At 44.1% G+C, this 65,112-nt stretch overlaps 3 protein-coding genes and 1 non-coding gene across 6 annotated transcripts; 2 read left to right on the top strand and 2 right to left on the bottom strand.

Moving 5' to 3' along the window:
- Nucleotides 1–9,846: 9,846 nt before the first annotated feature.
- SACK1A (scaffolding CK1 anchoring protein A) lies at nucleotides 9,847–20,147 on the bottom strand. The gene is made up of 4 exons (XM_009947414.2): nucleotides 19,572–20,147; nucleotides 16,528–16,695; nucleotides 15,412–15,536; nucleotides 9,847–10,393 (listed from the first exon to the last, which is right to left on the bottom strand). Exons 1-4 carry the CDS (start codon nucleotides 20,145–20,147, stop codon nucleotides 9,847–9,849), a joined length of 1,416 nt encoding a protein of 471 aa, XP_009945716.2.
- Nucleotides 20,148–22,442: 2,295 nt separating this feature from the next.
- On the top strand, nucleotides 22,443–22,515 carry TRNAM-CAU (transfer RNA methionine (anticodon CAU)). The gene has a single exon. It is a non-coding gene; the product is annotated as a tRNA-Met (tRNA).
- A 1,493-nt stretch (nucleotides 22,516–24,008) lies between these two features.
- TBC1D31 (TBC1 domain family member 31) lies at nucleotides 24,009–47,798 on the bottom strand. 2 transcript variants are annotated; one of them, XM_086466295.1, is made up of 23 exons: nucleotides 47,722–47,798; nucleotides 45,732–45,878; nucleotides 45,021–45,136; nucleotides 42,967–43,145; nucleotides 39,830–39,981; nucleotides 39,240–39,399; nucleotides 38,797–38,997; nucleotides 37,423–37,599; nucleotides 36,560–36,639; nucleotides 36,311–36,457; nucleotides 35,903–36,036; nucleotides 34,756–34,889; nucleotides 33,978–34,157; nucleotides 32,734–32,966; nucleotides 31,947–32,099; nucleotides 30,757–30,892; nucleotides 29,751–29,843; nucleotides 27,868–28,008; nucleotides 26,625–26,819; nucleotides 26,082–26,235; nucleotides 25,049–25,154; nucleotides 24,379–24,386; nucleotides 24,009–24,322 (listed from the first exon to the last, which is right to left on the bottom strand). In XM_086466295.1, the coding sequence occupies exons 1-23, from the start codon at nucleotides 47,796–47,798 to the stop codon at nucleotides 24,177–24,179; spliced, it is 3,249 nt and encodes a 1,082-aa protein (XP_086322421.1). In that variant the 3' UTR covers nucleotides 24,009–24,176. The 2 variants fall into 2 exon arrangements, with proteins under 2 accessions (XP_086322421.1, XP_086322420.1); XM_086466294.1 differs by lacking the exon at nucleotides 24,379–24,386 and having other exon boundaries at nucleotides 24,009–24,313; nucleotides 25,035–25,154.
- A 724-nt stretch (nucleotides 47,799–48,522) lies between these two features.
- Nucleotides 48,523–62,219, top strand: DERL1 (derlin 1). Of its 2 annotated transcripts, none has more exons than XM_086465223.1 (8): nucleotides 48,523–48,698; nucleotides 50,305–50,416; nucleotides 53,691–53,755; nucleotides 56,072–56,098; nucleotides 58,096–58,191; nucleotides 58,871–58,923; nucleotides 60,145–60,195; nucleotides 62,021–62,219. In XM_086465223.1, the coding sequence occupies exons 1-8, from the start codon at nucleotides 48,546–48,548 to the stop codon at nucleotides 62,157–62,159; spliced, it is 696 nt and encodes a 231-aa protein (XP_086321349.1). In that variant the 5' UTR covers nucleotides 48,523–48,545; the 3' UTR covers nucleotides 62,160–62,219. The 2 variants fall into 2 exon arrangements, with proteins under 2 accessions (XP_086321349.1, XP_086321348.1); XM_086465222.1 differs by having other exon boundaries at nucleotides 60,085–60,195.
- The last annotated feature ends 2,893 nt before the right edge of the window (nucleotides 62,220–65,112 follow it).

Here is a 65,112-nt window from a genome sequence, read left to right as displayed (position 1 = left end):
ATGTCCAGTTTGAAAGTTTCTTGGTATCAAATTCCATGTTGTTGCATTGAAAGCCATGGAATTAGCTGTTTTCTTAATTATTTTTTTCATATTTCTTGATTAATTGATATTATAGTGATTTCCTGTTCAGAGATGGATAGTTAGAAATCTTAAATATATTTATGTCAAGAAATTGTCAATAAGAATAGTTCCATATGTTTTAGGGAAAAAAATATCTAAGTGGTAAATATTTAACTTAGAACTGGAATGAGATTTTTTTTCTTCAAAACAAAGTGTTTTTTGCAGGCGTAGAACTAGCTGTAGTCTCGTCTCTGGTGTGCTTAGATGAGGGAGGAGGAAAACTGCCGAGGTCGTTTATGTGTACTGAAGAGTGTTTAGTCACATCATATCCTTTGTAAAACCCTGCAAGGAAGAAGACCTTTGCTGAGAACGCTGACAGCGTTGTTTCTGCATCATACAGTTCCTTACGTTATGCTTTCAGTTGATCATGACACCGCTTTGCTTTACTTCCTGAGGCGTCGGTGCTGCGTGCTTTGGGCTTCTACAGGAAAAGGCAGAGATTACCCTGGAGTTTCTTTTGCTTGAAATAACTTACATTTGAGGCAAACAAGGTGTGCTCTTCCCCATCTTCTCTTAAACTATGAGACTTAAATCCTTTGTAGCTCTTTGTAGAAGTGATCTTTAATGGATATAGTATAAAACCAGGAATCTCTTAGACATAATAATTTTAGACATAAATTGTGTTTTCCTGTGTTTTCTTTCTGAAGTACTAAAGCGTGCTGAAACTTTAAATAACTTGCCATTGAATGGTAATTCGCCGTGTGTGCACACGCTTTGATTCTGCTGCTTTTAGATGAATTTTAAAGCTTTAGACACTGGTTAGGGGACCTGTCACTGACGCTTGGTATGGTATAGCCCTCTGCTACGCTGACTGTGAAACCTCGCTGGAAAAAGGGAATATCGCCTTCAGCCACGTCAAATTATCTTTGATATTTTGATGACTTAATGCAATTAAACCACATCCTGGTCAGCTTGTTACGAAAGATGATGACTTGGCAAGTATACTTGGGTAAGCATTAATGCACTCATAATGTATTACAGTCATGCGTGTTCTTTGCTAGGTGGAAATTTTTGTGTGCGTGTGTAGAGCACTGTATTCGGGTGGCAGTGAAGCCCACCTGAAGGGCGGGGAATGCTTTTAAGACTGACAGGTGTCAGCAGAGACTGTCCAAAACGTGCTGTAAATTAATTACGATGGTGGCATCAACAGTAGAATGTCTTACAGCAAAGACATAGCAAACACTGAAAGCTTAATGCCAAATATGTCAGAAAAAAACTGGAACAGGGGCTTCTCCCTGTTTCTTCTTAAACTTAAGGTCATGAGTAGCCACATAAAAAAGCTAGAATTTGTTTTGCCGCAGCTCTTGAGTAGGTTCAGTAGTTAGGACACTGGAACATGGCTGTTGTGGAACCAGATCTGTATAGACGTGTAATGGGAACTCGCCAGATGATTTGGCTCCACAGTTTCAAAGGGGGAAATAGCGTTGGAGCTTTTTTAGCAGCCAATTAAATATTTGCAAATGTTGTTGTTTTGCGGCTGAGGTGTCCAAAATACCCAGCGGCCGGCCAAGCTGATTTGGAAACTTGTTGGTGTGCGTGCAGACTGTTTGACTTGAGGTTGTTCCTTAGTCTGGGAACACAACAGTTAACTCCCTGCTGGCTCCGGGACTGGAAGACGAGTGGCAGTTTTTAAGAACAGGCAGTATTTTCTCAAACATAACAATAAAGCAAAAATGTTGTTTTTAACTACTGCAAAGAAAACAACATGAATGTTGTTCTGAGCGTGTGGCGTAGTGACTGATCCAAATAACCAGTGTTTATTGCACTGGGGCTGTGAAATATTCCTTTGTCCCTCTTGTGCCTGGCCATCTCTCATCTCAGCTACTTCAATTCCTCCTTTTTTGGCCTGCTCCTTGCTTTTTTGGCATGCCACTTGTAGCTCCAGTGTTCTGTTTCTGATCGTATCTCACGAGGGGCTTTGTGTTTCCATCTTGCATTTGAATAACTCATCGTTGCTTCTACGTTCTGCATAATCCTACGTCTGCCTGTAATAGATTTCTTCATGTTTGGCTCTGAGGATATTATTATTGGTATTACTGCATGTACAGTACTCCACGCTGAGGTGGACAGCAAATTTTGATATTGCAAACTGCCAGTGAGAATCCGTTAAGTTACTGAGGTTTGATTTTGTTATTTTAACGCTTGCTCATGTCACAGATGCTTCGGGAAGGACTCTCTGACCCTGGTTCTATGCATTGGAAATGGTTGCTGTGTACGAGCACAGTCTAGTTGAGTGTCTTGCTAGTGAGTGTTTGAAAACCACTGGCTTTGAGGTGAGGGAACATGTTCATGCTGTAACTCGCGTCATTAACACAGTTTTCTCCATCATGGAATCACAGAACGGTTTGGGTTGGAAGGGACCTTCAAAGATCACTCAGTTCCACCCCCCTGCCGTGGCCAGGGGCACCTTCCACTAGACCAGGTTGCTCCCAGCCCCATCCAGCCTGGCCTTGAACACTGCCAGGGAGGGGGTAGCCACACCTTCTCCAGGCAGCCTCTTCCAGTGTCTCACAACCGTAATCAGGAAGAGTATCTTCTTTATGTCCAGTCTAAATCTACCCTCTCCCAGTTTAAAACTGTTGGTGCTTGTCCTGTCACTGTGTGATGGGTTGGCCTTGGCTTGCTGCCAGGTGCCCACCCAGATGCACTATCACTCCCCCTCCTCAGCACAACAGGGAAGGAGAAATTAAGATGAAAAAAGGACTCGTGGGTCAAGATAAAGGTCGTTAATAAAGAAAAAGCAAAGGCTGCATGTGGAGACAAAGGAAAACAAAAAAAACATTTATTCTCTTCCAGAAGGTGATGTCATTGTAAAAATGAGTGTGTGAATAGTCTTAAGATTGCTTGTAAGGAATGAAGAGTTGTAACATGGGGTCCTGCTCATGCTCCCAACCAAGAGCCACCTTCATTGCTGGAAATATTAAAGGGGTTTTAGCCAGTGCCTCCTTTTCCTGCCTTCTTTCCGGTACTCGCACACAAACTAGAAGAAAAATGCAAGCAAATCCACTTTGGTAACAATTTGGTGACCCTGCTGGGGCTCTGTGGGTTTCTGCCCTGTTGGGCATGGTGATGGCACACAACAAAGCCAGCACTGGGTGCGTTCAGCTGATAGTCCTTGCAGGATCCGCGTTCCCTGGGAAGGTACTAGAGCCGAGGGCAGCGTCAGCCGTGGAGAGGTCAATAGGTGAGGTAAAATGGGGTTTGCTGCTGGTGGAAAGTCTGAGAAACCAGCAGAAAATCGACAGTACTTCAGGACTCAGTAAAGCTTGACCTGTAGTTCTCTCGGGATGAGTGGCGGGCTGGAACTTGGTAGGGGACACCCTCCGAGTGCTGGCCCCTGGGAGGTTCATTTGACACACATCTGACCTCCCTGCCTCGTATGTGATGCCGTGTAAGGCAGAATTCCTTACTTGGTAAACCCCTGCTGACGACCCCCCATCATCTTCTTGTCTTTCCCAGGACAAGCTAGAAGTTGTTTCCAGGAGCTGTTGCTCCATCACCTTCCAGGGATGGAGGTGCAGCTGGCAGGCTAGCGAGGGTCAGGGAAGGGGGCCACGCCGGGGTATGGTGCGCAGTGGTTCAGGAAGGAGAAACGCCTGGGTGCTCTCTTCTAGGAGGAGCAGCAGAGGCAGACCAGGGTGCTCGCTTTTTTCACAAAAAAAAAGCAGCCCGGGGAAGAAGCCGTCAGTGAAGTGCTCCCAAGGAGCACGGGCAGCAAGCACAGGGGATGTCCTCAAGCACATGCTCCTCCAGGTGCTTCCCGTGTGAGCAGACACGGGCATGCGAGGTGCGCTCCACTAGCAGTCATACGGCCGGGCACTCGGGAGTGCTCTGATGGGCAGCGCTGGCAGGACACCAGCAGAAGCAGCTCTGAGCCAGAAGACCTGCAGGGCCGGTTTGGGCTGGGGAAGGGATGCGGGGACACTGGAAAGCCCTGGCCAAGCCTAGCCTATTCCCGCAGCTTACTTCCAGGGGAGAACTCAGGGGCGGCAGCGGGTTCGAAACATCCTTTCCTGGCATGTGAGCGGTGCCTGTGCAGACGGGTGGTCCCTTGGGCCGTGCCGCTCACTGGCCCGCTTCTCTCCACGCTCTGCTCCCCACGGCGAGGACATGCACAGCAGCCAGCCCTGACAGGAGGGTCCCCATCACTGCCAGCAGCAGTGGTGCTCTGACATGGCAGAGTTGTGCTCTGGAAAGCCCCAGGGGCCCACACAGCCCTAATTACGCCCCAGAGTGCCTCAGGACCATAGCTGGGCTCTGCAGGGGCCCCCATGGGGCCCTAATTACCCTCCAGAATGCCCCAGGGCCTCATCTGAGCTTTGCTGGGGCCTGTCAGAGGCCCCTGCTGCCTTCCAGAGGTCCCCTCATTCTACAAAAATCTAAAAGTCTCAAGAAACAAATCACTTTTAAGTACAAATTCACTTCTGTAGGTATTCTGGACATTGGTATAGGCTGCGTTTATTTATGCCTTTTAGCCCCCACCCCCCACATCTAAATCCTCTCCGTCTTCCTCCAAAAGAGGTGAGAGACTGAAAATATAATAATGAGAACCGCTGCAGCTCTTGTTTTCCAGATTGTCATCTGAAGCGTCTTCGGCAAAATTAGAGGGGATGACTCCTCTTGTGCCGTCCGCCAGCTCTCCCACAGACCAACCGCCTTCATCCACCTGTCCGAACACATAAACACATTGCCCAGCAGTTAGAAGAAGCTCTAGCTCAGGCTGCTCACTGGGACCGTCAAAAGGATCGTAGCTGTATCGAGGTATGCATGCTCAAAGCTTTCCCCGTCCCCTGTCCCAGAGCCTGCAGGGTGACGTACTGTTTATCGGCTACCGATTCTGCTGTCTCACTTGCAGGTCCTCCTCTGAAAGAAGGCAGGACCCAGGACTGTCCTCTGCCCAAGCTGACTCAGGGGCCCTGACACCAATTCTCTGCTTCACTCACCTGGGCTTGAAACAGTTGCCTGGCTTCCTCATGGTCCCTGTTTACTTCTCTCTGAGCACTTTCTACCGTGTCTCTCACGGCTTTCAGTCTGCGCTCTGCAGCTTCCAGTCGGGTTCGAAGACGGCTGATGGCTCGGATGGTAGAATTTCGCTGCTCTGCCGCTCGCGTCAGTCGATCCTTCAGGTCAGCATTTTCAGCTTGAACCATTTCTGCCCAGCGCATCTGCCTGCGGAGGCGAGAATTTTCTTCAGCCAGTCTGGTGTTTTCAGTCGTCACCTCCAGAAGCTGCACCTCTAACTCCTCACACCTTTGGCTGAGGCTGCTCACATAACATGAGCCCTCGTCATCTGCAGCCAGATGGGCCTGGAGCTCCTCAGCCACCTTCGCTGAGACTCCATTCTGCTGGTCCCGCGCCAGCAAAGCTCTGGCATGGTCTCTCGTTTCTCCAGCCCTCTGAGGAAGAAATGATTTCATGCCCAGTTCCTCAGCAGAGCTTTGGATGGGCAGCAGCACTGGAGTATTTATGAAGTGCCCAATGGTCTCCTGCAGATGCCTGCATCTTTCTTTCAGCTGCTTGGTGAGGGCAGCTAGCCGAGCACTTTTCTGCTGGAGCCTCTCTGCCTCCTTGCACGCTTCTGGAGAGCTTCTCAGACTCAGGAGGCGGTTCTCCATCTCCAGGGCACTGCGTTGCCTCTCCAGGTCTTGCAGTACCTGCTGCAGGCGGGTGTCCTGCGCCAGCAGCTGGCTGCAGGCGCTGCTGGGAAGCACCAAGCCTTCCCACGCAGGCTCTGGCATCTGGGGCACAGCATCCGCCTCGGCCTGGTGTGTCCTCTGCTGCCCAGCACCGTGGCTGTCGGGCGGTCTCTCCTGCAGCACCAACTGGGCAGACGGAGGCTCGATCGGGCGGATGGCCAGCTCCTGCCAGCGCTGCTCCTCCCGCGCAGGGCGGCCGGGGGCCTGCGCTGGGCCCCGGTGGGGCGAGGGGCAGCAGCGCACTGCAGGCCCCCGGCCCACACCGGCCCGCCTCATGGCGGACAGCCGGGGAGCGGGGAGCAGGCCGTCAGCCACCGGACGCTGCTGCCAACAGTCACCACCGGTCACCTTCCCTGGTCTGCCAGGGGCGGCAAAGCCCTGGTCCCCGTGTCGGGCCCTTCACCATGCAGGACCAGAGATGGCGTCTGCCATGGCGCAGCGTGGCCTGGCGTGGTGTGGCCTGGCCCTGAGCACTCCGGGGGGAGTGGGGCAGCGTGGCCGTTGGCGTGCGTTGACCTTGGCTGCTGCACGGGGCCCACCCAGCCGCTCTGTCACTCCCCTCCTCAGCCGGGCTGGGGGTAGGGGACAACAGGAACAGAAAAAGAACTCGTGGCTTGAGACGAAGGCAGTTTAATAAAGAAAAGCAAAGGCTGCGCGTGGCAGCACTGGAAAACAAACAGAAAGGTTTCTTCTCTGCTTCCCATCTGCAGATGATGTCCAGCCACTGCCTGGGCAGTGAGGCCTCAGGACACAGAGCAGTTGCTCCGGAAGGCAAATGCCATAATGACAAATGCCCCCTTCCCTCCTCCTTTCTCTTGGCTCTTATTGCTGAGCACAGAGTCACATGGAATATCTCTTTGGCCAGTTTGGGTTAGCTGTCCTGGTTGTGTCCCCCCCAGCCTCTTGCCCGCCCCCAGCCTACTGGCTTTTGGGGGCAGAGGGGATGTTGGAGTGACAGCCTTGATGCTGTGGGAGCCCTGCTCAGCAGTAGCCAAAACACTGCTGTGTTATCAACACCTTCCTACCTACAAATAGAAATAAAAAGCATAATTAAACGTAGCCTATACCAACCTCCAGAATATCTACAGAAGTGAATTTGTACTTCAAAGAGATTTTTTTCTTTAGACTTTTAGATTTTTGTAGAATGAGGGGACCTCTGGAAGGCAGCAGGGGCCTCTGATGGGCCCCAGCAAAGCTCAGACGAGGCCCCAGGGCACTCTGGAGGGTAATTAGGGGCCTTTGTAGGGTGTTTCCCCAGAGCTGGACACAGTACTCCAGGTGAGGTCTCACCAGAGTGGAGTACAGGGGGAGCATCACCTCCCTTGACCTGCTGGCCACACTTCTTTTGATGCAGCCGAGGATACGGCTGGCTTCTGGGCTGCAAGTGCACGTTGCCAGCTCATGTCCAATATCTCATCCACCAGTGTCCCCAAGTTCTTCCCTGTAGGGCTACTCTCAATCCATTTATCCCCCAGTCTGATACTGGGGATTGCCCTGGGTGCAGGACCTTGCACTTGGCCTTGTTGAACCTCACGGGGTGCACATGGGCCTCCAGCCCGTCCAGGTCCCCCTGGACAGCATCCCTGCCCGCAAGTGAATCAACTGCATCCCTCGGCGTCATCCACAAACTGCCGGGGGTGCACTGTACGGTAGCAGTGTTTATTCAAGCCCTTCCCTTGCAGCAGACGGACGAGGTATGTCAGCATCCTGTCGTGACCATCCTGACAGGTAGTTCCTGCAGCTGCCTGTAACCACATGTTCCCCTCATTGCTGAGTGATCAAGCTTGTGAGGGCCTGTTAGGATTTTTGGCGTAACTCATTGCTGAAATTATAAACTGTGATTGTTTTCCATCAAAACTGAAATTCCATTCATCTGACGTTCCAGTTCAGCTGTGACCTGAACTAGCACAAGCTGTATCCCTGATCGAGAGCTGAAATCAGCTCTTCCTAACTCAGACAGCTCCCTCTGGGTTAGCAGCTTCTCTCCTATCTACTTTCCACTCTCTGTGTTGTCCAGAACTTCTGAAGGCAGACTGTCTTGCCCCAGAGAGATGAGAAGAGCTCCTTCATGTATTTCATGGGTCATGGCCTGAGGAAACGAAGGCTTCAGAGGTGGTGGTCTGCAAACTTCTCCCCATATCTCACTCTGTGCCACCCCCAGTTGGGCCACAGCAGGATAAGGGAACTGAGCCAAATTTAGCAAAGAAATCTTAATTAGGCTGGAAGGACACAGATGTTTAATTCTGTTCCTGTTGGTTTCAGAAGAAACAAGATGTGTTTCTTCTTCACCTGGGCTCTGGCTGTATAGAACTCTCTTAGCTTTTGGAAGAGAAGGGAGTAAGGTGCACAAGTGAAGAGAATATGAAGAAAAAAATTATTCTCAAAGAGATTTTAATGAAAGTATTTTATTTGAATGGTTGCCATATTTAGACAATTAAGTAGAATTGTCATAGGAATGAAAATCAAATTTCCCTTCTTCCCAAGGAATCAAAAAAATGTTGTTATGTACAGAATTTACAATTATATGCAATAGTTTATTTTTATTCTGGACTCCAAAATTTGATATCAGAGGTAAAAATGGCCACACCAAAGCTGAAGCAGGATGTGTCCATCCTGTACCTTTCATAATGTTCTATAAACTTTACCGGTGCACTTTCAGAGTGATTGCTCTTCCAAGGACAGGAAACATTCCTCACCTGAGAGCTTGCTGCTGCGTACGACTTTCATCATGCACAGCCTAAATAATCAAATGGTATTCCTTTCTGAGCAGGTGAGAAGTCAGACAAAATGGGCCAGATGTGCAAATGTGGTCAGGTTTCTGTTTTCTGTTGGAGTCAGATGAAAGATGATATAGAGCAAGTGTAAAAAAAGAGATCTACTGATAAATCAATATATGTTTGGCATCTGGTAACTTTGGGTTTTGAATGGAGATCCTTTGTTCCATGAGTTTTCTTACTATTTTTTGCCTTTCACTTACAGAGGCTTCCTTCATTTTCATGGATTATTTGGCAGAAAGTTTTTCTGGTTCGGTTCAAGTGCCGAACTCCCCTTGAGTTCAATGGGCACTACAGACACCCAGTTTCTCTTTAAGAATTAGAAACCTTGAAGAACTCTGAAACAAAGAATCTCTCTACCTCTCTCTCTCTCTCTTATCTCTAACTTAGCGTTCAATCAAATGACCACTGAGAGGCTTTCTCAGATCCACATGCTATTAAATGAATTGGAACTCAGTCCTGGTGCGTTACTAGCAGGATTTTGCTTTTTTACTCAGCTTCGCTTTCCAGCCTGAAGCCACACAGCTGCTCTGCAAGAAGGAAAATGGCGCTGAGCTGCTGGGTTTGGAGGTTTGTAACAAAGGGTGCTGCAGCGCACCCGTGTTGCTAATGAGCGGCTGCAAGAGGTCCTCCGTAACCCCAGCTGTGGGTCTTGCTCCATGCCATGGTTAGCAGCCCTCCTCCCAGAAACCTTGCGACCCGGCATCCTTGCTGTGCGCCTCGAGCAGACAGCTCCGAGGCAGCGCGGTGGTAGAGCCAGCCCCAAAGGAGTCCTCCTAAATCAAGATTAAGGTGCGATGACAGCGTGAAGATAGACTGCTGCTGCCAGCACCACCTCCGTTGGCACGGAACTAGCAGCCTTCAGACTCCTTATGCAAGTGCTTAAAATGCATAGTAATAAATTGTGACTTCCCTGCTTTCAGGTGCCTGCCTGTATGAAAAACAGTCAACGGCCTGAATCTGCAGCCGCACAAACGTGCTACCAGGGGCAGGCGACAGGCAGCAGCAGTGTTGCGCTGTGAGCAGCGTTACTGAGATGTGTTCTTCCTGGGATCATGATGCACCCAAGGTTTACATGTTAGCAGGCTTGGCTTTTTAATTAGGGAAACGAAGCATCCATAAGCAGCAAAACAAAACAAGAGGCTTGAAATCATCCTCATTTTGTATTATACAGAATTTCTATATTCAACAGTACACAAGCGATTGCTAAACAGGTTCTCACTACTGTTTACTCGCAATTCAAAACAAGGTGGTTATTATGCAAACAGGTTGGCTTTGTGGAGGCATCTCCAGGGTGAGCTTAACCCTGTCCTGTTTGGTTCCTCTTGTCTAAGTCTTATAGGTCTGTAAATGTTCATGTTGTTATACAGAACCGCGGAGTTATCGGACACGTAGTGTGGCGGATAGTAGTTAGCCTGGATGGCCTTCTGTGGGGGGGAGGGTGTGAACGAGACATAGCCGTGGAAGGAATTCACTCTGTGGAGAGGTGACTGCGGGGTGAAGCTGCTGCTGAATACAAGAGTTCTTGGGGTTTGCTTGGTCTGGTGGGTGCTGCCAGCCGAGAGGCTGCTGAAGGGATCGGAAAGAGTGTTAGCGCTTCCCTCGTTGCTGTCGGGGAGGCTGCGCTGGGGGGCCCAGCTCTTGCTGAACAGGAAGGGCATGGTGCGCGGCGGAGACTTCGGTCCCCTCACTGGCTTGGACAGGGCGTAAAGGTGTCGGAACTCTTCATCAAACAGCTCCACAACTTGACCCGTGAACTTGGAGAGGAGGTTGCGGTGAACCTGGCCGCATAACCACGTGAAGCTGGCAGGAGAGACAAGGTAAGGGTCAGCGTTAATGTCAGCCATTAGGAACTGGAGATCCCCACAGGGATGGTGCAAGAGGCAAATGTGTTTTACTGCTGAAGCTTCGTGTCTAAACACAGGATGAAGATGGTGTCGCAGTTGAATTACAGGTCAGTTCACATCACTGCTCTTTGACTTGGATCAAGCTTTGTTGTTGCAGCTGCCTCTGAAACCTCCAAGAAACCTTACGAAGTTATACAACCTCCTGAAGGGAGCAGTGATCCAGATCTGCTGCAGGACTAAATGTCAGATACAATACCCAAGGTTTGGGGGTCTGTTCCACAGAAAGCAGTTTAGACCCCTCTTTTGGGTACCCCCTTCCATGCTCAATGCTTAAATTCAGGTCTTACCACGTCTTGTCTGCGCACACATAAACTGTACCTTCCCTGCAGAATGCCATGCCAGTGGGTAACTCTCACCCACTCAAAACTGACATGAGAAAGAGTAGCGAAAAATAACCACCCTTTGTATTCATTTTGTTGTACTTTTTCTATATTGGTCAAGAGAAAGACATAAAAAAACAACCTCCCTGTCACATCCCACTCCCACAAAACAAACCACCACACCTGACAACTGCTTATTTTCTTCGCTACAGCGAAAATGAAATTATAAATATTTCCTACAGCCTTTCCAAAAATAAAAATACTGCTTTGCTATAAAGTAAGGGAGAAATGCTGCAATAGTTTTCATTCTGGTCGACCAGAGACACACCTTAGGATACCCCATAGCTTTTAAGTGATTTTTTTCTTTTATGTGCTTCCCTAATCCACTAGGCAAACATAAATTCGCGCTTCTTTGCAAAACCACAAGCCAGCTGGATTGTGCTGCGCAGGCTGCCTTGTCTGAGCAGCAGCTGTATCAATAAAATTAGCATAGTTGAGAGAATGAAAGGTAATGACTCCCTGAGCTGACTGGGACTTGAGATGTGCAGCAGAGGATACAGAGCAGCGCTGGATTTGAACCCGAGGTTACTCTCTGCTGGCAAAACTCTACGCTGGTTATTCCTGCACGACTTTCTCAGCTGCGCTGGATTTGCACAAGGATTGCCGAGAGCCAGATTTAGTTGTAGGTGTGTGCGCTTTAAATCTTGTTCTTGTCATGTTTTGACAAAACTCCTGGGAAACTCGGTGGGACTGACGGCCTGAGCTGATGCTAGGGGAATAGAGAAAGACGAGGTACATCTGCCCGTTTGGAGCAGATTTGGGGTTTTATACTGTTGCTTCAGGAGCAAGGGGAGGAGTGAAAAAATCACTAGTTCAACGCCACCAGGCAACCCTACAATATATACCGCACAGTTTATGATGGGACATGAAAATATACAGTAAGACACTAGAACACAGGCACTTCCCATCCACTTTGTTCAATTCATTCTAAATACGGACAAAACTTTGGGAGCCAAGCAAGATAACTCCCTGCTGTGTGGGTAACACCTGCTGTGCTAGCACAACACTGCCTTTATTCACTGGGAAGGACTCTCTAAAACTTTGCGTGTCCTTCATCTAACTGTTATGGACATAATGAGCCAGGAATAAATACAGAAGCACATGCAATTAGTCTGGGTATCTACGCTGAAGGTTACAAACTCATGGAAGGGCTGAGGTGTGGAGAGGCAGGTTTATACTTCATGTGCTAGAGGTATATCTAGTTTATAAAAGAAAATACAGAGAGAAATAAAAATCAATCACACTTATAAATGACTTTTAAAACCCCAACAAAATTAGAGGAGAAAACTTGTTGAGCCCGATTTCAATAATTTACCCCCGCATGTAACTTCCTGGAATACCTGACAGACAGATGCTCGTTTGTGGCTCATCGATCTTACTGTAACCCTTGTAAGCAAAGGTGGATCCAATTAATAGCCCAAAGATTCTCCATGAACAGATGGCAAATGGGTCAGCTGTAAAGTAACAAGGTGAGACCTGCGTGATTTTAGACAAACGTTTGTGCACTTCACGTAGCGAGTCACAGCGATGTACGTTCTGTGCACTTTGCTGAGGAACAAAGCATAGTTTGACATAAAGACTTAACAGGTTTTCACTGGCTTCGTTCTAAGAGGAAATTCATTATTTAGGTTTTAGGCCCTGTTTCGCTCCTCAGTTTACAATTCCGAGTGCTCTTTTGGGAAAGGCTCGGGGAAGTCTGTTGTTGTCACTGTCTGCCCAGAAGGTTATTTTTCTACCAGGCCTTTTTGAGTAAAGCACATCAGAAAGAAGAGGAAGCCCAAAGAAGCACTGCCTAGCTTGGGGCCAAAGCCGTATCACAAATTCAGTCATTACTAGATACTTCTCAGGCGTCTTTCCAGGGCTTTGTTCCAAAACCTACGTCCTGTTCCAGATCTTCTCATTTATGATTGTCTGAACACCCCCCCCCCATCCAATCTTCACATGCACTGGACTTGTTTTTTTCTGAGTGTACCCTCTGCATTACTGCAACTGCCGTTCGTTAGGGCTGCTCTCACCCCGTGTTTGCAGCGCTGCAGTAGCAGCAGCAGTACACACATTTAACCTGAAACGGAAGGACTGGGTTTTTCAGCCGAGCTCGGGGCTAAATTAACGGAAACATTAGCGGTACCTGCTGGTGGGATAACCTCTGTGTGAGAAACCTGCCCCACCTGAACCGGTGCTCTTGGCAAAGCGCCCCAGTGTTAGGTGTTAGATACTGGCTCTAAAGAGGCCAGTGGCTTTCAGAGTGGCAGCCAGGAGGATACTCTGCTGCCCCTGAGGATCAAGGTCTGTGCTTTCTGCTGTTTTCATTTTGCCTTCTTTATGAGCACTGGGTTCATGCACTATCTAGCTTCGAATTAGCTTTTAAAACAAAAAACGAATAACATAGTTATCATAGGATGGAGCTGAGTAACACAGAGACAGCAAAAATAAATACTGCACCCTAACCCTACACCGCAGGCATCGGCAATAAAAACTGAGAGGAAAAATGTAACTTAAAAGACTTACTCATGCCTGCACTTGTGCAGACACGTGGGTGGAACAGCCTTCAGAAGCTTCTCAGCTCCGGTCTGCCCTGTGCGGCAGGACCACACTCACCCACACAGACTCAAGCAATGCCCTTTTAACATGGTTTCAAAATCCACTCCGGAGCAGGAGATGCCATGGACTCAGTGGTGGTTCCTTCCCCTCTAACTAGTTGCTAGATTCAGTCCTCTTCGGTGTCCATTAGGCAAATATAGTTTGTCCACAAAGACTTTGGGTAGAAACAGTGAGCCAGGGGCCCTTTTAGAGCAGTATGTCCCCAAGGGCTATTTTATTTCCTCAGCTTGTCGCCCCTCCCTTAACAAAGTCATGCAGAGCACAGCACTTAGGTGAAATTTGCTGTTGTATTAGTTTTAAGATCTTCCGTATAAGTTTTAAGATTTATTCCAATTTCATTTCCAACAAATGCATTGCAGAAGAGTTTGAGTCTGTTTTACTCAACATCACTCTTGTTTATACCTGCAGAGGTTGGTAGATAAGGATTGGGGGTAACAGAAAACTTTCCGATTAACAGAGTGAGAGCCAGCAAGCCCACAGAAATGCCATGTACTAATAGCCAGCTGTAACTCATGTGAATCTGCAAACTGGTGCTGAGCCTGCTGAAGTTAAACAGCGTACAGATTTGTTCCTCACTACCCTCTCTGCTTTCCTGCTGGATAAGGGATTATGTAGTTTGGCAAGGCTCTTGAGGGTAGAAGATACTGCAACAGCAGCAGAGAATGACACAAGTGACTCTGCACAGGGCTTTGAAGGTTTTACTTTTTTTATAAACTGAAAATTATTTTAATTGGAAAGAGAAGCCAAAAGGAAGCTTCTCAGCTAAATAAAATAGATCTTGTTTGGTCCCTCTTCTCCCACACATCCTTCACTTCTACTTTCTATATAAATCTGCTGTTGCATTTCTACATGTCTTTGGTGAGGGACTAAAAAAAATCTGAAAGAACCAGAAAATCACAGAGTAGCCAACAAAAAACCCCACTGAGTGTTCATTCATTTTTGTCTGATAGTTCATTTGGAAACTGAACAAGAACTAGATGCCTGCCTCTGTGGACAGCTGAGCTCCTGCAGCCTGTGCTAACCCCACGTATCCACCTTTACCTTCCTTACTGCAGTTATGCAATCTTCCTGGTGGCACGGTTTTATCCGACTAGAGGCATTTAAGCTTCCAAATCATAAACTTGGATTAAGAAAAACAATCTCAGCCTTTTAATTAAATAATTACCTCTTGTCTTTTTGTATCTGGATTTCTAGGCTACACTTGGTCATTTGTGAAGCTTATCTATGTAGCCATGAGGCTTAGGAACTTCCTTTGTTTGATGCAAGCTCAGAGTCTTCTGAAATTCCCAGGGTGGAGGATCTTGGATTTTAATTAAAAACCCAGTTGTTGAAATGCAACAGCCTCTGCTTGAAATAATTATAGCAGCACAAAAGTGGAGAGTTACCGACCTGGCTCACAAAAAAAAGGGGAAAAAAAGGGCACAACAGTCACATAGACACATGCTGCCTACCTGTTAATGAAACACAAGAAAAAAACACTAACTCTCTGAAGTATTTGTTTTACCTTTATCACTACACTTGTCATATGGAGAACAAATCCTCAGACACGCTGAGTGACATATGCTACACTAAGGGATCCCGAGGGAAATGGAAATGTATCATGTCTCATGATCACAGCATCTGAGGACCCAAACAATGAGGAAAGCATATTAAGCTATACACATTTCTAGTTCTGCTCTGGGGCTGCACTGGCAAAGTTGTTTATGTTAGTTTCCGAACATTTAAATTAAATGCCGCGCTCCATAAACAACCAACATCAGATTTAAAGCGAGTTAAATGTATTCTTGAAAAATGGCACATATTTGGAAACATGAGGGGGGTTGTTCAAAAAAAACCTTCTCACCTGTACAAAAATTTCCATGGCACTTTTTGTGAAGTAATATTAAACATCATAAAAAAGCACCTAGGCATGAACTGCAAGGGCTTATCTCACCTGTAAGATCCAGAGAGCACGTATCTCCAGTCAGAGATAAGAAATTTTTCTTGTATTTGTCCTGAAAATTTCCTGCCTGATTTGGCACAGTAAACCTCTCCAGTAACACTGCGGACTGAAATATTCTTTAAAGAAAAAGAAAAAAAGAACAGAGTGAATTACATTTTTTAAAATTAAAATCAGAAGGAAAGGGCCCTTTCCCCCCACTGCCTTTAGCTCTTCACTTCCCCCATGTCTGTTACGGTTTCTTCATGGACTCTCCAATGATGTATTTGAAGGTTGGCGACAGGAGAAACCTCGCCAAGCTCTCTCACCTGCCACAGCGTTACTTGTTTCAATGGGGACATAAACCTGCATGGAAATTCATGCAGATGGATCTGTGCTGGGCAACAACAACGGGCGCTACTCCAACCAAAATGAGTACGAGATGTGTCCACAGCTGAGACACTGGATTCAGCTGCTGAAGCACAGGTGTCTGGTGCACGTGAGAGGCCCTCGGGTCTCCTGCCCACCCTCCAGCTGCCGGCCCGGAAGGCTGTTGCCGCCGCGGTATCAGCCATCCCACAAAGATGCCACAGGTGCCCTACAGCATCTCAGGCAACAGCTGAAATGGTCCCTAGGAGGTGGTTTTTAAGGTCAGTTCCCTCTGGCAGAGACAAAGGCGGACTAAGCTAAGAGCCAGCTCAATTTGAGGCATTATCTTTAACATAGACCTTTAACAACACGTTTTATCAGAAACCACCTACTGCAATCAAGGTATTGCCACACAAAAGAGTTCTGTGCGCCCGCTACCCACGGCTGCCAGACCACAGCTGCTGCAGAGTTATCCAACAGAAGCAGTCGTAAAGCTTATTTTAGACAACTCTACTTGGGGACTTAAGGCTTCAGTTTCATCTAAGGACCTAATGGAAATGCCTTAACTTCCTGTAGCATCCATGGAAAAATGCAGGTATCTTCAGAGGGGAATTAGGTGTGCTAATGCTACCTCTGGAAACCTCTTGCTCCCTTTTAATTACAAGGCAGAGTGACCTTAGCATAACCACGCTTCTAGCTCAGAGTGTCTGAAGTTAGGCAGGCGGATCTGAGCCTAAGAGCTTCTTCACAGAGCCGCAGTACCTTGAAGAGCTCCTCAGCAATTTGCAACTTGTCGCACATCTCCGAGAAGAGATCTATATTGCCGTGATCGAGCAACAGGTAGACAAACACCATGCGCTTGTTAGCTGCCTCCAGGAGGTCACAAAGAATCTCAGTGTCTGTGAACACATCCATCACGATAGCTAGCACCTAGGGGAAAAAAGCCGAGGCATTAGCAGAGTCAATTTACATAACTTAAGGTTGTCTGTGAGGCCACCGAAATGTAGTTTGTTTGTTTTACAAAAAAAAAATTCTAACGAACACAACTCTTTGTGAATATTTCTTCTGGTTTTCTCCCTAAGTGCCTGAATCAGTAAATCAATGAGACACGCTGCTTCATCGTTTTATTGTGCACATAAAGCCAATATAACACACAACATACGCACTTCAGTTAAGCTCTTTTAATCATAAAACACAAGATGACCCACGAATTTGTAGGTGAGATTTCAGCACTAGGAAATACGTTGAAGTGCTAATCAGAGAATAATAAGGATGTCGCTAAAATAAGAGACTGTAGCCCTTGCCAAATGGCTGACTAGCTTTCACGTGCATTAAGCAAGAATCACTGGATGACGCTTTGTCTGTTATGACTTACACCTGGAACGGTCCTGGCTTTAAATCCTCACTCTGGTGGTGGTGGTGGGGCAATAGACTGCAGCAACTCCATCTGTTTGTTCGGTTTTTTAATACTGGTTTATAAACTGTTTCAATTCAACCATACATCCATGCTTCCCAATTCACAACTGGCAGGACAGTGTGTAAAAGCCTCAGGACTGGGCATAAAAGCCCCGGCAGCTACTTAAATGCACAGCTTCCAGCCAGTGTGGGTCGAGAGAACTGCAAATATGATCTAAAACCACTTCCATACTCTAGCCTTTACGCTCAGCGCTCGCACGGCCTCATGAAGGTGCTGGTCTTTGCTAACACCAGCTGTTGCCCACAGAAAGGGTCATCTCCCCTGTGCAGTTCAGCCCAGCTAATACCTGACTTACCTTCAGAACGTGCCTATTTCTCTGCTGATGGGAAAGGGAACCCTTGATAATTGCACTCACAGGATATCATCTTCAATCAAAACAAACTTCACAGTATCTCTGCAATCTGTCTCATGAATTGTGTCCAACTTGCACTGAATATTACTCCAAACACTGTGCCCACACCTGCCAGCAAGCTTATTACCTTCGCCCCCACGAGGAAATCCTACAAGACCAAGCACATCCTGCGCGGGCAGCAGGCAAGCCGAATTACCTGCAGAGCAGTGAGGATCCCACACTTTCTCCTGCTGCCAGAGCATGGTGCTTCCGAAAGGGCCTTGCCAGTGGTAGGTAAGTGGCACGATTATGTCCCATATCTCACATCTGCACTTACTGTCACCTCACCTTGTCTTTATGAGCAGCGGAATATGCATCCAGCCTCACTGTAGCTCCAGACCACTCTAGTACTGCTTTTTCAACAGTTGTTCCCAATTTGGTTTTCTGCTCCCTGCTCTCCTTTCTTGCTTCTTTTGCCCAAATTTCGTTCTATGATTCATGCCTATTCCACACAACGTGTTAAATTATAGTACCACTTGCCAATTGTTTGCAGTTTGATGTCATCCACAAACACAGTCTTTATTCTGTTGTTTAAGTTGTTAATAGATATATCAAATACCAGGCTATCCAGGATGGACCCTTATCAGATACTAGTTAATAAATGCTGCCATGGGAAAACTGTACTCAACCAGCAGTTGCCAAATTTATACTGTGAGTCAGTGTTGCTCCAGCACCCTCTTGCAATGTAAATTAGATGGTTAAGAAGGTCACGTGAACCATGGATTTATATCACATTTCCCGATTTTCCCCTACAACTTTTCTCCTCTTGGGACAGAAAATTGGCCTGGGTTGACAGTTTACCTGATGTTTATTTTACTATTCCAGAGACGTGTCTTCTGTTACTGTGTCTTTCTGATGCCGCCAACCTAAAATGACTGATCTATAATTCCCCTGACGTGCTGAGCACTTGTAGCCTTTGACAGGGCAGTTGCTGACGGGGATTCTTCTCCCCTGACATTACCCTCAGCGTTGTCCGTCCCAGCACTTGCCCTCGCAGGAGAATAATAAAGTGAAAGTAACTCAGTGGGCTCCACAGCCTGTGCTGGGCAGCAGGCACTACAGCCTGGGCTTGTTCTGGCTCTTCCCCTGTGAAACTGCTAGTGACATCTCGAGTTTATACAAGGGGAAAACTCCTGGACGATGGTAAAGGCAGCCCTGAAATGTCAAATATTTTTTTCCAGGAAAACAGGAGAGCTGCCAGAACACATGTGACAGAGGACTTGTGTCCTGCTCCAGCTGCTCAACTTCTGGTGTCCCAGCACAGGAGCAGCCTGGCTTGAAGCTGGCACCTCTTTGCGGCGCCCCGTCACCTTGTCTGCTGTCAGGGCCACCACCTGCGCCTTTCCCACATGCCAAGTTACGCTGCAGAGTCTCTGTACGGAGCCCATGTGGCATTTTTAGTGACGCTGACAACGCGTTAGGGATGAAAGGTCTTTTTGTCTGAGTAATTTCCTTCCTCTGGGGACAGCTGCTGGCACACCAGACACACCTGCCCTTCTCTGGACTCCCCTTCACCCACATCTCCCACGAATCCCCTCAAACAGTCGCTAATGGCTCAGAGCTCACTTTAGCCTAATTCTCATTACCGGTGCAATGGTCTGAAGGGAGCACACCATCCTGCTGGCGATGTATGAGAAGGGACAGAGCCCAGCTGCCCTTTCTACCGCACATTTGATCCACTGGGTTACGGGGGTTTAAAAGAAGAGGGAATGCTTTTTTTTTTTAAGTCACCAACGTAAAAAGGTGTTGGTGTGAGTACACACACACAGAGAAAAAGGCACTGCCTGTGTTCAACACGAGCTCTTTACAGCCACTTTCCAGAGCAAAGCTACACTGCAGTGCACAAGGCTGGCTCGGCTCAAACACCGCGTTTACCCGTTCTTTTTAAGAGCAGGAAGACAACCGAGTGCAGAGGGAACAGCAATTCTCTCCCCGTACCTGAGTGGTCTTGCTGATGTACCGGCGTATGATGTCTCTAATGTTGCTGTTCTTCTCTGTTTGGAAATACACGGTGGCAGTGGATTTTTCCTTTAAATAGGGCTTCTCTGCTGTAATCCATGTGTGCAGCAGAGCTGGCTCGCTGCTGTCGGAAATGGTGGGGAAGTAGGTCCCTGAAGGGAGCGACCTGGCATCGTTCTGCTTTGGCGCAGCGGCCCCGTCGGTGGCCAGGGACTCCTGCGCATAATAGGACTCCCTGGCGTTATCCTTGATGTACTGAGCCTCCACTGAGGAGAGGAAATCCACCTCGCCCTCTTTGCTCAAAGTTTCGAGGTAAGAATCTGTCCCACCGTCCAGGAAGGCGTCGGTGGCCAACCTTATGCTCTCATTGTGGCTGAAATCCGCTTTTGTCAACTTCGAGGACTGGTTCTTGATGTCCTCCAGCCTTTTCCTTATCTTTCCCATGTGTCTGGAGTGGCTCATGGCTCTCTGTCGCAGCAGTCGCTCTGCCGGGCAGGCACCATGCATATGCGCAGTGCAGGCAGTGCAATCGTCCTTCTTGTTTGGAGACTGCATTCTGCCGTGAAATCGCTGAGCGAATTAACTATGAATAAAAATAAAAGAGATCTTATTACCTCAGGCAAATTCACACTCCCCGATTTTGTTGGTACAATTGTCTTCAAAAAAAACCCCCGAAGCTTGCTTTCTCAGGTGGTGGTGTACTTCAGCAACGATCTGTTTCCAGATGGGCTGCAAGTGCAAAGCTGATTAGATTGCTTATCTGACAGGTACCCACCTCACCCCCAGGGCATACGGAGGACTGAGTCCAATTACCAGGGCCGTCCGATTCGGTTGTATTTCCCTTCCCGTGGCATCCTGTGAAATGTGAGCCAGGAGAGCACTGAAGCAAAAGCAGGTAGGCTCCCAAGCATCGTTGCTCAATCTTCAAAACAGCTTGAGGCTTCTCTGTCTTCCCATAGTGTTCTTTAGGGAGCAAAAACAACTCTGATGTTGAACTGGGACAGAGACATCAGCCATGTCCATAGCTTCAGAACAGCAGAAAGGGCCATCGACTCTTGTCTGCACCTACATGCTGCCAGGCAGGCTTAAAAATAGATTTGAACCTCGTCACTGTGCCCCGTTCGTAGTATGTTGCTATTACTATGGACGATTCACTCATTTATTTCTTTAAAGCTTTGTGACTATGCCACCCTATTAAAAGAAAAATACCCCTTCCCAAACATCCTGAATATTATGTGGAGGGAGGGTTGTGAGCTGGCCTCAAAGCATCAGAAATACAAACACTCATCACTTGATTGTGCACATTTAGGGCTGGTTGGTTGGTTTCTTTTTTTTTTTTTTTTTTTTTTTTTCCGGGCTGCAGCTTCTGGAGTCACGTTGTCCCCATGGCAGCTCGGCTGCTGTGTCATTAGCAGGACCGAGGCACAGGTTTGCAGCAGGGTGACAGGCACAGTGCCTCCGGGAGCCAGGCCGACTGGTATGACTGCACGGGGGCGAGGAGAGGCAGGGTGGGAAGGCACCCTGCCTGAGGTACGCCATAAATACCTGTGTGCATGCTTTCACGCAGAGGCACGTGTGACACAGTTTTCTCATGCAGGTTGGGTTTGACCTCGCCTTGCGTAGCTCTGTGTCCATGCACCGGCGTGACATGGCTCCGGAGGGGAGTGCAGGATCAAGAAGATGTGCCAGTCTGGGCTCTTGCATGGGGGTGCGGGCTGCTGAGGGCATGTCTGAGGAGTGGGGAAAGGGTCCTGCTGCTCTGACCAATGTCCTTGGGAGCACGGACATCTTCAGGGCTGCTCAGAGTGACACAGGCCCAGTTTTTCCGGGGTAGCTTCCCAGATTCTGGGTCTGTGTCTACGTCAGGTGCTTTATGAGGGGAAAAAAAAAAAAAAGGATTAAATGCAAGAAGGACACAAGCATCTATATATGAAAAGAGAAAAGGGTATGGAAAGGTTCAGATTTTAATACCAGAGCCACCGAGGGCAGGAAACACCCACTCGGGGGCTGAGGAGAGGCGGTGGCAGGGCCTGTCCCCAAGTTCCTGGTATGATTTTAAAAACTATCCCATCCCATCCCTCCCCCTCACCCCCCCCACATCCGCCCACACCTGTTAAGACGCGGCCAAAAGTCACTAATTATCTACTGACCTGTTCTGAGCAATTATGCTGAAAATGATGCTGCCTAATTAACCTGCCATGCAAGATCGCGCCCTGGCAGCGTCGATCCGGGCCTCCCCATACCCCGTAGGGCTGTCACCCCCTGGCCCGGCCCTGGCCAGCACTGGCACCCCTGGTCTCACACGGTTACCCAGTGTCCCACACGCCCACGTCAACGTCCCACACAGCCACCCTGGTCCCCACATGGCCACAGCAGGGCCCCACACAGGCCACCCCTGGTGGCCTTACAGTGTCACCCCAGGGAACCCCCACTGTCCCTCTGGGGTCCCACGTGGCCACTCCCATGTCCCACACATCCACCACGGGATCCCACAGCGTCACCATCAGGACCCAGACGGTCACCCTGGAGCTCCACAGCCACCACAAAGACCCCCACCGCCTCCACAGGCCCCACTCCGTCACGGTGGGGTCCCACACGCTCCCTCCGAGGCCCCACGCGGTCACTGAGGGGCCCTTCGGCACGGAGCCCGCTCGAGCAGCCGGAGGGAGGGAGGGCCGTGCCGTGCCGTGCCGCCCCCCGCCCCTCGCCCCTCGCCCCTCGCCCCTCGCCCTCCCGCGGCGCGGGCCCGAGCGGCCGCCGTGCCCTCAGCGGCCCCGGCGGGACGGGAGCCGCCGGGGCGGGGCCGAGGGGCAGCGCCGAGGGCCGGCGCGGAAAGCCTTTTATTCAGCCGCCTCGTTAGCGCAGTAGGTAGCGCGTCAGTCTCATAATCTGAAGGTCGTGAGTTCGATCCTCACACGGGGCAAAGGCGGGGAAACATTTTTTTCCCGGCGGCACGAGCCTCCCCCGGCTGCGGCCCCCGCGCTTTTAGCTGCGACAAAACCGCGCGAACCTGCTTCCTGCCCCCTCAGCTTTGTCGTTGCTGTCGGGACTTACGAAGCTGTGGTGGTTCCAGGGCAAGGGCACGTGTCTCTTGTTTGTGGGCTCACGGAAATAATTTCCACGACGTGTGTTATTCAAAAACGTACTTTGGCAGAGGGTTTTCTGTACCCAAGCTGCCTGCCAGCCCGTTTTGGCATCTGGGCACAGGGAAATGTGTTCCTCTCCCACGATGGGCGGTGGAGTACACCCAGGGCACAGGCAGAGTGAGGGGTCCTGCAGCCCCCCCCGGGCTGGGAGTGGCTGTGGGGCATGACGGGGCACCGGCTCCTGCCTGCTGGGAACACTCCGGCTTCTGCTCATCTACAGGTGCAACTTTTCTACTAACCCTAAATGTGTACACATATGGCCCAAGATGCCAGCCAAAAGCTTTGTGGGTTTATTTTTTCCCTTAAATAGAAATAATCACATGTAAACTCCAAGCCACTCATCAGAAAAAGGCAATTTTCTCATCTACTCCTTCACCCCCCAGAGATGCTCTCCGCCTCTTGTGTTTTTCTCCCTTTGAAAAGGAACAATGCTTCTTCCCCACTCTCTGCTGAGGTCTGCGATGAGATTTCCGTGGAGCCCGGTCACTGCTGACGTCGCAGTTTCTGGTTCCAGACGCAGAGGATGCCAACGTGCGGATAACGAAGTTCCTCTGCGCATTTAGGTCTTCATGTAATTTAATGAGAAAGAGGAAGCCTGCCCTCAGCCCCAGGTGACAAGGAGCTGCTGTTCAGAGGTATCGTCCGGGCCTGTCCTTCAGCGCCCACAGGCCACCATGAGCAGTCCCCCTCTAATACTGCTGCCCCAAAGAGTGTCAGCAAAACCCCATTGGAAGCAGAACAAATTAAGTTCCAGGTCCTCATATTTTGACACAGCCAAGTCTACTCTTGTATCAGCACTGCGTGCAGCAATTATAAGTGATTCACGTTCTTTCACTTTGCTTCATATTTTTTTGCTGCAACACCACAAAACATTCTACTCTTGGGTCAAAAACATTAGCCAGTGACCATCAGCCTAGCAGCATAAAACCCATTTAGCTGCTCTCTCCCCTTCCTTCTCATGGGACTAACCTGTAACACCTGTCTGTATCGCCAGCAGCAGAGGCTCCACAGCCTCTCTGGGCCCTGCTTTCAGTGTTCGGCTCTCAATGGGAAGGACTTTTTTTTCTCTAATTGCAGATTCTCCTGCTGCAACTTGTACAATCCACTTACACGTGGATTCTAACATTTTAAAACATTTTAACAGTGGTTCATTTCTTTCAGTCACGGCATCCACCAGAATACATAAAGTATACAAATACTGCAAGTGTGACAACTTAATGGTAAAAGTGAGTTTATTAGCAAAAATAGCTTCATAGTTACTAAGAAAATAATAAGGTTAGAAACACACATTTTTCTGGCTAGCATTTTAATTTTTATATAAAAATATTTCCAAAGGCCTTCATAATAAACAATCTATGATCCTTAATCATACTATACATATTTAGTGTCTCACTGACTAAGAATTTGGAAGTAGAGCTGAGGTCCAGAGCAAACCACCTCAAGGTGTCCACTTTGTAGCGGGGAAACGAGTTGGAGGATGTCTGGTTCGAGCCTGTGAGGTAAGCTTTTCTCTGAGCCGTCGGACTTCTGCCATCAGTTCCCGCTCTTGGCGCGCCAGTTCTTCTCGTCTTCTGCCTAAACACACTTAAGTGCCAGAAAACTCAGCCTTAATATTGCAACTAGTAGTTTTCCACAAATACTGTGGATGCTTGTTGGAAACCAGGTACGTCTGGCACAGAAATGCCGTGTCTCATTAGCACCACTGCACGTGAGACAGCCCCAAGACCTGTAAAAGCAAGTTCTCTGAAAGCAGTGCCCATGTTCCGTCCCAAAAAGGTCAGGCGCTGCTGGGTGGCTAAGGCAGGTCCACAGGCACGTGCTGCCCACGGCGTGCAGGGTTTTGTACGTCAGATGCACGTGAGTTTGAAATGTGCTTTCACTCGCCCTAACGGCTAGGACAGCCCAGAGGAAGTGCCTGCAGACTAACTCCTGACTGTCACTCTCAGTAAGATTTTGATGAAAGACAGTTCTATGTCTTCTCAGCACCCCCAGATCATACGTAACTACAGAGACAGAAAAAGCAGAGGTAAAAAGCTCAGGTCAGAATGGGATTAAGCTAGGCTGGGGTTTAGTATGACTACTCCCATCATGTGACACACTTCAGGCACTTCCTACCTGCGCGGCCCCTGCTAGTGAAGACATTTTCCAGGTGTGAAATAGAATACAACAATAAACTGTTTTACTATCCACTAAACACCCACACAACTAATAATGACTTCATCGCACAATGCAGTGTTCCAGTACTGCTTCTGACATCAAACGTGAAAGAAAGGAGGGTCCTAACTTAGAAACTTACTGGGTGATGGTGACTCTGGTGCAGACAAATCATTCAGACAGATGTTTCCGGACCTTGGCACCTGCTGGAGGAGTTCTACCCCTTTCTCTGCACGTCCAGCCTTTAAATCACACAGTCTCTCTGTGGGGAATGGAGAGAAGGAGTCTTCGTAAATTAAATGTGTTTAAATTTCTAGTGAATTTTTCTAGCTTGAGGTGAAACAGTTTTTCTCCAGGAAGCAAAACTGGAACAATCCCTCACTCCAGCTAATGGCAAGTACAATTTGCTCAGAATTAGAAGTCAATGTTTCTACTCCACGGGTCAACACTATGCATCACTGCATTTAATTTTAAGAAATTACAGCTCCACATGTGCTGTTTCTTCCTATGTAATTAATCTTCTGACAAATGGGCCACTAAGATCATGTGGAATATGGCAACTCCTACTTGCAGTTTTAGAAGCTGACACCCATTTTAATATGGAGTAATTTGCAACAGCAAATTATTAACGACATTAGGTAAATAAGGGCAAAGTCTGAAAAAATGTCACTCAAAGCAATACTAATCACCTAATCTTAATACTAGTCACTAATGTTGTGTGAGCCTTGCAGAGATGGGGGAACAGGAGAAATATCTGCAAAAACACACAAATGAAGCATTTGAGAAGGATGTACCCACCAATGCTGGAAGCACATAAATGTTTTTTTCCTGTGAACAAACACTTGGCAAAGTCACTGTTGGTAGCGAGTTTGCTGGTTTTTTATGTTATTTGACAGAGGATTTTTAAGGGATGGGATTTTACAACCGGCTTAAGCTGATCTAAGCCTGTGCTCCTACCAAAAACGCCACTTATATTGCTGCATCTGATAGATGTCAAACTGGGATTCCTTTCCAAGTCTGGCCTCATATATTGGTTTCATGAAAGAATACTGACAAAAAGTACTGATGCAAAGGCCTTAAGATTAAGTTTATCTCTAATATTGGACACTCTATATTCAGTTGTTGAATCCTTCAGGCCAATATCCATGTCAACATCCACACAGAAGACCTGCATTATCTATACGCTCACCGAAATAGCCATCTTCTTTTTGCAGCTTTTCAGCCAATTCTAACGTGTCACTCATTTTGCCTTCTAAAAACTGCTTCCTGTGTTCATCTGCAGCAGCAGCAGCAGCCTTCTGCTCTTCCTCCAGTTCAGCCTTTTTCTGTATAACTTCTTCCCACTGTGCAACAGATGTGTTGCAAGGAAAAAGCAACGGGTAAAACCATCTGGGTTATTACAGATTACACTTCATGCTTAAATCAAAATATATGTTATTAAGCTGAGTGAGAATGTGTAAATGTTTCTTTTTGAAAAATTTCGCATTCAAACACCTGGAGGATGGTAAAAGTCTTGGGTCAAAGAAAAAAAATGAGAGGAACTTACAGAATTAGTCTAAAATACCCTCACTAATTTGCTCTAGTGCTTCCAGAAACTTCCAGTCAAAAGAGGAAAGGAGATTCCTAACCAAATATTTCTTCAATACCTTTCAGTTGTATGCTCTTCCCCAGTATGGGCAACAGACAGTTACATTTGTGCAGTCCCACTTAGAAAAAGAAATAACACAAATACCTTTTTTTCTTCTGCTTCCCTCATGGCCTTCAGCAGTTCAGCTTCCTTCACCCTGTTGTCATGCAGGATCTTGGCTACCTCTTCGTAACGCTTCTCACGCTCCTGATCCTCTCGCCTCAGTTTACGCAACGCTTGCAACCTCCAGTCGGCGTCGATGCGTTTCTGCTCCGCTTGGGCTACGTTTCCTTCAGCCACCTAATATAACATCTTTCTTACCAGGAACCCATTTACTGTGTTACACACAGCGAAGGGAAGATGAAGTGTCCCCCGGTATCCCTGTTAGATGTCCCTGCTGGGTGACGGCACCTGCAGTGCCACTCCTCCATTCATTACAGCAGGCTGCCTCAGCCATCAGGGCCTTCTGCTGCTTCTTCAGCCTCCTTGTTCTTTCCCTTACTGTCTTTTTTTTTTTCCTTTTCTTCTTTTTAGTTTTTTAATCTTTTGGAAGGAGGCATCAACCCTCTCCGTGATTTTGGGGATTTTGCTTTCCTAGCATGGATTGAATATGATTTACCGGGGCAATTAACATAAGATTGATACCTGGATGCCAATACTTCCGCCCACACCCATCTGCTTCCAAAAATTGAAGGCTGTTTACAAAAATTCAGAGCCATATGTTTACTTCTAGACAAAATATAAATGCAGATGCCAAGCATATGGGCAGTGGGTTAGCTGCAACTATTTTTCCAACTGTGCAGTTACAAGTTCTGAGCTTGAAAATCTGAACCATTCCTAATGTCAAGCTACACATGTTCATCACTGTGATCTAGAAGACAGCTTCTACAGCTGAGTTTCCTGCCAAGTACTACCAACTACAAGTTCCTTTGAGGCTTACTTTTGGTTTATTATAGTTACAAATAAGACATGCTCCTTGAATGACTTACTCTGAAAAGCACTTTTGAGTCTTATATGCCTTCTATGTTCTGAGAAGTAGAGAAAAGTTCATATTCATGGCAGGCCCAGAGAATTTCAGCATTATACAGCTGTTTGGACACTTCAGTCAGATTTTTGAAAACCTCAAACCTTTAAATATACCGTCATAGTCTATTAATATAGCTATCTAGAAATTAGATTTCTTTAGAAAATATTTTCATATTACCTTGAACTAGTTAATTGCAATAAAAATACTATTAACTAGTTAATTATATAATTATATAAACTAGCTGATATTATTAACTAGTACTACTTGTACTAGTTAGCATACTAACTCCCCAAAAGACGTGTTAAGATCCAGTCATCTTACTATCTGAGCTTTCTGTTTTTCTTCTCTATCTATTTCCATCAATCTCTGAACAAGATGATCTTCCAGATCCACCTTTCTTCGACGGGCATCCACCTCTTCTTTCATTTCCTTTGTAGCTGCCTCTTGATCTTTGATTAGATGCTGCCAAACACACAAACATAAATTCTTGTTGCTAAGCTACTAACCCACATTTGTAATTCTGTCTCTTTAACATTTATTAAAATTTCATTAAGCTAGTATTTGAATATATCCACACGTCTCAACCCACTACATATCATAACTGTCCAAGAAACCGATGGTCCCTGCTGTTCTATCCACTTGAAATTACACTAAGCCTGAGTCACCACAGTGGTCTCGCGGGCTGATACTGATGTAATTCCATTCCCTGGATTACAGTCGAGTGTAAAAGCAGAATTCCAACTTAAATGAATTAGATTAATCATGAAAATATTCTGCACTTCTACAGCACATTTTAGCCAAAACCTAAAAATGTTTCACAAATATAAATCATGTTTCGTGGTACAGGGACTTACAAACACATCTGCAGCTTGAATGCAGAGATGATTTGCCAAAGTAGTATGATCAGCAGTAGATCTAGAAACAGAATTTTAACTCTCACCACCTTTTCTTTCCATTCATCAGGGCACATCTACACAGTTTTCTGGAGAACACATAACCCTTCCTAGGCCTGCAGGAATCTGTGGGGCTGTGTCAGCAGGGTACTGAAGTGAAGTTAACGTACGTGGCCTTCAAAGCTTGAATATAGCCCCTCACTGAGAGCAGTGAAACAGTCATTCGAAGGCATGGCAGGGAAAGCCTGTCTACACAGACTCTTGTGGGTAGACATATATCCTCAGTTAGTTAAATAATTGCTACCTTTCTAGCCTAAAGAGGATGATCACTGTAGAATTAGTTCCCTTAAACAGCTGACTTTGCACGTACGGCAGACGAATGAGCTTAGCCTGGTTTGCGTTATGCAGCCACAATACAGCTAGCTGTGGATTTAATAAAGAAATGCCAAAAGAAATTTAGCTCAGTTAAGCTCAGCATAGGTTATAAAAAAATCTATGGCCAAGAGCTTTAAAAAGCCAAATATAAGCAGACACATGCTTCAAAATAAGGGTTAGCTGCCTGGATGTCCGCTTGCGCTTGCATTCCACTGGATCGGCACGTACGCAAGACAGGCACATGTAGCTGTGAACTTACTCTTTCTAACCAAAATGGACATAACTAAAGCCTTCCATTGGTAGCCTTGCTTTTCAGTCATTTAGAACAATTATTTATAATAATTAACTCATATCTAACTTTAAACAGTATTATTGATTAAAACCCTTTATTACTGAATAGTGATTGTCCTGAATTATAAGTCAGCCATTTGAGAAAGGAACGGCACATTCCCCACAAACCATCCATTCCTTTTTACTTAATGTTGCTGTTGGCAATTAGACATTTTTTCATCAACTTCATCAATCTGCTAGACTCTTCTTTCCAGAAAATGTAGATATATCTGGGTATCGCAGATGAAAATGTGGGAGTTTCTGGGATGAGGAACATATTGTTATAGACTTAATGACACATTCCTTGCTGCTCTCAACCAGCTGAGCATACAGCTAAACCCCGCAGCAACCAACTGATACCTCTGCACAGAATACAATGGGGAGGATACAGGTATTTTCTCCCAGAAAAACAGATAACATGTGAGTTCTACTAATGCTTTTATGGAGGGTTTGTTCTAAAAAAAGGTATCAGAGAGAAAAAGGAAAAAACCCCAAAATGGCCCCCTTTTTCCTCACAAAGTCTGGTTGAACGAACACAAATGAATCTGAGAACTGCAAAGGAAGAACCATTAAATACAAACATCTGTATAGTTCCCTAATAATTACCTGTTCAAAAAGCTGTCTTTGTGATTCAAGTTCCATCCGTTGTACTTCTACATCTTGAACAAGAGCAGCTGTTTCCTGCTCTCTCATGGATGCCTTGAGGAGAGGAGAAACACATGAAAATACAGTAAAGGAGGAATTCTTCTCCTTTTAAAAAAAACAGTATCAAGAAGAACGTCCAAAACCCCAAGTCACACCGCACTTCTAAGTTCTAGTTGACTTTCTGTCATACTACAAATAACAGAAAGTATTGCATAGCAGAAGTATAGGGCAAGGTGGAGAAGGGGCACAGGAATAGCTTTGCATCCAGCCAAGCATATTAGGGATGTGATCCAGCGCTCACAACCTGCCAGATGCAGCTCCGAATTGAACAAGGAGCCTCTGAACCACAGAGCGCTGCGGAGGACAGTACACCTGCAGGGCAGCGGCCACTTTGCACCTGGCAGAACCTGTGCTGAGCTGGAGCTAACGAATCTTACGGTGCCCTGACTGCAGAAACCAACACACAGCTGCACTGCGCTCTGCAAAGAGGGACATGAGGGACTCAATCTGGGCCCACGAGGTTCAAAAGCTTCCATTCTCAGCACCTGCATGCCACGGTGCCTGAGGTCGTAACAAGGGAACAGAGCCAGGCCTGGCCAGAGGCCGCTGCGAAGCCTTTCCCTCAATGGCAGAGTTCATTTGCAATCTGGACATGCAGCCCACAGACAGCTGAGAATTCACTAGTCCTTTAAGGAGCCCATTACATTTCTCAACACTGCCAACATACCGATTACTCTGGCTTTTCTCAGGAGTTTTGCCACTTAAAGAAAGCCAGTGGAACATAGTTAAGTGCCAAATAAAACTGTTAAATTATGCATTCACCACTTAAAGCAGTCTATCTCATGCTAAATACACCTCTGGGCTCACAAATCACAGTGTATCAACTGAAATTTTAGTTACGCATTTTTTCCTCATTTATTTCCACTAATAAACCTTCAAGAAAAGATTTGCTTGAGCAATACTCAGCCTTTCTCGCAATTTCATCATCAAGATGTTTCAGTTCCATTTGACGCTGATCTTGCTGGTATTTCACAAAACGCCTTCTTGAAGCATCTAGAAACTGTAGTTCCTTTACTTTCAGTTCTCTTTTCACAGCAGCCAGTCTTCAAAGCCAAACCAAACAGAAACAAGGGAACTTGTGTATACAAGAGGTCAGTACCAAAGAGCACAAACTTGCACTGCAGTTATCCATTAGTAGTTACGAGCTAATCTCTAACTTGCAAAGCTTAGGACAGTTGCTTTCATTCTTGTAAACGGTCCAGTTTTCATTTACAAGACAAAATTAAATTCACAGACACCCTCTAATGGCAACATCCTCAATTAAGCTTTGAAGTCCTGTGCTCTGTTTCTGTACTACGTTATTGCAATGATCCAGACCAGGAACTATTCCTTAGAATAACTGCCAGTGTCTTGGTACCTCTTTCTGCAGAAAATTAGTCCTAAGTCTATTTGGAAAACAGCAAACTCTTTCACGGAACAAAACCACAAACTCAAGAATTAGTTTGCTTGTAGATGTGGCACTTAGAGACATGGTTTAGTGGTGGACATGGTAGCGTTAGGGTAACAGTTGGACTCGATGATCTTAAGGGTCTTTTCCATCCTAAATGATCTATGATTACTTGTAGTTGATCTAAAAAACTATGGAGATGTTGAAACTCTCTTAAACCTTCACCACTGCAAAATATACAAATGAACAGTTCAGCTCCAGTACTATCACAAATCTTGGCTCAGGAACTGATACATAAGCAGCCTTTTTTTCTAAATCCATTAGAATGTTCATAGTCACTGATACTGGAAGTGGCTCTCATATTTGTAGTGGGAGTCTGCCCACAGCGCAAGTCTGAAGTCTCAGTGTGCACACACACAGCAACTGACTGCTTAAAAGCATTCACAATCCAAAGAGACCAGAGAAAAGGCTGGGAGCTGAGACAAAAAACAAGAAGTGACTTGGCCTCTACTCTGCTGTATTCCCTCAGGAAAGGCAGTAATACAACCCAGATCACTTCATTCCCACACCAAAATCTGACCTACCAGACCACACTGTTTTCCCACATTTCAATTTATACAAATTAGCGGCTATTTCTCCTTCACTCATGGTTAAAAATGTAATGGCAGGATACAGTAGCCAGGCCTCTAATGCTTCTTATATTATAATACCTCTGCCTCTGTTCCGCCAGCTTCTCCTCTTCTTCCAGTAGCTTTTTTCGCCTCTGTTCTTCAGCTTTTCGAAGCATTTCCTGCTTTCGATACCAGGCTTCATCTTCTGCTTTCCGTTCCTGTGCTTTAGCTTCTAATTCATGTGCTATTTGTCTAAATGGAAACATGTAGCGCATATTAATAATTCAAGACAAGTATCAAGAAATTACTTGATTGCTTAGAAATTGATGACTGTACTAGCAAAGACCTGCTGAAATGCAATGTCATGAAAGAGTATGGCATCCCCTTTATGTACTGATAAAGTACATGAGGAAGAGTTACAATACTGGTTGTTACAGACGACAGGGAATTTCAGATGAGTGCAGATACTTTCTTCCTCACATTCTTAACAAAATCTTCAGTTTCTAAAGGTGCCTTGGCATGATGGTACCCACTGATTTCAATAGTGAGCTGAGAACTGGCCCTTCACAAAGTTGGATGCTATAAGGTCAATGAAAGTTTAGGATCTGCCTTATAAGCTTTAAAGTTTGAAGACCTGCAGCTCAGTATTTTCTGCAAATTAACAAAGCTTTTTTGTTTAAGATGAGCCTACTGATGTAACTTAAAAATGTGTTAAACCAAATAACTCTTAACCTTTACCAGCTATTTAGAGTCATCTGCCTGAATTTTCTTAATGATCCCTCTTCTCAAGCATACACCCTACAACAGAAAAAGGCAATGGTGTCCACCTGTCCCTCCCAGTCTGATACTGTCTTCAATGGGAGGGAAATTAATGGGAAATTAATACCTTTCTCGTAAGTATTCAATTTCATCCTGTCTGATCCTCTCCCGTTCCCGAGTTTGATAATCCACAATGAACTTGGGATATTTATTAAATACAGGGTACTGTCCTTTTGTAAGTGGTATGAAGTCATCAAGCATACGCTGGGGATGGATATCTAGTGGTGTAGCCTCCATAAGATGATAAGCTTCCTTAATCACAACATTAATGTCCAGGTTGTTACGATGATGAAAGAAATACTGTAAGAGACATGCTTCCATTTACATTCTACAAAAGATTAAGCAAGTTTTTTAATACACCTATTTGGGAATAATTAGGTAAATTAGCAAGATCTATATTCCAAAAGTTGATTTAAAAAGGGATTATTAAGTTAGCCCTACCAATTAGTAAGATATCACTGGCTCAAATCACTTGAACCAAACCTCTTCAAGTTGTAAAAGTATGCTCTGGTTCTCTTCCTCCTCTTCAAACGGCAGTTGCGTAAGGGATGTGGAAAGCTAGGTGTGAATTGAGAGCGTCCAACTGCCCACACAGACAGTCCTACCACTGGATAAACCTCCCTCGACTTCTGGTGTTCAAAAATGAAGCTTGGAAGTTCCTGTTCTTGAAGGACTATTCTTCCTGTCAAAGATCTTATTCACCAAGAAAATCTTTAAATTGGTCATTATTAAACGTAGCAATAATGTTGTCTGTTTGATGTCTGTCAGACTGGCTGCTCACAAGCACATTTTCAAGGTGGAACCCTTTGCTTAGAGATCTTTTCATATGAAAAAAACCCTCCTCCTCCCGTGGAAGGCTAAACATAAGGAAACAATTTCATTTAGCTTCAGAGAACATCAAACAATACTGCCTAATTTTGCAAACCTGAAAGCAAAACAATGAAACATCATGACAGTATGACTGTGTCCTGTCTCCACAGGCAGAAGTCCACATTAGATCCCCACAAAAGAGGCAGAATCATTTTGTGGTTGATGAACTATTGACATTTACGAAATGGCTTTTAGTGGCATTAGAAAGCTTATGAAAGCTTTTAAACATCTTGTTGCATGAAACTGCAGGAAATTGCTCAATATTCTACTCATTTATTGTATATTTGTCAGGTAGTAGATGACGTTGTTCAGAAACACCTAATAATATATTAATGTGTAAATGAAACATCTCCTTCTAACCTCCGTAACAACAGACACAATGTTTTACACGTCTCTGCAGGTACACTTTCCTATGACTGACTTAAATATGAAGACGTTTACCTCAAAATCTGCTGTTTGATTACAGTGAAGCAAGGGAGCTCTGGAACATATAATATAGGCAACAACTAGCATTAGAAAGTACGAAGGATGATTGGAGAAGATATTGTCAAAGGCTTTCAGCCATTCTTCCCTCGTTAGAACCTCAGAGAACAGTGTTTCTAGAAGAGGCCATGCATAAACCTGTATTATTTGGGAAAATTGACAAAATAATCCATTAGTACAATTTTACCATTCCTTTTAAAGAAATAATATGTAATTTTCTTGCCTTATATGAAGAATCTATTGATTTATGAAAGAAACAGGAACTAAACCAGGATATTTGAAGATTAGTGTTATCAGTCAGTATAAACAGCTAAAATTAATATGGGGTGATTATAAACAAACTTCTTATTTCACTGGATGTCTGAATCTTCTGTTCAGATTTGTGAAGCTAACATCATCCCTAATGATCAATAGGGATTACTAAATTAATTCATCACATCTATGTCCACTTTAGAAAAAAATAAAAGTACATTTATAATTTGATAGGTAGATTTTTCAAGCAGTGTGGACTTGAAAGCAATGGACTTCTAGGAACTACAGCAGCACGTATGCGAGATTTGCGATCATGGAAAAGGAAGAGCTGCAGGAAAGCAATGATACATTCTTTACACTCCCATATCATTCACTGTTATTTAATGAAAACTCCCTCAAAAAAGAATTATGTCAAAATAAAAGACTAGTGCACTATCATTCACTGCAGTGACATTTTATATACAAAAGTTGGCCAGAACATTACCTGTGAAGTCGCATTGTATTTTATTAAATGCTCAAGTAGTTCTTTGTCATGATGTGCCAAGACATTTTCCATCATACTAAGGACATTAACTGGAGGATTGGGAAAATACTCAAACCAGTGCTGACAAAAATTAACTGAAAGAGAAAAAAAATTCCAACAAAATCCACTGTAATCCAGAGTGACAGACCCTTGACAACCTTAAGGTTTGGTTATACAGGCTATGAATTTAAGAGGTAGTTTTAGGCAGCAAAACCTAAGATACACCCATCTCTCTTCTTTCCCAGCATTTATTGCTAAACCATTCCCACAGTACACTGCTCCTCCAGCTGCACTGGCATGAGTGTTTGTGTCAGTACACGGTGAACCAGACTGGGGAACTAATCTGGCTGAAAAATAAAATGAAAAAAAAAGCCTGTGTGCTGTGGGACTAAGTGGTTGGAGGCAGATGGGAATACTTAAACCAGTATTTCTGTCTCATGAAACTACAGCCTGCATCAAGTAATTTTTAACACACTAAGAATAATTTCTGTAAACTTGGATACCTATTCACTAACAGCATGTGTTTGCAAAGTGGCTATGTATGCTTGGCAGCACATATCTTCTGCAGACTTAGCAACAGCTGCAACAACTAATTTAAGTGTAAAGCACTTTAATTTAGAATGTTTCTTCAGAAGACAGCCATAGCCAGCTTTCAGCCAAATGTCTAATATTGAGTTACCACATGCTTAGGACAATTAAACACAGTAAAACCTTAAAAGACACCATTACCTTTTGACTGGGAGTTGGTGAGGGGGTGGGTAGGGGTGTGTGTGTGAGACTACTTTTCTCGTGTCTCAGAGATTTTTGTTATTATGATAGAATTATGCTAGAAAAATTTGGTTTTGCTGATTAGACTTTAAGAATACTGTTAGACTGCTAACTTTTTGCTAGAAACACTGCAAAAGGAAATCTGATATCTTGTTTTATTTACAAGCAGGTTTTTGTTTTAAGCACACAGTTGCCACATATTAATTCCTGGCAACAACTTTAGAAGAGAGCCTGGTGACCTCTTAGGAAATACCTCATTCATTTCATTGGGAAAAGCACTTTTGCATGGGAAAGCTTAAACGTGTTGCAGCATATTTGCGTTTTTAAAACCATTGCTTACCTACTACTGTAGCAACAACTTCAAAGCAGATCAGCTGGTTGTTCTGGAATAATTTTACAAAAGGGAATGCCAGCAAGGGAATATAAGGCGTCTCAGCAAAGATAGCAGACCAGTGAGCTAGAGCTGATAAGGTCCTACACGCAAAGGCAAACAAAGGTGTAGAGAACATTGACCCAAAACTAAACAAAAATATAACATGAATTTTAGGACAACAACATAGAAAGATTTTAAATTTCAAAACAGATGCAGGATTATACAAGTTATAAAAAAAAAAAAAAAAAATTGCATGAGGGCACTACTATTTCATTTCAGAATTTTCCTTACAGGTGATTTCAGCTACTGGATACATTTCAGATCACTATATGAAAATAAAAATCTATAATCAAATAAATATAATAAATATTTTACCTCTGTAAACCTCTCAGCAGTTTCCTACTTTTGATGGGATACTCATTTTGAATATTCACAAATGCACTGTGGGTACCCTTATCTATTAGGCTACTGAATGCTGAGTGGTTTTCAGGAAGTTGTAATAAGGAACGCCAAACAAACATCCTGCAATTAAAATGCAGACTTAGTCAAGCAACTTCTCTTTTACAGGCCAGCGAACACAAGCAATTTTATTTTGTGCAAGCATGAACACGCACACAAACATACCTGTACTTTGCTGGATATTCTCCAAAACCTTTCAATAAGGCCCGCAGACGTTTCTTGTTTAACCCACCTGGCAATTCGTTCTACAAAACAGGGGATCAACAATAAATGTAAGCATTTCTCTTTCATAATCTCTTTCCTTGCACTCTAATTGATGATAGTAGCTAAATGTGGGAGGTCCTAACATAATATTAAAAAAAAAAAAAAAGTGTACTGCTATCTGTTACACAATTCTAGGTATTTCAACAACAAAAAAAGATCATTCATCTACTGAACTCAAAGAAGAGCTGCCATCAATTTCAGGCAGAAGCAAACCAGACTCCGACTAAACTATAAATAATTACATGATGGATATAGCCCAACCATAAAGAATTCTGGTAAAAGCCACAGATCATATTGTGATGAATGTTACAGGAGGATATATACAGATACAGATGTGTGTGTGTGTATGTATGTGTGTATGTGTATATATGAGAATATACATACATATGAGATGCAAGATAAAGACAGAGAGAGAAGATGGCACAGTGATGACAGAAGGGAAATAAATGTCACAGTAATGCAGCTTCTAAATAATTAATTAAAAAAATGAAATGGCTTCTAGGCAGACATTTTAGAGGTGCCAGTTTGCTAGCAGGGAAGCAGATCAGATCTAGCAAATACCCAAATGTGCCACAAGTTGATTGAATAACTTCAGAGGTACCCCAAGCTGCCTGGAGGCAGTCCCGTATGGGCTTCTCTGCTCAAACATCCAAGTGAGTAAGTGCCTGAACTTGCTCTTTAAAGTAAGTGGCTAAATATTTTTTTTTGCAATGAAAGTCAAATGCTGCGGACTGGAGAACAAAGTATTTGCAACTTCCTCCTACCTCTTTATTTTCAAGTGATGTGTTCACTTGCAGTTTTAGCAATCTGGTTTGAATTTTGCTTTCTCTGGATTTCCAAGGCCGCTCCGACCTTCCTGAAGTCACTCTCATTGTCAGTTTATTTGCCTCTGGCGTGCACTTGGGCCAGTCTTCTACTACTTTGAACACGGGTGGCGGAGGCTAATATTAAGTGAAAATACCTCAGTTAAAGTCTTGTAAGACAGATTAAGTAACACTATAATTTTTTTTACTCTATTTTATATGCCATATTTTTGAGCTTGATAGCCATAGCAAGAAGAATAGAGACACATTTATACCATGAATAAGTATATATGGACTGTATACTCCTGAATAAGTATGCCAGTGAATAAAACTGCTGTAAATAAACTAGAAAGACTGTGAGGTTTATGTAGCTTCCAAACCAACTCGAAGATCATGTTATTTCCTTGCTTAGCAAATGCTAAAATATAATTAGGATAGTATAAATGTGTATCATGTACTGTTCAGTTTATTTACTTTAGCGTGTTTCTTAATGCCACTAAAATAGTTCGCATTTCTATAGCACCAGTTTAAAAAAAAATACAAAAGACCTTTACAAACATTAATTATCTTCAGTGTCAGGGAGGTATTAATTCAATGTTGGAGATTGGGAAAGCAAGTAACGAAGTGGATATCCCAGTTCACGTCAAACCGGCAGCAAAAGTGCAAACGGAATGCATGTGTGACATCTTTACACACCCTTCCTCAGCTCCAACTCCGTCATTATCCCAAGCTGGTTACTGTTTACTTCAAAGACATGGTGATTAAAGATACATGGAATTCTGGATTTAGAAACCTGACTCCCATTAATAAATTACTTTAATAAAATAAGAACTGGTATTTACAATGTTTGTAATTTAGGAAGGATTAGGAGTATGATTGTGCCATAATGATGGATGCTGGTATCCCATAACACAGTAAGAAGAACAAAATCACAGGAACAAAAACACCATTCATGCCCACAGTTTAAAAGCACCAGTTGCAAAACATTTCCTATAGGAAACGAACATAAGCAGCACAATTATGCTGTTTCCATCTCATCTAAAATGTCATTACAAAGAGAAATTGGTCCATACAAATTGCTGTAGAAAGAAATACCATCTCCTCCTCCTCCCAACACCAGAAACACAGTGATATATCTACTTTAAAAACACCGTATTACCTGACAGGCTGGAGTAACTATGAAGGGAACTCTACAAACCACTTTTTCTTTATTTGTAGTGTTAAATATACCACTCCAACATGTGTCTGCAAACTACTGCTGATAGAAAAATTATGTAGACAAGTATCAACTTTAATGGGATGTACTGCTGTTTTAAGAAATGTAAAACACTCTACCTTATTTCCTTCTTGAGTCAAAGCTTGGACACCGTATAAATTAAGGCTACCATTTTCCATTACTGATGCAATATACCATCCATTGGGGCTAATTGCTGCTGTACTAATTCCCTCTTCATGACTCCCAATGTCAAAAAGAAGTTTGCATGTTTCTATATTGATAAATCTCATAATATTATCTTGACTTAACACTCCAAGGACCTATAAGTTAAAAGGATCATTCAATTATATACTGACAATGTAAACCAAAGAGAAATACCCAATGCAGCAACGACATTCCGTTAAGCTAAAAGAGTAACTGAGCAAACATTTAGCACAGTAACTTTCCTTTTTAAGGCATGGGCCCATATCCCCAGTGTCCCCCAAAAGCCCTCAAAGTGTATGTCTTGAATCAACTCACCAAATACCCCAGTCTTAAGCTTTGCAAAAAAAACCCAACTAACCTGATTGGAGCCCCCATCAAAGCTGTCAGGGAGGAATTCCAGATGACGGACAGCTCGTACTTTTGCAGGCATCTGGATTATTCTTATCAACTGCTTTGATTCTAAACACCATAAGTGAAGATGATTTGATTTTCCACCAGCTACAAAAATCCGGCCATCTCTGGATCACAGACGAGGTAAAGTTTCCATCAGAATACTACAATTTAAGTTAGTATTAGCTAAAAAGAGAGAGATCATACATTTGCTTCTATGCTTTCAAAACACTTTTGAATCTGCCATTATTCCTGTCATACTCTCCTGAAAGAAAGAAATAGCTCCAAAATAATAGAATTTGTTTTTGTAAAGGAGAGTTTAAACCCTATTTTAGTGGTCATTAAAAATCAACATAGTTTATTTCAACTGCTATGGGCCTTTTAATAAAAACTGCTACTGATCCTTGCTGAAAGTATCAGTCACAGCAGAGTTCAAAATCTTATCATAGTACATAGCTCAATACTTCCACAAAACATTACAAATAAGGAAAAAAAAAAACTGTTTTAAAACTACAATTTTTGTAGCCTGCCTTTAGAACGTTTAAAACAGCAATTTACCTGGTAACTGCAAAGACCTTATAAAGTAATACAGAACCTTCTACAGGAGTTGGCAACTGGTATTTAAAGTGAAGAGTATCAAATTCCCATGCAAAAACAGAATTATCTTTGAAACAGCTGAGGATGGTGTTACTCAATGGAAGAAAAAAAACCTGGAAGAATATGGAAAAGAAAAAAAGACGGAATATGTTGTCAAGGAAGTACCCTTTAAACTGGACCAAAGCGCATGGCAAAATAAAATACAGCAAGAGCCCACGACAGTACGGCTGTCGCGGTAACTGCGGAATGCAGCCGCAAAGCACGGCTTAGGTCCCGCGGGCAGCGGGTGCCCTTCCCCCGTTACAGCCTGGACTCTCCTTTGCACTGCTTCAGAGCTTGCTGTTCCCTCTGCTAAGCCAGTTTATCCCGCTGAAATGACACAATTCTTCATCTGTCTTATTTTTATGTCTGTTAAATCATCTTGCGGAGGTTTCTGACGAGTGCCAGAGAGGATGTAATACAAACGGTGGGAACGTGAACCCAGGAGCAGGAGGGGATGGAAGACACGAGCCAGAACCACTCACTGAGCAACTGCTTGTTCCATCTCCTACAAACTGTCTTCAGCATTCAAATAGCAGCAAGAGCTGTAAATGCACTCTATGAAGCACCCACCTTTAGACTTAAAACTCCTTAAGTACAACTATTAGAAGTAAAAAATATTGTAGAAAGTTTAGTAATTTACTCTCCAACTATGAAATGCAGATTTTACTGTGAAGATGAATGAAGATAAAACAAAAAACCTTGTAAATATATTTTTCAATTATTCTGAACATGTTTATGGCTTATGCGTAACCTCTTTCGATAAGAAGAAAATGTGGATTATTTACATTTTTGAATGTCATCAGATACATTCTTGCTTAATGATAAATCTTGGTTTAGATCAGACATTCTATTTTGGCAGCAGCACATGGAGCTTCAGCAAATTCCCTGTACCTATAATTTTGAAGGTTAAATTGAAATTGTCTTCTGGTATCTGAACACTGAGGGATTACCTGAAGTACTCACTGGCTGAGACTAACAATCAGTGCTACGAAGTTCAGACTTTTGGTCTGAATGATCTCTTGGGGACTTGATAATATGTAAATCTGGATACGTGGGATGGGATTCATCCTGTTGAATGTTAGTGACTGAAAGTTGGATGTTCAGGCCAAACTAGTCACTTGACAGTGAGCAAAAGTCACCTGTGGGGAGTCACTTCACCTACCAGAGTCCTTTATCTTCAGACAGATGGAGCTGCCTGTCCTCCTTCAGGGACCCTGAGGAAGTCTAGACAACGAATTGAGAGCAAATGCCTATCATGCAGTTGGATGAAGTTTAAATTTTGGTAAACTGGAGTACTGAACAGTTCCTCATTTTCTGCTTTGCCCTAGAAAAATACCACAAGATGGTCACAAGCAGCTGTTGAATAAGCAGTGATGCTTTGAAAACGGTCATTACAGATACCTTCTCTTAGCTCTTCTCAGTTGGTTTTTTTCACCCGCTGTTCTTACAGTGGGCAGCTCAGTCTCTGTCTTTTTAAATTAGCTTTGCCCCATACCAACTTAACAGAAGGTGTATGCTCGAGTGCAACTGGCCTTAAGTAAAGTGGCACGAAATAATACACCACAGAACTGGTGTGACCCTACTATAATGGCAGAGACAACAAGCAAGAATCGAACTTTGGACTGTGAGTGTCAGGGCTGCCGTCTAGTAACAAATCTGATCTTTAATAAAGCACTTATCTGTATGCCTTAAATAGTATGCCATGGGAGTAACTATCATTATCTCTCAAGACAAGAAAATGAAATCCAGACAAATTGGATTATTTGCATTATGTCCTATCAGAAATGGTAGAGCCAAACCAAAAGTGCAGGCTCTTGATTCCCAAACAGTGATATATTCATTCAGCCATAGCCACTATTGTTTGGATTTAAAGGTGGTTTCCATTCTGTAACATCCTGATTCTACCAAATTCCACAAGCCATTTATCAGTAAGAAGCCCCAATACACAGCCTACACAAAGAAAGATACTGAGAAGTAGAAAAATCTTGTCCACTAAAGAAACGCAGCCATCTTTGGAGGGAAGACATGATGATTATTTTAGCAACACTGACTACACAACAGTTTTAATAAAACAAACAAACAAAAATTTATGCATGATCTTCTGCGGTAATTGCTAGGTGACTATTCCAAGCTGACAAACTTTCTGCTTGACCTAGAACACAGTGAAGACACTCAAATGAATAGCCTTGTTCTCTGCAAAATCAGCACGGCCTTTTAGTGACCAGCCTGACGAGAACTTTGGTTTGAAGTGGTGTTTGCAAGACTACTCACTGCAGGGCAGCACGCTCATAAGCAACGCTCGGGCACCGCGTCGGTACCTTCTGTAGCGCTTATGCCAAAGTTCGACATTTGGTGGCGCAGGCAGACCTGTTTAAAGCAGCGTAACACCAACCTGTTGGAGCCACTCCCTGACACAAACATGTCATCTTTCTCATCCCCTGTGTTTTTCCAGTATAAGTGTCTGTGCAGCAAAGCGAAGCAAAGAAACCACTAGGCTGAAAAGCAGCAATTTCTTTTTGCTGAGTTACTTTTCAGGTTTGTTTGTTGCCACATTCAGTGCTTAGGGTGCACAGAAAGAAAAGCAGCTTTGGAATAAGCAGCTGGATGGGGCAGGCGGTGGTGACTGTTTGAAGTTATCATTATGACACCAAAACTGTTTTTTTTAACACCACCCTGAAATCCCAGTATCATTATGGTTGGAATCAATCTCCAGAGGTCCTCTGAGCCCACCCGCAGGTCAAAGCAGGGTCAATCCAGAAGACAGCTCCAAATTCCAGGTTAAACTGGGTTAGTCAAGGTCATATCCAACTAAGTTTTGAGTATCTCTAAAGATGGAGGTTCCTTAAAAATTCCCAGCAGATCTCTGCAACTATTGAGTCATGGTTCCAGTGGTCTGGGTGATGCAATAGGATGACAGTTAAGAAGACGTGACCAAAGAACATAGAAAAATTTCAGTTGGATTTTAAAAACTAGTTTCAAATGCTGTGATTTTAACATGTGGTGTTACTCCTACTGAGGTACACTTGTTCACGCTTTAGCAATTGCTCTTTGCTCACCTTCTGTATACCCACAGACTGATGAACATTCAGCTTTCTTTTTCTTTGAAAGGTGTCCAAGTCCCACAGCTGTGCTGTGTCAGTGGATGTAGTGATGGCATACCTGCCTGAGCCATGGACAGAGATGGAAGACACCGAAGAATCATGTCCCCTCATCCAACTAACTAGCTCCTTGGTTTCTGCAGGAGTTGATGAAAAAAATGAAAAGGATATGAAAGTCATTCAAATTGAAACAACTAGTACTTTATTTTTTATTGCCAACACTATGCTGTGAAAGAGACTTTTAAGCATACCTAGTACATGCCCATTTACCATCACAGCCCAACAAACAAGAAACAAAGCCATCAGTCTTCAGGTAGCTATTACGCCTTAGAGAGACACAACCATCTCCACATCTCCAAGTAACAGATTTCACAAGTTATTCTCAGTTCTACACAGAAAGACAACTTGCACAGGCTCATTTAATTTAGCTTAAGAATCAATCTTGAAAAGTCATGAACACTATGATCAGGTAAGTTCAGCATTGTGGCAGACAATCTGATGTGAACACTCACAGCAAACTCTAGACACTGAGACTGCACGTCCTAGTTAGAATTCTCCACTTGTGGACAATCAGTGTGAACGACTACGCAGCTATTTACAGGTGGAAGGAAAAAAGGTTTAATGACACCGGGCTATGACTACAGAAAGGCACAGTCAGAAAGCAACATTTCATCAGCTCTTTTAGAGTCCAAAACATTTTTTTGCTGTGCACTGCATACTAAGGAAATGGTTCCTCTGACTCCATTGTCTCCCACCTGTGACTGCATGACCACTAACCTTCCCTCAGCAACCAAACTGTATTTGTGGCAATCACACTGTTTACATTGGGTACTTTGCCCGACAGCCCACGGGGTGGTTCCAGCTGACCTGCCGCTGTGGCATCAAAGATGGGAAAAGGCTATAAAGCAGCTCATAAAGCCTAACAGCCAAACTTCCCGCTGTGCTGACAGACAATTGAGGGCTTAAAGCTATCGTCACCTGGGAGGATGACATGGGATTACAGAGCACGGCTTCTAAAGAAGGGGATGGAGCCCACCAATGAAGTATTATCTAATACACCTCTAAGGATAGTTCCTCAATACTGACTCTTGTGAATAACATTTATATTTTAAAATATTCTCCACAATGACTTGATATCTGGAAACAGTACCATATAAACATGCAGAACTCTGTGGAATAATTGAGAAGATTCCTCTAAGTGCATCCAAAATCTAAGTTTGGTCTTACTGCAGTTGAAAGGAGGAGAAAAAGCACAGAGAATTTCAGACCTTAACTCTGACTCTTCCTCTATTTTGGGAAACTGTGTTACATTAAAATCTTCACTGATAATATCAGGCTTAAACCCTCAAAGTGCAGATGAGTGATTCCTATGGCTTTTTAAAAAGATTTTAATCCAGATGACATCAGACACTACAAGTGCACTTTTTGATAGGTTAAGATTAATTTATGAAGAATGAGTTGTCAATGCCTTTCACCATTTAACTTCTAATCAAGACAGACACACAGCTGGCCTGTGAAGCTAATTTTAAATACTGCTTTTGAACAAGGATACAGATCTACTTGCATACTCAAAAATATTGACAGCTCTTTTAGTGCGCATTGTTACTTTTTAAAGATATTTTACTGTAAATATAGTTAATAACTGGTTCAGTTGCAAACCAACATACTGTCAACTGATTTGTTTTGATTTTTACATAGGGCAGCCCATTCCAAGCAAACATATAGAGAATTGCTTTAAAAAAGGTAACACACATAATTGTGATCCCGTGCTAGACTTCAGTTAGATCCCTGCGTGACTCAAGGGGGAACAGGAAACTTTGACAAAGCAAAGGGTTCATTTACCCATAGGGCTGTAACCCACACGGGTGCAAACTTTTCTTTTTTTGGACAAATGGCATAAAATACACAGTAAGATTTCCATCAAAAAAACTTACAAAAAATTTGAGATCAAAATTAAAATTATATAGGTTTCCATAGCAATCCAGACAGTAAGCCTCTAAATTTCTCCTTACCTGTATCAAAGCACTTAATGGAATAATCCGCCAAAGCCACCAGGAATTCCGTCTTTCTGCGAAGACTAAATGCCAAAGCAGTGCAAGCCTGCATTGTTCGCTGAACTAGGTTGAACCTATTTTAAAATACACATTTTCATTGCGTTCAGAAACTTTGCGTTCAGAAGCTTTGCTTCATAATATCAAATGAATTAATAACTTAATCAGTTTCAAGATATTTCACTGAGATAAAAAAATAAAATAACTCAAAAAAGGGAGCAAATAAATAATATCTAATTATAATAAATCTAAAAATCAGTGCTAATATTTTAAAACTCAGCGGTGTAAAACTGAAAAGACTGATTAATGTATTTCTGCAAATGACAATACCAGGTCTAGTTTATTGTAATTCATGGGTCATTATCAATTGATCGATACCATCCAAAGAATAACACCTTGTGGTAATATTTAAGTTCTATGAAGTCGCTGCCTGTTCAGTTTAGAGTTACAAACTTCTGATCTTTCGGAGCAACTAAACTAATAAAATAATATTTAGGGATCCTCCACAAGACATTGGCTTGTAGTTTCACCTCTGAGCAAACCACTATTTCCACATTCATGGAAAACTGAGGGTTAAAACCAGACCTATGGCACGCTGTCCAGGCAAGTTCCATACCCCTGAATACTATGGATGTCATGACAATTAAAATGCCTTGATAGAAACATTCTTACCTGTTCTCATTCAAGTCAAAAACATATATATTCCCTTGGTGGTCTCCAGCAAGTAGAGAATTTCCGGAACCATCAAAAGCCACATTCAGAAAACGTATTGTCTTTGAATGGTATCCTTTGACACTGTGAATTATGTTTACTATAGCTCTGTGAAAAAAGCAAGGAAAACAGCCATGCTTAGAATTGTGTTATTATCACATATTTCTCCATGACCTAGGATTAAAATGTTCCTAGCTTATAGTTTTACAATTCTAGTAATTCACAGTGTTGTATGAAAAATCTTCTCCCATGAAAAACATGTATTTCTAAAAAAAACCCCAACAAAATAAACAAACGACGTAATTTGTTATGTTGGAAGTAGTTAGGAGACACGTAAAGCACACAGGGGGAATCCACCATTCATGATCCTTTACCTGGCTCCTGGTTACCTGATTTTCATTTATAATGTTAACGAGTAACACTAACATATATGCCCATGTATCATCTACCAATGTATCTGAAAGCCCAATTAAGCACTCAGCAAGGAACCTGGCTCTTCATTATCACTGTAAAGAAACAGCTAGAAAACCGAGAAGCTACGAATTACTGCATGAAACCTCTCAGACTGGATGTGGGGGGAAATCTGTTTTAATACCATTTCTTTCCCCAGTCTTCAACAGCATGAAGAAAGCTGGGTTTATTGTTATTCATCCCTGGTATTATGGAACAAAAGTAGGTTTTTTGCATTCTATCCTTGTACTGTGCTGTCAGCATAAAATAGAGCCAGATGCAGAACTGAAGCCCATGTGCAGACTAAGTCATAAAAGTTTTTCCAGGAAGCAGGACATTAAGAGCTGGGAGATCTGTTACTCCTGGATTTTTTTGCTAACACTGGGCAAAACAATTTTCTGTCATCACTTGGATGTAAATTCAGAGTCAATGTAGAGTATATTGGCAGGCTGATTAAAGACTGGAGGGCACTCGCAGAATACTGTGACTATGGCTATATAAGACACTGATAGCTGTCCAAGACACCAGTTTCTAAGAGAGGAGAACATGCAACCCAGCACTTGCATGCCACTGTTGGTGTATGTTACAGAGTGTGAGTGAATATCGGAGGAAGGGCCACACAGCATTGGTAGAGACTAGAGACAAAACTAATTGCCTCTCATTCTGTTAAGCCCATTCTTTCCGGTAACAAAAGGAAAGGGCCATAAAAATGAAATTAGAGAGATGCCAAGTTATTGTAAATTCTAATTAAAATTTAGCGATGTTAGGGCCTTTAATCTCATTAAAAAACCCCACAAGTGAAGCATGACTTCTGATTCTAAAAACACCCTGAAATATGAGTGCTTAACAGTGTAGTTACAGTACCTCCCAGGACTTCCTCAACACTGCTCTCTGCCTTTCAAAAGCTCCTTTTGCCGCTAAACTAACCCAGGAGAAAACAGTCAGGAGTTCACAGAGCTGCATCCAGATTCCCTAGGTCAAACACCACACAGGTGCCCCAAAGCAGCACTCATACTGCTGCTCTTCAGCTTGGTTCGGACAGTAGTTTCGTAGCATTTCACATTTTAATTACACTCTAGGAATTTACTCGTGGTATTTTGTCCACTACAATTAAAACCAAAAACCTAAATTGGGATAACTGCCCAGCCCTTGCTCAGCCAGCTTGTGAGCATCTCTGAGCACGGAGCTTTCACAGCCTCCTTGGGGACCTGCACCACCTCCACGGGCCCGTTTCTCCCCGTTATCTACCCGGGCACTCCGGGCCATCCCTCCAGCCTGCACAAGCTTGGGCTGGCCCTGCCCCCTCCGCCCCCTCCCCGCGGGCGCCGCGATGCCCTGGGGCCACCCGCTCCCTCGGCCTCTCCTCCGCGGCGCAGCCCCTAGGTTGCTCACGGCTGCCGCCGGCGCGGCACCGAGCCCGGGCTGCGAGCCGAGGCGGCAGCGCTGCGCGGGGGCTCGGCCTCTGCCCCGCCGCCGCCCCCCTCCCCGCAGCAGCCGTTACCCCCGCCGCGCTGCCGGGCCGGGCCTGCGGTGCCAGATGGGGCCCTGCTGGCGGCCGCCCAGGTCGCAGGTCTCCATCCTCGGCCCGGCGCCACCGCTCCCGCGCTCGCCGCCTCCCCTCAGGGCTCCGGCAACGGCCGCCGCGGCGGGGGACGCCGCACACATGGTACAGCCCGCTCCCGCTTACACCAACGCAGAGCAGCAGGAAGGAGACTGCCGCTCCCCCCGCCCCCAGGTGTCGGCCGCCTGGGGAAGGGGCACGCCCCGCCCGACAGCCCCGGGGCGTGCCGGGAGTTGTAGTTGTCTTGTGGGCGTCACGCGGGGAACGGGAGAGCGGGGCGCGGTGAGCGTCGGGCCATGAATAAAGTGGAGGCCAAGTTTTATGAAAATCTCTATTTTTATCACAAAATGGTACGTCCTCTGAGGACACGAATTTCGTGAGAGAACGCAGAGGGGCCTTGAGCACGTTTGTCCGGGCTTTCGCAAGCGCAGGGCTCACTGCCGGCTCGCTCCTCGCTCTACTCGGGAAGGGGGGCCGCCTGCAGGCCCAGACCGCCGGGACGGCGGCACCGTTACCCGGCAACAGCGGGTCACTTCCCCCTCCTCCTCAGGCGGGACTTCCGGCGCTACGCTTGCCCCGGCGGCGGAGGGGGCGGGGCCGGAAGTGGCGGGGCTCGGCCGAGCGCGGCGGCGCCACGTCTGGCTCAGGGCTCCCCTCCCTGCCCGGGCGGCGGCGGCGGGTGGGGCGCGGCCGGACCCTCGCCTCTCCCTCAGCGGCCGGTTCGTAGCGAGGCCTCGGCGGCGGCCGGGCACAGCGACGGCGACATGTCGGACCTGGGGGACTGGTTCCGGAGCATCCCGCTGATCACCCGCTACTGGTTCGCCGGCTCCATCGCGGTGCCGCTCATCGGCAAGCTGGGCCTCGTCAGCCCCGTCTACCTCTTCCTCTGGCCCGATGCCTTCATCAACCGCTTCCAGGTATGGGCCGGACTACCTGTCCCGGCGTGCCCTGCGGCTCCCACGCCGTAGGAGAGTTCGGCCCGGGGCGCGCTCCGCACCCTGGGAGTTGCAGTGCCGACGGGGCAGGGGGCTGCTGGCGGGGGCTGGCCTGCTCCACCGGCCTCCGCGGCCGCGTCGGGAGGGAACCGTGCACCGAGGCAGCCCTTAGGAGTGACACAGATCACCTCCAGCGGGAAGCCGGGCCTGTCTGCCCGCTGACGGCCTGCGAGCTGGGCGCCGGGTGTAGCTGGTGCTGTGCCTTCGCAGGCCCCGCGCTCCCCACCAAGGTGACACGGGCTGCAGTGCCTGGCCCTGCCAGGGCCCCTGGGCGAGGCGAGGAGGGCTGTGGTCCTTGGTAGGCCTTGTAGCTTGTCTTGCGACTCGTTCTGATGTGTTTTTTTTTTTTTCTTACGGTTTTTGGAGGAGTTGTTCTGGCTGGCAGCGGTGGTTGTGCTGGGACTTCAGGTGACTCGCCCGTTGTGCGATTGTGTGGGCGTGACTTTGGGAACAGGGATCACAGGCAGGTGTGCAACCATCCTAAACCGCAGGTGGCTCCGGAGATATTAAGGCAGAGCTAAAGAAGTGCATCTTTTGCACTTTTGAATTTGAAAAAGCTCCTGTTTGGGATTGTCAATGTCTGTGCTTAGGTGTGGTTGGCATCACATAACAACTGCAGTCCTGAGGTTTCAGGTGTACAGTGTTTGTGGATGCGTTAGCAGTATCAAAGGTGGTCACAAACTGGACTGCTTTTTCCATTCATGGGGAGGTCACAGGTCCAATGGTTTGGTAAGGAGGTGTGTAAGGGGAGAGTGCCCATTGAATGAACTGAAAAGGAAAGTGAAGGAAGAGAAGAGATCCTAGCCTTATAATTTCTCTTACGTACGCTTGTTATATCTTCAGTGAAAAAGACTGAGTGCAAAAAAAGATAAAAAGGTAGTTTACTAAAATCTGTAGTTTGTTTCATGCATTGTCCCCCAAATATAGTAGTTTAAATGACTATTTTTTTCCTCCAGTTCTGTTATTTTTTCTGGAACTGTGATGTTCAGAATCCTGATACTCTGTTTGGAAACCTTGCCTGTTAAAGAGCTCGTTCATAAATGGTCAGACGTTTTCTGTCCTTGGTACACGCTGCCATGCCGTTGGCTGTGCCCAGTATTGATAGCTGGGAGAGCAGCTGCAACATGCTGTCTGGAACAGTACATTAAAGGCTGTTGTGTGGATTCCTTGGCCTCTGTATGACAGGTGGGAATGGGTTCTGTATGGACGCTTTTAGAATAGGGTAGCATCCTTGCAAGCATATCCCTTTTGCTGTGCAGTAAAGACTTGATACTGTGAAGACGTGATGGAAGCAGTCTAGGAGGTTGTGTGTGATTTCTGTTGTAATCTTAATAGCTTTGCTTATGAGATTTAAAAAACAAAAGTCCAGCTGTAAAAGCTGTTGAAGCAACAGTAATTGATACTTGGTCTATTTTTAATCTCCTCCTTGGTCTTCCAAGTAATTGATAACAAACGGAAACAAAAAAACCTATGCATATGAGTTCATTCTACAGTATATAAATATATCTTTCTCTTTTGATCTGGACAGATCTGGCGGCCGATAACTGCAACTTTCTTCTTCCCAGTGGGACCTGGAACGGGATTTCTGTACTTGGTGAATTTGTATTTCTTGTATCAATATTCATCACGATTAGAAACAGGTATGTTTTCCATTAAATTGTATGCACATGGTGAACTGTGCCCGGAGCTGAGAGAGACTGAGCATTGTCAGATAGAGCTTCTGTTGGGAATGCTTGTGGCGGTGGGGCTGTGGCTGATTCGGACAGAATCATGAGAAAGTTGGCTCGTCTCTGTGCCCACTTACAGCGGTCGGTGGCAGACTGCTCTGAGAAAGGATTTTCTGTGCCTGGCTCTTTCCCTTTGGCAGGGAGACTTTTCATTTAGGATCTGAACTTGATAATTCTTTCAATAGGAAGGCCTGGTTGTAGTTACTGGATTTCAGCAAATGAGGGATAGAGCTTAAAAGATGGCGTTACCTCTTTTTCTTGTGTCTGATGTCCTTTAACACTGAAGGATGATAGAGCATATGTAATAACAGGTATCCATCTTGAGAAAATAACAAATGTCAGTTTTTCCTTGTTTTTAAAAGGCGATGCTAACCTGTGTTATTCTATCGGTTATGTTGAATTAAGAGATACCTTGTACAAATGACATGTACCCCTATGCAAATAGAAGCGTGAAAAAGTTAAGGAACTAGTTGGATTTTTGTTAGAGGGGGAAAAATTAGGAGTGGAAGAAAGGAGATCAGATAATGGATCATTTCGCTCAAAAAAGAGATTCTTGTTACAAGGTAGCTTCAAAGCTGGTTTTATTTTGCATTGCACGGTTCACTAAAGGTAGACAAAAATTGGTTTAGTTGAAGTAAATAATTAAAGTTGTTGCGAAGCTGATCTCCTCCTGAAAGCCTTTATGAACAAGAATTTTGGTGTAGTTCTGATGGAGTCTTAGTACTGGTGGTGTAAGTGGAAATGCATTGCAAGGTGGTGCTTAGGAAGTCCCATGAGAGAGAAGAGATCCCTGGTAAACCTGTCACCCAGAGAATGTTGTGGAATCCATTTTGAGCGGTAAGAAGAATAGCAGGGAAAGGGAGGAGTGGCGCCAGATTGTATTTGTTTTCTTAGTGACAGTAGGTAGTAGTTTAATAGTTAGAAACGCTTCCTCCTTCTCTTTGAGCCTTTCTGCAGTAGATTAGGAGCACATGAGAGTACTGGCAGTTAGGACATTCTACTGTGCAAAGCTGTGTGGAAGGAGTTCCTGTCAATATGTATAAATCATAAGACATCACTGCTTGTACACATACTTACAAAATGCTCTGGTTGTCTGTGCCGTGGCAGAAGTCTCATGGAAGGAGGTCAATTCTCCCATCAGTAAATTTTCATTTCTGCCATACAGCACATCTGGATTTTGAAGCTGAGAAGTCAGCCGTGTTGTTGTTTGGATCAAGGCATTTCTTTTCTATTGCAGTCATTTTTCTGGGTATAAATGAAGTTCTTGGTTAGGTTGGTCCTTCCTCTCTGCGAAAAGGGCTGGAATCCTTCTGAAAGTGAGAGGTGTAGAAGTTGCTGGTACTTTGTTTACAGGTGGAAATCAGCATAGGTCTATGCTTCCTTTCATCTCTGAAACTGAGGAAGTGGCGCTTCTATTTTCAGGGTTGTACGTGGCTTTTGAGCATCCTGTTGCATGCTAGCTTCAAATTAAGCTATCAAAAATGTACATATGGTTTTGTACTGTTTGTGCTTTCCTAACAAGCTGACCTGTGGCTTCCTGAGGAAAAGGAGATTGATGTGTTTTTGTTTTATTTCTGTTGGGGAAAAACATAACAAATATCAACAGAGAAAGGAGAACATGCAGAGTTCACTCCTCAGCAGTATGGGTGATGAGATGATGAGTCTGCAGCAATTCCTTGGTGACCAGATTATACCCAGTGCCCTACTGAAGGACCCAGTGGGCTAGAGGCGCCTTGGCCCTGTGTTGAGCTTTTTGGCAGTCTGTAGCTCAGTTTTCTTAGATATTCTTTGGGATAGTTTGTCTACTATTCTTGTTAGTAATCTCCTAGATAACGAGAAGTGAAAAACTTTAAGGGAATAGTATTTGCTTTGATTTCTTCCTATTCTGGAGGAATTCCTGTGCTGGAGTTTCTACAGGGTTAGTCAGCTTCCTCTGTTTATTTGTTTCTATTTCTTGTATGGCAACAGTAAGGAGAAAACTTTATGTAGGTCTCCAATTTTAAAACTTTCCAAAAGATTTTTCAAAGTCTGTCCTGTGTTCTGCCCCCCCGCCCCCCATCATGTAACTTGCATGGCTGAACTTTAAATAATAAACTTAAAATGACTACAGTATCACTTTTGTTTTCCATAGGCTGGGTTACTCTAGTTATTCTAAAAAGCTAATGCTTAGAAATAGATTTTCTTTCTTTAAATTTTTGGGGACATGTAAAGTAGTCATAGGAAGCCAAATAATGCTAACATTAAGCAGAGGCCTTCTTTCTAGGCATTTAATTATTAGCATGGAATTCAGCTTGTTCATGGCGCGCTGTGTTTGTCACTGTGTGGTTTGGCTCTGTTTCGGTAGTACTCTCAGGCTTTCCTTGCCTGCACAGAGCTATATGAAAGCTGACAAGAAGTCTTGCTCAGATGCTGAGGTCCATGTCAGCCCTTCGCCATAGTTTGCAAGAGTGAGAGCTTATGACTTTCATGTTTGCAAGGAGCTGTTAGGGATTTTATTTTTTGACCCTTCCCTCTGCCTGGTCCCGAACTCAATTTGGCATCTAAAGATAACTTCATTTAGTATGACCTGCAGGGAATGTTACTCTATTTTCTTCTTTCCACTGTCCTGAAAAAAATTAGCATGAAATGGGAAATTAGGCAAGCAGCTTGGCTTAGGAGAAGGAACAGAACGAGCTGCACATGTGTACCCTCCTAGTCACGTGTGTTCCTTTTTATTGTATCTATTGAGTCTGACTAGCTGATGCAAAGAGGATGCAATTTGCCTAACGAAGGGCTGGTTTTCACATGACTTGATCGTTAAACTCGGTGTCTCTGCTTTTGCTGTACAAGTGTATTTCCGTGCTATGCGCTTCTGACTGGCAGCTTCTTGGGAAGGTTGGGGTCCAGCTCTCATTTTGAAGTCTTGTGAAGGTAAAACCACATATCTCCAGAGTTAAAGTGTGTTCTTTTTTAAGTAGAGATGTTGTGTGTGCACTTAATGTAGTAAGCTGAATGTCTTATTTTTTGGTCCCGTAGGCTGTTCTATTATAAGGCCACTTAACATTTTAAAAAATAAGTCATAGACTACAGAGTATGTGTAGGGTAACTGTTATTTACTGAGTTTTTCTTAGACTCCTACAAGTAAAAAAAAGTCTTAATTTCTTACCAGGATTTCAGTACCTTTCCTAACAATTCTTTTTCTTTACAGGGGCTTTTGATGGGAGGCCAGCAGATTACATGTTCATGCTCCTATTTAACTGGATCTGCATTGTTGTATCCTTCTGCTCATCATCAAACTTTTAGAATATTTTGGTTCTCCTATTTCTGTCTGGAATGTGTTCAAAGACCAAGTTTTAGCAACTAAAAGTTTTTAAATGTAGCAAATGGCCACAGGTGCGTTTTTAGTCTCCTGCAAAGGTAGCAAGAGGATTGCAGGGAGAATACTAATAAATGTGCTAATACAGGTTTGTAACCTGGGGACTAGAATTCTGCTTCTATAAAGCTCAGCTTGTGCTGTGTGAGCTTCCCATGCTGTTGGCTGTATTGCCTCACTTAGCCACTTTTGTGGATTGCCACATAGGCTAAGAGTGAATTTACTGTGTTTAAGCTGCCATGTGCAAACAAGTCTGATCTCTGCGATTTCCCCGAGCTGGAAATTCCAGGGTTCCTCTTGGAGAGATGCTTTACCTATCCAGTACAAGTCAGCTGAGTCTGTAGAAGCAGTGTTGTGACATCTGCACTGAGCCAACTTGCTGAAGAAGTTGGGTGTGTTGGTTTGGCAGTGTTGGGAAACAGTTTTTCCATGAGCTGTGCGATTCTACCTGAATTTTCTTTTGGTCTCAGATACAAAACTGGGAGGAGTTGTTGATAGACCAGGTGGTTGTGCTACTGTTCAGAGGGATCTTGAGGGGCTGGAGAAATGTGCTGGTCAGGAATCTCATGAAGCTCAGCAAAAGGACGTGCAGAGTCCTGCCCCTGGGGAGGAACAGCCTCAGGCACCAGGACGGACTGGGGAACTGACAGTCTGCAAAGCAGCTTGGCAGAAAAGGCCCTGGGGATCCTGCTGGAGACAGAGTTAACCATGAGCCAGCAATGTGCTGTTGTGGCAAAGGTGGCCACCAGCCTCCTGGGCTGTGTAGGCAGAGCGTTGCCAGCAGGTTGAGGGAGGTGATTACTCCTCTCTGCGCAGCCCCTGTGAGATGTACGGAGGGGCTGCATCCAGCTCCAGGATCCCAAGAACAAGAGAGACTTGGACGTGCTGGAGCGAGTCCAGTGAGAAGGGTCACGAAGATGATTAAAGGACTGGAGCGTCTGTCGCATGAGAAGAAGCCAAGATGTGCAGCCGGGAGAACAGGAGGCTCAGGAGTGTCTCATCCAGGTGGATAAATATCTGATGGGGGAGGGAGTAAAGAAATGGAGCCAGACTTCTCTCAGTGGTGGCACAAGAGAGAACAGGCACAAAATGAAGCACCGAAGATTCCATTTAAATGTAAGAAAGACCGTTTTCACTGTAAGGGCAGTCGAACGCTGGCACGGGTTGCCAAGAGAAGTTGTGGAACCTCCATCCTTGGAGATGCTCCCATTTTGTCTGTGCTGTTAGTGTGTCCTTGTAGCAATTTGCAGTGGCACAGCGTGTGGAAAAAAGGGAGCGATGACATCAGTGTGAAGCAGATGCAGCCAGGAAGGCTTGTGTGTGGAAATGCGGTCACCTTTATCAATAGATTAACTTACCTCTAGTCGCATTCCACTGCGTGGAGGGATTTGCTATTCCTGCTAGTCCTGATGAGCCACAGCAGTAACTAGGAAAACAATGTGGGTTTAGTTCTGTTGTTAAGAAAACAGTGAGCTTCACTGTGGTTGCAGGCTGTTGGATGTGAGCTATTAGGTGAATCTGATTGTGACTTGACTTTCAAACTGGTCATTTAAAAGCTCCCAGTTGCTTGTTCCTGGTGTGACGTAAGGAGCAACCTGGATGCATGATCTGGGAAAATGCTTGGTGCTGTTTTATACGCATTCGTGAATGGTTGAAAACATTCTGATCATAGCAAAATTCTTCAGCCATTGTTTCTACTCAGCAGTTACTACAGCAAGTAGATCCTTTGAGTTCCAAGGTAGGAGAGTAATATTGATGCACTCCAAGAAGTTATTTCTTTTCTGTGACTCACTGGCAATATATTGGTATTTTCTAATGATCTTTTATTTCTTTAGTTATAAACCCAACATTTTAGTCTTTAAAAAACTGATGACAGAATCCAGCTCTTAAACTTGTAAAATGCTTTTATGCAAGGACTGATTGAGTTTGTAGTTAGCCAGTTTCATCATGGAGGGAAGGCCAGTGCATCCGTCAGCCCTTGGGGTAATGACCTGAGGTGGCAGCTTGAAAGGCTGCTGAAGAGCAATCATTGAAATGAAGCGTGTAAGTCTCCAGATCATTGGAAGTTTTTAATTTTTTCCAGTGGTTAACTTAATACTACACAGGAACGCTGTTTTAATTTTAAACATTAAGGGCCTTTGCATGTGTGTGCAGCTTCTTTTTATCATTCTAGTGTGTCATGTTTTGCTGTGTTTTCCTTAATGGTGCAATGACAGATAACTGGCTTGGCAATGGACATGCAAGTAAGTGCAGTGCAGTTTCTTAAATAATAATCTTACGGAACTTTCTGACTACTTAATGACTTTATAGAGAGCCTTATCGACATAACTGTAGAACGTAGTTAAGCTAGGCTGGTTTAGTTTATATCAAAATGGACTGCTGTGTGTGTATTGATAGTGTTTTGGTTTGGGTTAGCCTCAGTTAATGTCACAAGCCTGTATCTGACTCTGCCAGTCCTAACCTAGTTAAGGAATCAAGGAGTGAAAATTGACTCTTTGTGCAGTCAGGAATTGTTCAGCCTTTTACTAAAATGGACACAAGATGTCACCTATGCACTGTTTCTTTTAATGAATGTGGATCTGCATTCTTTCCTTTTTATATAAAAGTGGTTCTGGGGTTCATTAGTCTTCTGAAATTTAGTGTGCCTTTTACTTGCTAGCAGAAGATGTTTTTGTTAAAAATGTAGATTCAGGTCAGAACTGTGAAGTGCAAAATCCTCACAAGAACCATTAAAATAGTAGTCTAAAGAACCAGTTTCAATGAGGTAGTTCTTATGTCCCCAAGTGTTAAAGGAGGAAAGGAGGGAGTGTTTCTTGGACCCAACAAAGTATCAGCTAGCTGCGTGTCTTCAGCCTGCCTCTGCTGTTCTCTCCCCATCTTATTCTGTCCTTGTCACCCAAAGCCTGCACTAGTATCTCTAATATTCTGTACAATAATATCTTAGTATTTATTAGATCACTTACCAGGCTCCTCTGGGAGTCAAAAATAGAGGTCGCGTGTCTGCAGTCAGGACTGCCTTCTGTTAAGGCTGTCCGTAACTTTGCACTTACTGTTTTGTGCTGTGGGGAAGACAACACAAAATTCTTCAAAAGCATGCTGAAGTCACCTGTACATTGTGTGAATTTTAGACGGATTGTGTCGGTTTGTGTCTTTTTAAAAAGGTACTTAAAATGGTTTTATTTCTGCATACAAAGTATTGCCTAAAAGAGAATCGGTTGTTTGATGTACAAATATGTTTTTCTTAGAAGTAAGGTTTTTTTGTATGTGTTGAGTGGCTTGCTTGAAAGCGAGAATATAGAGTAGGACAGCTGGGACTTTCAGAAATTACATACTACTTTGTTTTTCCAGTAAAATAAAAGTGGTTTTAATGAAGACCCTGAGGTGCTTGTGTGACAAGTCAGACTAGTGGTGTGCTGTACAGCTTGGGGAAGGCTGGACTGATGCTAGTGTGCCAACTTTAATGTGGAACCTGTTGGATAGCAGCACCCCTGAAGGGATGAGTTTTAATCTCTCTTCCAAACACATGAGCTGGTTTGTAGTGTTAAACCAGGTCTTCAGGAATCAGCAGGTAGCTAAAATAGTGCTTTATATTTGTTTCACTAGAAATAGTCCAGTCAGCTGATACACAGTCACAGTAAGGAGGTATTTGGAACAGTCTCATCTCCTGGTATGGAGCACGGGTTAAGTCCAAGCTCTGCCGAGGTGACTTTGCCAAGGCTGGCTGTGGTACTCTGAAATGGTGATTTACTGGTCCACCTTCCCTTTGTGGTGCTCTGAGGGGGACATGGCTAGCAATTCGATGGAGTTATGCTTCATCTGGCGTATTAGCTTAGCCCTAGAAGAGTAGAAGAGTGTGTTTGGGCTAGTGCCCTGGATTGTGAATGGAAGTGATTGTGGCACAAGTATGCTGTTGACTCTGCTGTAGATGTGCTACTGAGCAGCTGGGAGCAGAGGAGTTCACCACAACTGCTCTTTCAGTTGATGCAAGTTGGAGTCCGTTGCTTTTGGCATGGTCTTACAAAAGACAATGACCAAGTAGGTTCTCCTGCTGAGTTTCCTCAATAGCTTTTGAGCAGATCCGTGATGCATGATGGCAAAGATTCTGGTGCAACCTTGAAAGATTTTGCTGATCTGTCATGCTTACAAGCCATTTTTGAAGCTTATAGCTCCTGCTGCCTGTTTCTCAGGCTTCTGTGAAAGTGATGGTAACTTTTTGCCCTTTTTTTTTTTAACATTGCAGTTGCTGATGATTCCACTCATCATGTCAGTACTTTATGTGTGGGCCCAGCTGAACAGAGACATGATTGTATCATTTTGGTTTGGAACAAGATTTAAGGTATGTCAGACAGGATATTGGAAAGGCTTCTGCCCAGAAGATGCACGTGAAGGGGGTGAGGGGCAAAATATAAATATTTTCTTATTAAAAGTGTCCCATGCTTTGACCTAGCTATATACTCCTTAAAATGCAGCAAAGACAGATTTCTTCATGGTCTTCCATACAGTGTCACTCAGTATGGCTTTACTGAAAAGATGTTCTGACAACTGAAGTTCAGTAGTAGGAAAACAGGAAAAAATTCTTGATAGACATTAACCTGGATAAAAGCCGAGTGTGGTGACACTCTGTAACAAAATGTTGATGTTTTAAATTGTTCTTTCCTGTGTGACGTTGTCTGTTTCTGCCAGATCTTGTAGTGACAACTCTTTTGATCATTGTTTCCAGACCTTTTCAAAATCAGGAATATTAGGAGTTTGTTTCGGACGTAAGCTTGCTGTGGGACATAGAGTGCAAAAGATGCATCTGCTTACAATGTTTAAATGAGTATGATTGGTCGCTGAGTTTGAAGTATCCTGCCTTGTTAGGTAGAATCTGCTTAAGTTAATATATCAAGATTTGCGTAATGCCTAAACCATTGAGATTATAGTCATGCTTATTATTGCAGTGCGAAGTTGAGCAGGTTTATTTATGTCCTTAACTTGTACTTACAACTTCTGTCTCTGTTATGTTCTTTTTTCAGGCTTGTTACCTTCCATGGGTTATTCTGGGATTCAACTACATCATTGGTGGATCGTATGTATTTACTTATACGGCCAGTTTGAAGTTATAAAAGCTTTTAGAACTATTGAACTTGCTGCTGAACCTAGAAGTGATATTAAACTAAGAGCCATAAAGCTGTATAATCTGTCTGATAATGCTCAGGATCACATGGTGGTCATTTAAGATAAAAGCAAAGAGGAGATGTGCATGTGAGAACTAGAGAATGTAGGTGAGGGGAAAGTAGTAAGAATTTGGTTTATTTTCTAGAAAATCTATGCATTAGGCCTTTTCCTTGCTAAAAGAGTACTGCACAGTAAAGAAGGACATCATCCTGAATGACCAGCCGTCAATACTGGTTTTAGAAAGAGATTTAGCTTGACTCCAATAGTGCTGTTACTTCTTTCCCTCACAGTCTTCCCCAATGTGATGATGTTTTCAGCTTGTGAAACGAGGGGAGATGGCAGTCAGAAGCCCACAGAGTGCCATATTAGCACTTGCTGAATTTGTTGGTCTGTCTTGGGTTTCTCTGACTGAACTCCCTGATGCAGAAATCCCCTCTGTGCATGGTCTTTGTCGTTGGTGCCCTGCGTTGGCTGGGGCCTCTTGGTGCCGCTGTAACACAATCAGTGACAATAGCAAGTGATGTGGTTGATTTATAAAAGGAGATAGTACAGCAAGACCAAATTCCCTTTTCTGGCTGTGCCTCCTACTGACTCATCTGTCACTTGAGAAAACTGCTTGCTGTTAGATACCTGCTGTTTCTATGCATGACAGAAGATACTCAAGGGCCTCCATTCAGCAGTGTTTTTTGCAAAATTTGGAACAAAACAGTTCAGTACAGCAGGAGACAGGTTGTCCAGTGAAAACAGCAGTAACTTCTCAAGCTCCACAGACTATTATTTTAGACACTAATAGCTGTACGGTCTAATTCCCTGATGTAAACAAGTATTTAATTGCATTTTCAGTACAGACTGTAGAAAAGGGAGGGTGGAACAGCCTGTTGATCTATTGGCACCAAAGGTTGGCCCTTGTAAAGAAGTGGCTGTAAAATGCTGAGGGAAGGGAAGTTTTCTGTGGCTCACAGCCCTGGCAGTGCCTGTGTCAGGTGAAAAGTAGTAACTTGCAGAAGATGGTCACTCGTTTATTTTCAGAGAAGACAGCATGTGAAACAATTCTTTTTCTTTTACCTTGCAGAGTCATCAATGAGCTGATTGGAAATCTGGTTGGACACCTGTATTTCTTCTTAATGTTTAAATATCCAATGGATTTGGGAGGAAGGAATTTTCTGTCCACACCTCAGTTCCTGTAAGCTGGCTTTGTTCTGTAGCTCACTGTTCGGTCCAATTTTCTATATAGTTCATCAGACATATATTTACTGGTATTGTAAGGTGTATAATACTTAGCTAAATCAACCTGCTTCAGACTATCTTATTGACTGTGCTGCTGAATCATCAAAAATGTTGAGTTTCTTGTAAATGGTCCATGTGAGAGTTCTGTTACCCCCACAGATGGCTTGTGCCCTTTACCCACCCCTAGGAGGGAAAGTAAAAGTCATAGTTCTGCTAGTGAATTGAGCTGTAGTAAAGAGAACTCCCTCACAGTTATCAGATGGTATAAAAAAAATTTTCTCCTGTAAATGCTCTTTTGTTTGTATTTCCATGTATCATTACAGAAGCTACTTGTTCAGCAGCGTGTAACAATGATAGGAGTCAGTTGCAGACTTGTTCAGGACTTGTTCTGCTTTGCAGTCTGTACCCGTCACCTTGACTGAGTCTGCAGGCGTTCGTTTCTGAAGTGCTTTTTCTTGTGATCTGTCCAATGTTTTGTGCAGTTACTGAAATACTACCATCAGAAGCCAAAGTTTATAGCTTCAGTGCTCTTGTCCTCATCCTTTTGGGTTGTAAATATTCCTTTTCTTCCAAACTTTAGTTAGCAACTCAGTTAACCCTTTTTCTAGCACAAACTGTTAATTAGAAGGCACAAAGTTGAATGACAGTTATACTTTCTGTACAAGTTTTAATGAGTAGGGAAGCTTTATATTCTACTTTTGTGTTTGCAAGCCCCTCTGGTAAACCTAATTTTCCATAAAGATTAGAAGACGCAATGTATTTTTTTTTTTTTTTTAAAAAAATACCTTTCAAGGTAATGACAGCTCAAAAAGAGCCATGTGGCTTGGTGGTATGTGCAATTTTCTTGATTCCTCGTATGTGTATTTAATTTTTTTCTATACCTGAGATGCAGGAACAGAAAAAACATCTCTACAAAGGGATAAATTCAGCCTTTGCACTGTAGTGTTTTGTTAAAAAAAAAAAAAAGCTGTGATGAATTACAGATACCTTTAATGTAACAATGAAGAACTTTTTCTGTACAGGACCATTTTTCTTGTAGAGTGGAGCCTGGGTTTTATGTTTGTGCCTCAGATTTTTGTGGTCAAATTCAGCAAGGGAGTTGCAGGAGCTCAGTGTAACTGTTGTAAAGCTGAAATTACTCTGCATTGATGGCATCCCTTGCAAAAGGCAGAAGCTGTATTTTAGATCACTTGATTTAGGTGGTAGCCTAAGTTGGATGATAAAGTCTTACAGCTCTGATTTGCTGTGGCCAGGTCACTTGAGCTTTGATTTCAGACAAGCTAGTTGCCTGAGCCAGTTTCCCTTAGTGTCTTTCGTCCTCATTTCCTCAGGAATGTTTATGTGGAGAGCAGTGAGGTGGTTAGATGCTGTGATTACAGCAGCTTTGCAACTATTGAAGAGAGAGAGATGCTCAGAAGTGATCTCTATTTTTGTGTTATTTCCCCTGGAATAAAGGGAGAGAAGTTAGGGGAATTAAGTTTCTATCACAGCATTTAGTCTCAACAATGAGACTCCCTAATCATGTGGGTTTTTTCCCCTGTGTTTGGATTATTGTATCTAACCATATCCCAGAGGTGGAAGTTTGCCAGAATTCCCATTTCTCAATGTGCTCGGGGCTTAGATTTTGGAAGAATTCTGTGCAGTTTTTTTTTTCACTGCTGTGAAAAGCCAGTTTTATTGCAAGTCTAGCGGCTAAAAGAGAGTGCATGGAAAAGTAGTTTGGCATTTACCCCCAGGGTACAGCTGTTTCTCAAACTCTTTCCTCTTCTGGCTTGTCCTAGGTACCGCTGGCTGCCAAATAGGAGAGGAGGAGTGTCGGGGTTTGGTGTCCCACCCGCTAGCATGAGAAGAGCTGCAGAAGATCAGCAAGGTGGTGGAAGACACAACTGGGGCCAAGGTTTCCGTCTAGGTGACCAGTGAAGAACTCCTGCCCTTGGAAAACAGCAACTCTTTGGTTTTAATTGGACATAGGATCAACCCTTCGTGATGCAGAGCATGCTTAAGAACTGAGCTCTCTGTAGTACTGTTGGATTTAACTGATTAGAAAGAATGTTTCTGGTTCAAGAGAAAAAAACTCCAGAAGGGAAAAATTTAGATCTTGCTCCAGGTTAGCCAGTAGTGTCCAATTTGATTCTGCCATTAAAAAAAGCCTTCTTTATACAGTGTTGTCAGTCTGTCTCAACGGGCATCCATTATGCCGTCTTGTTCTGTGATGTGATGGAACAAGCTAATGGTGTTCTGTCTCGCCTGGTATGTTAAAAGCTTTGTCGGCCGTGGTAAGGTAAGAATCCAGTGTGAGGCAGATGGATCAAACTAACCCCAAAGTTTAGGAAGCTGACTTTTTTGATAGCTGTGCTTAAGTCCCAGGGTCTTTGGAAACACTATTTAAGTGATATCTCTCTGATGCATTCATAAAGCAAAGTGCAAATATTTCATTTCCTTTATTAAGCTTTATTATTAAGCTGTGTTTTGAGGGCAGTTTTTTCTTGCCGTGCAGCATTTGTCCTACCTGCTACAGCATGGGTTGGGCAAGACTAAGGATAAGAGGGTTTTTGTTTGAAATGGCAATAACAGATATTCACAGAATTGAAATCTCTGAACTCTTCATGGCATGCTCTGTTTAAACTGAGGTTTTCTGGCTTGTTTTTTTTTTTTTTCCCTGGGATCTGTGAATTCTTGGCTTCAGGGTTTCTGTTTTGATTGCAAAATTGGGTAGCACAAATACTACTTAAACTAGAAAATGTAAAATACCATTGTAGTTAATGTAAAGGGTACTGAGTGCAGCATTATGTTTGTTAAATGAATCTTCAACTTTCTCTTAAGAGCTTTAAGACATCGAAGAATCAAATCTGGAAATAATCTTTTCCAGGGTCGAGATACAATAGAACAGATTGCTTTACTACAGGACTTTCATTGTCAAGTAAGAAATTATCTACACTGTTTATTAGTATCTGTACTTTTTTGCTAAAACTTTTTTGAAATGCAAAAGGGAATGATTCTGTACAGTAGTTTTCCTCGTACTGGGTTCCCGTGGGCAGAGGACAGGGCTAAGATCCAGGAAGCTGTAATGCTAGCATGTTACTGACTCACTGCATGGACTTGAGCAAACTTCTTCTCTCAGTTTCCCGGCTGTAAGGAGGACTCATGCGTGTCTCACAGCATTCTTAAAAGGTAGCTGTCCCCAACCCCTCTAGGTGGGAGCTGCTAGTGAGCAAGGTAAGGCTTAGGTTCATGTAAATGGCAACAGTTAAGCTAGGAATGCAATTACTCTAAGCTTAACCAAGACTTGTAAGTTGGAGTATGGTTGCTCTAAGTTGGAGTATGGTTGCTCACTCTTTGTTTTATAGTTGGAGGAAGAAGAGCATCGTCACTAGGATTCAGAGATTCAAGTCTCTGACTGAATTTTCCTTTAGCACGTGTCTGTCTTTTTACTGGGTGGGTGGGCACAGAAAGCTGTTCTGCCCCAACTTGGGTATCTCAGGTATCTCTAAGTAGGTGAAGTGAATCTGGGCCAAAACATTTTTATCGCTGCTTTGTTTCTTTACTAAATCTGGGTTCTGAAGGTTTAAAAATTTGTAAATACTACCTGATGTGAAACTGAGTAGAAAATAAGCAGTCAGACTGGAAGTTTTCAGCTGGCTTGCTTGAAAATAAATGCATGCTCTATTTCCCCCAGGATTTCAACTCAATTTTGTTGATTCGGCTTGTGGAAAAATGTAGAAAACTGGTAATGGTCATACTGTGTGCTTAGGTTTTACAGGAACTTGGAGTTCAGAAATCACCTGCCTTTTTTGTCTCTTCAGTGATGAGTTTTAAAGATGCTCTTGTCTCTTTGTATAAAATGATAGGTAGAAAAGAGGACTGCAGTGCTGTAAATACTAATATATCATTGAGTGACAGCTGTTATGTGATGCTAACTTGAAAAGTCTGAGAACCATTGTTTTTATAGGAGTCATGATGCAGCTGGTCTTTTTAGTTGTGGTAATACCGCATGTCTCCAAAGTCTTCATTTTGAGTCAGGACCTAACTGTTAAGTGAAGATGCACTAGTTAGTGACTCAGCTAAAACCTGGCACACTGAAATTGCAGAAAATCTGTGTACAGAAGGCCAGAAGGAAGGCTTGAGTGTGAGGAAGCACGGCAAAAGTCATTGTCCTGTCCCAGTGCACTGTGCTGGGTCTTGCTTTCTAGTACGTCCTCCCTCTCTAAATAAGGAGGAAAAGGTTTGCAAGGAAAATAGACTTCTGATAAGTCTTGATGAGCTTTTGAGCTGCTTCAGGTCAATTTATTTGGTTTTATGGCAAATTCACTTTGGAATTCCATATTGCGAGCTCAGTTTGCTTGTTTCTCACTTGTCACTTGACCTGAAGCACTATTTGTCCTCCAGCATACACTGATAATGGCAGTCTCTTGTTAAATGAGTACCTCCTTTCTTATTTTGTACAGATAATTTCCCTTTTTGTAATCAATTTTTGTTGGTAAAGTCTTAAATTAAAGTTTTAATCTCTGTTACTGTCTCTGTTTCACTAAATCATGTTTCACCTTAAGGCAGGCAGCCTTGTGATCTGCGCATCTCTGGGAAATGTCTGACAGCTGCACTGTGACACCACCTCCTGCTGTTGATAAAAGTACTCCAGAAAACGACCCGCTTTTGGGTGGGAGCCTTGTCTTCTCTGATCGGTTGCAAAATCGTCAACGCATTTTCTTTGCCTCTGTTTATGGCCACGAGTTTTGACAGTCCATGTCCTTCCTGGGCTATTACAATTTTACAGCTTTTTTTGTATGTGTGATTGTTCATCCTTTATTGTCCTCTGGGAGGAAGTATCCTTCTGTTCACCCTCAAACTCTGTGGGACTGATAGAGATCACTTACTT

This window comes from Leptosomus discolor, chromosome 5 (assembly GCF_034619465.1).
Source record: "Leptosomus discolor isolate bLepDis1 chromosome 5, bLepDis1.hap2, whole genome shotgun sequence".
NCBI lineage: Eukaryota > Metazoa > Chordata > Aves > Leptosomiformes > Leptosomidae > Leptosomus > Leptosomus discolor.
This window is presented reverse-complemented; position numbering and strand designations above follow the sequence as displayed.

Excerpts from the sequence above, each read along its gene's own strand:
- SACK1A (XM_009947414.2), bottom strand. The coding sequence starts at position 20,147 with ATGCAGTCTCCAAACAAGAAGGACGATTGCACTGCCTGCACTGCGCAT. Across the intron at positions 15,537-16,527 it reads TTGCTGAGGAGCTCTTCAAG|AATATTTCAGTCCGCAGTGT; the intron begins GTACTGCGGCTC and ends TTTTCTTTAAAG. Across the intron at positions 10,394-15,411 it reads GTGCTCTCTGGATCTTACAG|CTTCACGTGGTTATGCGGCC; the intron begins GTGAGATAAGCC and ends CTCTCCTGCCAG.
- TBC1D31 (XM_086466295.1), bottom strand. The coding sequence starts at position 47,798 with ATGGAGACCTGCGACCTGGGCGGCCGCCAGCAGGGCCCCATCTGGCAC. Across the intron at positions 39,982-42,966 it reads AGTCTGTGGGTATACAGAAG|GTTTTTTTTCTTCCATTGAG; the intron begins GTGAGCAAAGAG and ends ATATTCTTCCAG. Across the intron at positions 32,967-33,977 it reads ATCAAACAGCAGATTTTGAG|TATTTCTTTCATCATCGTAA; the intron begins GTAAACGTCTTC and ends TGTCTCTTACAG.
- DERL1 (XM_086465222.1), top strand. The coding sequence starts at position 48,546 with ATGTCGGACCTGGGGGACTGGTTCCGGAGCATCCCGCTGATCACCCGC. Across the intron at positions 48,699-50,304 it reads CCTTCATCAACCGCTTCCAG|ATCTGGCGGCCGATAACTGC; the intron begins GTATGGGCCGGA and ends TGATCTGGACAG. Across the intron at positions 58,924-60,084 it reads AACTACATCATTGGTGGATC|AGTCATCAATGAGCTGATTG; the intron begins GTATGTATTTAC and ends TTTACCTTGCAG.